A 72089-nucleotide genomic window follows, 5' to 3' on the forward strand; every position below is an offset into this window, starting at 1 on the left:
AAAATCCGAAATAAAATATAAAAAAAATTTTTAACGGGAAATTTTGAATGTGATCTTTTAAAGTAACTGTTTTCCAACCAGAATTATCAAACATTAAAAAAAATATGATTTAACTCGAGAGAAAAAAAATTTTATGTATGAGTTAAAAATTTCCCATACAAATTTGTATGGGGAAAGTATGACCCTAGAGGCACGGGTTAATGACCTCCAAAAAACTTTTTTTTGCTAAATTCCCCTTATTTAGGCCCTAAGCTTTCGATCTAGGGGGTGTCTCCCCCGAAAACATCACTTTCGGAAATAACGGACACCCTTGGAACCGCCTTCTTCCAGACAGTGGTTTTGGAGCAGGTAAGTGCAAACGGCATACAAACGGAATACACCACCGTCCGAAAATTTTCCATGTTTGTTTAATCAGATTTGTTAGTGTCTTAGACTTATACTGCCGTGCTAAGCAAAAACGGCGCATATACATTTTTGTAGTTTTGAGATAAATGAATTTTAGTGTTTCTGGATTTCGCACCCTTAAATTTATTATTTTTCAAAATTTTAAAAAATTATGTATATATTCTTTAAAAAAAAATGTATTATTTTATGGCATTCATGATTTTATTATATGTTGTGTATTTTAAGAGAAAATGGACATACGCCCTTTTTGCTTAGTTAAATATATAAGATGTGCAATACCGTGCTAAGTAAAAAGGGCGCATATCCACTTTTGTAGTTTTTAGTAAATTGAATTTTATTGTTTCTGGTTTTCGCACCTTTAAATTGAATATTTAAAAAAAAAATTAAAAGAATATGGAAAAACCTACGCCTTTTTTTAATAAGTAAAACACATGAAGAGTGCAAATATGCTCTTCTGGCTAAATGAAAAGATTCGGAAAAATTGCCATAATCTTGTAATTAACTTAAATCAATAAAATAAAAGATGTTTCATAACATTAATTCGTAACTAAAAAAATAAAATAACTTAAAAAAAAAACATCAAAAATAATAATACAACATGAAACATACTTAGTAATTTACTAAAAATGGTTTAGCATTTTACTAAATAGTTTGAATGTATCTCAGTCATTTTCCAAAAAAAAAACGGAAAGTGTTTTCCAGGCATTAAGCCGTTTTTTTTGATAAAATTTTCAACAAAATTTCAATGACGAATTAATCGACATATTTACACAAAATTTGACCACTTTTGAAAAATTTGATTTTCAAAAAAAAATTTTAATCAAAAAAAAAAAAAATCCGAAATTAATATTTTTGAAAATTTTTCTTAATTTTTAAATCAAAGTTACTGATTTTAAGTAAAAAGGTGTATGAACCAACAAAGTTGTGAGATACTAAGTAAAAAAGAACACCACATACGCAAAGAATTATGGCTTTTGTGCCTTTTTTGCTTAGTAAATGGTTCATACGCCCTATCATGATAGAAAATAGATATGTGCCCTTTTTCATTTGCGGTTTTGGGCTATTTCAAGTTGGAAATACGATTTTTTTATCTCACCCAAAAATAAAGTGCTGCTTAACGTTTTCAAATATGCCACTAACTCATTTTTTGATTTTTGGCTCATGCTCCCTTTTTGCCTACATTCAAATAAAGTAAGAAATCTATGTCAAATAATTAACATTTGAGGCGCAATGTCCACACCAGCCGATTTACTTTTTCTAAATTATAAATTAAAAAAGGTCACTGTGGTGTATGCTTCTATAATTTTTAAACTAAGCGTAGGATGTTGAAAATGAAAGTTGGGCTATCCTAGGCTAACGTTGGGCAAACAAATTTTTGTTTAAACTAACGATTTTTTCACAGGAAGAAAATCATAATTTTTTCGGTTTCTGATATGAAAAAAAAGTTTTTTGTTGTATCTTTTGAAAAAAATAGTGGAATAAAGAAAAAGAAAAGTTGGACTATCTTGGGCTAACGTTGGGCAAACGAACCACAGTGCAAAACCAACAATTTTTAAACTGAAGAAAAAAAAATTGAATTCGGGGGTGCGAACTGCACATAGCCTTATCTGACCCCTATGATTTATAAACTCCTGCTCAAAATTAACGCACACATTTTTCTTCAGAAGTTATACCCCTGCATCTTATTTTAAAAAGCATTAAAATTTTTTTGCATTGCTTATTGTTTAGCAAGTCGAAAAAATGTTAATATGTAACAGTATTATCAACAAAAAAAAAGATAAACCAAATTTAACAATTCAAGGTCTGAAAACTGATTATAAAATAATTTTTGTTTTTAAGAAGAAAAATGTAAAAAAATGGAAGCGGGTGACGGTTCTTTCCCATAATTGTATTCAATACTTGGTATAGTCTCCTCTAGCGCATATGACAACCTGGAGTCGTTTGTTCATTCCAATAATTAACTTTTGAAGGTTTTGTTGTAACACTTCTGTGTTCTTTCACTGAAGTTTTAAGTTGATCAAGACTGCTTGGAGTTGGATTTCGGTCGCGAATGCATCTTTTCAATATTTCCTACACATGTTTTATTGAATTCAAATCCGGATTTCTGTGTGGTTAATCCGAAACTGGAATATTAAAATCTTGATTCCATACCTTGAATTTAAGATCACCATTGTCTCATTTGAGAAAATAACCATGATACTCTGGCATAAAGTAATAGCAGGACTTTACTAAAAAATAAATAGGATGTGCGTTAAATTTGAGCAGAAGTGTAGTTTATAGTCAAATCAAATTGGGGAAAATAACAAGTGTTTCAAAAATTGTCCAGTTGTAAAAATTTCATGCAAACATTTGAAAAATTTAAATAAACTTGAATTTTTAAATAACATATTGTTTAATTTGTAAACTAACATTATAACGAGAAGATAATTGTATAATATTTTCATTCACAATAATTATTGAAAATAATAGATTTTTAATATAATTATATAACTACATCACAGAACTTTAAAAATTTATAGTTTTATATTTTGTTTAATTTAAATTATCATATTGTCATTTTGTTGGGTTTAAAGTGCTTTGATAATTTTATTTTGTTTAAGATGTGATCAGATGACGAATTATGTATTTAAATAGTTAATATGATAATATTTCATATTATATCTACAAAGAATGTGAACACCAGTTTATTAACTTACATCAGATAATAGGACGCTTAGAATAAAATTAAAATAAGGAATAAAGTAATTACAGCAAATGGCGAACAATTTTTTTTTTGTTTTTAAAAACGAGTTTCTGGGCAGGACCCGTGATATTAATATAAAATTTTGATTTAAACATTCTTTAAAATACGTTTGTAAAGAATGTAAAATTTTATCACGATTTTGGACATCGTACATAGCGCAAAACTGAATAACCTAAAGTACGGAACACAATAAAAAACACTATCAACACCATAGTATTTAACCACAGAGGACAATTTGAGTTCTGTGCATTCAGAATATCTTCGTATGGAATGTATTCGGTACTATTGTGTTTGCACACTTCATAGCTGCTAGGATTGCCACATCTGAAATATATAATTTAATAAATAATATAAATGAAATTGTTTTTGTCACAATTTATTCTACCAACCTTATCGCCGGGCCCTCTCCAAATTCCAGAATTTGCATATTTTGATATGCATAGTGTATCATCGACGTGTATCGTATCCAGCTGAGGCCAGGTGGTATCCTCGACGATAAGTACCCCCCAAAAAGTTGTGTAGCTAGTGTATATAAAGCACTCAAAGTTATGCTGACATTCATATCCATGCAACATGCACCTATGAAAAATCCAACACTTTGAGCCACAATTGTATTGAGCAGTAAAAATACCAACATCAAGAAGAAAAGCTTGAGACTAGTAATTGTTTTGTTTTTTATTATTATTTTGAGGCAGGAGATTGAAATCAATTTTTAATCAATTGGAGAGGAGGAAGAACATGAAAAAATAATTTAAAAAAAAAGTGAAAATATGAAATAAGTACTAGTGGAGAAAAGAATTATAAAAATACTAACCTCGAACAACCAAGCATAGGGTAGCTGATAAGCAGGTACACTGTAGGAAGAGTAATTATTAATGGCAGTTCACCGAACATTTTGGCTAGATAATAAGCTGATAATCTGTATGCTCCAGAGCGCCTTTCTTTGCTAATAACTTCACGTTCAGAAGGGACTAAAAATATAAAGTTTTAAAGTCGTTTTAGAAAAACAACAATAATTTACAGTATTTGTTTGTTTAATTGTTTTAGGATTACAATTTAATCAAAAGGGTTAAATCTGAATTTTCGTTTTTAAAATTTATTCCAACGAACCATGGGAATTCCGACAAATTCTATCACTTTTTTTTTGTATACGTTCAAAAGTTAGTACAAAAAAACTTTTTTTTAATGCCAACTATTAAAAAAAATTTTTTTTATTGTGTAAAAAATAGCGATGGAATTTGTTGGGATGATTTTTGAGGTGACAAAAAATTATTCTTTTATAATTTTGAACTTAGGGTGGGATGTAGCGAGCCAATGGCAACATTGCCAAGAAACCATCAGAGATGAGGCTTTTGAAGTGAGGTTGGGGTCGAAATAGTGTATGGGTCATAATACTGTATTCAAAATACTGAAATTCATAAAACTACATTTCAAAATTCTGTATGCACAAAATACTGTATGATCAAAATACTTTAATTCAAAACTCCGTATTTCAAAATTCTATTTGGTCACCCTTAGTGCGAAGATGTGAGGAATTGGGGGGTCATGCCAAAACTTTTTTTTCAAAAGTTTCGATAGCAGGCATAAACTTGAAAATCTGCTTTTTGAATTATTACAAACATTACAATTTGTGCGTTTTGTTTGCATTTCGTATCGAAAAGTCCCGAATATAGTTCTAAAAATAACCAAACAAAACGGAGATTCGTTTAAGTTTAGCGTTAAGCCTTAGGACCTAGAACGCTGCTGATGTGAAACGAAATTTTTCGTCAGTCTCCACGAAGACAAAGAAATGCATGGGATTTTTCGTTTCGCATCAGCAGCGTACTAGTCTTGACTAATTAAAGCTATCCTCTCCTAAAAATACACTGTACTGTACGAGTACTTCGATTGAATAATTTGCCTTATAACAACTGTTCATTGTTCTCCGCTAGCCCAGAAAGTTAGAATAAAAATCTTTTTTACTTAATAGCAGTGGTAAATTTTGAATTAAAAGTCTTCCGAACCTCAGGCAAACGAATCGCAAAGTTTTGTAAAAAAAATTGCATTTGAAAATATAATTTTTTTTAAATTTTGTTTTAAAATTGTATGGGAATTTTATTTTAATGACGCGGGGATACAGTTTTCTTACAAGAAATTAGAATTCAATGCTGTTTGCATAAAACCTAACACCGACACATGTTAAGGATAGTTTCTGATTCAAATAACCCTATCAAAATATTAGGTAAAGACAAAAAAAATATTTTTGGCGATATTTTGGAATTCGTCAGTTTTCAGCGGTTTACAATATAAAACTAATTCAGTTTTGTTTATTAGATTAAGCCCTGCTTTTTCAATCGTGAGTTATACTATCAGAAGAATAAATGTCAATATAAAAAACTTTTATTCCTAGGAATATGCTCTAACTGAGGTTTATCTGACTATTAAAAAATTAGCCCTAAGTGATATTTAATTTGCCTTAGACAAGGTTGCTTACTTTCGTATCTATAATCGGTTTGCCATTGATGATTAACAAATCGATAGTTGTTTCAAAAATGTAACAGAGTTAGCTAATCTAGTACAAAATACCGTTATATTCTGTAAGCAAACAAAATCCACCAAATTTGATCAGACAGTAGGTATATCTAATATCCCAATTTGCATATAAAAATGAAAAAAATCAAAAGTACATTTTGAATTTTCTGATGTATTTGAAGACCTAGGCTAAAAAAACAAATGTTGATAAATCAGAGACAATGCCCTAACTCCAATTATGCAAAAAAAAAATCAAAATCGAAAATTTTGTAGTTAGGGCCTTTACGAGATTATGGGCAAAGTACAGCTCAACTAATATTATCCAACGAATCAAAATAATCCTAATCCAGCATAGCGTTCACTAAAAATATGACCACATCCCCAAAATGGTAAAATAGTTTGAATACCAAAAATTTTTTTAACTTTTAATTTTCGTTCATGTTATAAAACTTCAACATTTTGAAAATCATCTTACTCAAGAGATTTCAATATCACACAACAATTTGTTTTTTAGGTTCTGAGTTCTTGAGGGGGGGGGGGTCATGACCCCTTGACCCCCTTGTATACGCCGTTGTCTCTTTTTCTGTTTATCTTTTATTATAAACAATTGCACATGTCTCATGTAATAATGAACCGATTGGAAAAAAAAAATGTTATAATATTTACTAATTTTTGCAAGTTTTGCCTCAATAATTTTTATCAAAAATTAACCCTCTGTAGGCACACCTCTTTTTTGCGAATTTGGTTTAAACTTTTTCATGTCGCAAGAACTCTTTTCGGTCTCACCATTATATAGAGAATCATATATGAAATTGATGTAGAATATTCCGAGGAATTCGAATATTCTATTCACAATTCAAAAAAATGTATTTTCACCCTTATAAAGACAGTTTTTTGTAACCACTTTTAATTTTTGTCCTGCCAAATTCGCACCCGTGTGCCGACAGAGGGTTAAAAATAGCCGAGTTATTCACTAAAACTTTTTTTCTTAAATTTAAATCCAAGACGGTGCCTTTGATATTAAAATAATGTAAAATAATAAAAAAAAAAATCGTGATATTACCGATAAGTTTTTTTCTGTAAAAACTTACATGAATTAAGGGCACCAAAAAGCGCAAACAACATCCAATATGTTTGCGAGAAAAACATCCATCCTTGCAAATCATGCAAAAACTCTTCAGTCCTTGGAATTTGAAACCATATGGCACCCGCCATTAAGCCCAATCCAATGGTTTGCAACCAATTAAGTTTCGATAACATCCGAGGTTTTGCTTCTTTGAAATTTCGACTCGACAATACCCGAAACTGGGTATGAAACCTCGTCGGATAGTCCAACCAATTGTGCATCATTTCATGGTATTCACTCGATGCGGAACTGAAATTTGATTGTAAATCTGCTGCAGCCCAAAGATGTTGTGCATCCTCGTGATTCAGTTCATTATTGTGATTATTTTTAATATCCTTATAATAATTATTTATTATGTCGTTGATCAGAGTATCATGATTTTTGTTTGTGTATTCAGTATTAGCTGTGATGCAATTGCGGTTCAAGAAGTTCCCATGAGATTCTCGAGCCGCGATAAATAGTTTCTCTCTAATATCTGGATAGGATTTTATTTGTTCCACTGACAATAAATAATTTTATTTTAAAACAGTTCTTTTTTTAATTCGGATTTGAGAGAATGCCTCGAAATGCATGCCACAAAATTTCAATAAAAGTCTTATCTAAATTAATTGACTAAGGGACAATGCCAGTTTTGGGAGTGGAAGTTAAGCCAAAATATGAGCAAGAAATTTTATAGCAAACAGTCGAAGCATTCATATTTATATGAACATACACACAAAATCGGCAGGGTTATAATGTGGCTTAATTGTGACTCCGATACCTTCAAAATAACTGAATATATTCTTCACTTCACCAAAATAAGCTGTCCTTCCATTGTACAAAAGAAGTAATTTATCGAACATGTGAAACATTTGTGATGATGGTTGGTGAACAGTGATGACAACAGTTTTTTGCTCCTGAATGGCGTATCTTTTTAGTACTTTCATCAGAGAAATCGCTGAATAACTATCAAGACCAGAAGTAGGTTCCTAAATTATTAAGTTTTTAGTCTATTTATTCAATATATCCATTTTGTATACAAGGTGTCCCGGAATGAGATAAGATCATTTTGAGGGATGATTCTTCCACAGATTGTTAAACAGTAACTCTCTATCTGCAAAGTTGATAGAGCCCGTTTTTTGGATTTTATTGCTAATATTAATTGATGGAGGTTCTCCAAACATTTCTTCTAAAAATCGAGACATTAATGAAGTTTCTATCATTGTTAATAACATTGACATGAGTAAAGCCATACTTAAGTAAGCGTTTTCTTAAATCATCGCTAAAGGGTATAAACTATGCAAACTGTGGAAAACTTAGAATATACCCAAGAATCATCGCTCAAAATGTTCTTCATTCCGGGACACCCTGTATATACTCACATCAAGAAGCATCAACAGAGGGTTTGTCAGTAACTCACAAGCTATGCTAGCTCTTTTCTTTTCCCCGCCAGAGAGTCCTCTGTTCATATAATCTCCAAATTTAGTTTGTTGACAATTCGTAAGCTCAAGAGCCTCAAGGACTCTATCTACTAATTTAATTTTATCATCATATGGAATTTTTTCAGGTAAACGCAGCAGTGCTGTATAAACTATTGTTTCTCGAAGAGTCAGTCCAGCAAAGAAAACTTCTTCTTGCTGAACATAACAGATTTTCCGACGCCATTTCTTTGATATAGTCTCGCGATTTAAATAGATACAACCACTTTCAATATGCCGTTGACCACTAAGACTGTCGAGTAGGGTTGTTTTTCCACATCCTGATGGACCCATAATTGCCAGAACTTCCCCGGGGCTAAATAAAAGAAAGGATTTTTTATAAATTATTGAAAGTCTGCTAGTTTCTGTTTTACCTTTCTTACCTTACCATTCCACTGACGTCAGCTAGAATTTTTTTATCGTTGTGCAGAACATTTATATTTTGAAATGTTAGTTGAAGTGCTCGATGTTGCTCTGATATAAAAGGAAAGGTGACCATAGCATGATCACTCCTGTAAATAAAAAAAATAAAAACGAAAATTTAAAATAGGAAACTCACTAAAGAAAAAAAGATTTTGAAAATTACTTAATCATTTGAAATAAAAGCACTTGTCAAAACTCAATCAAACCACAAAGAAGTTGAGTTTGAATTTCAACGGATAGGTACAGATGTGTTTTACTAAGCTTAAGAAATTTATAAAAACGACAAACAAAAGAAGGAAAAAATAAGTCAATTACTTTATTGTTTCTAACAAATAAACTAAAAATATTTTAACCATTTTAAAAAATAAAAAAAAGTCAAGAACTATGGACCAATAAAATGAACAGCAGCCCGATGTACATAAGTGCTAATGATACTAATTTTATCCAATTATACCAATTTATTCAATTGGTTTGAATAAAAATCAAAGATAGTTCCCGCATATTTGCTATTAAATCGAAATGATTTTAATCAATTATAGATATATGGAGGTTGAAAATGGATATGAAAATTCAAATACCAACCAAATAACCGGACTTAGGCCGTGTGTGAATTGCGTTAAATAGTTAAATTGTGTAAAATTTTTGACACTATTGAGGTGAACAAAATAATTTCAAAAAAAGAATTTATTGTTTAAAATTTTGTCTGCCTTTTTTCTGCCAAGATAGGTACTCCTTTTTAATAAAAAAAACAAAACAAAACCATCTGCAAACAAAATTTAAGTCAAATTTAACCAGGTCCCGGAGCCCAATAAATGTTTAACAGCTGAAAATTTTTTATTCACCTCAATAGTGTCAAAAATTTTACACAATTTAACTATTTAACGCAATTCACCTTGGCCTTAGCAGCCAATTAACCGAACCTTGCGACCAAAAACAATCGGACCTTAAAACCAAATATCTACTTGATTTAACAACCAAATAAAAACCGGATATATCTACAATAAATCAATCAGGACCAGCTAGTAGCTCTCAAACCAGTGCATATCTGGAGTAGCTAATTCTTCCGAATTTTCATTAGTAAGTTTACTGGCGAATGACATGGATCTTTTCACTATAATCCAAATGAAAATGAAAACAAATTCTCAACTTATACCTACATCACCATGGCCCTAAGAAAAAATCAGAGATACCCAGAAGGAGATGGGAAACTTCTGACGTCATACTGGTTTGCCTGCAAGATCGGATTGATAGTTTTGGCTAAGTATGCTTGAAATGATTGAGGCTTTTGGCTAAGTTTGCGTGAAAAGTCGGACGCTTTTGGCTTAGTATGCGTAGAAACACTGGTTACACTATGTGTGTATTTCACATTAATTCACGGATACAAAAGAAATTACAACAACAAGAAATAAACAAATGGGTTTTGGGGGGTAAAACGTACCTACGAAAGTCTGCGATCTCCTTCTGTGTATCTCTGTAAAAACCTTTAGGTACATTATTCAACACAGTTAAAAAATGGCCAACTTTTATCACAGCAACAAAATTTGTATAAATATTTTCATTTGAAAATAAAAATATTTCAATTGCAAAAACAAAGAAGCTAGTGTAAACAATATTTTGCAGAAAATGTTTTCAATCTGCTGATTAAGGGGTAATAACACCTCTGCTCCCATCGGGCGACCAATTAACTCCTACAGTTTTTAACCGATCGGGCTGAAATTTTGTGTGGAGATTGAAAATACTATTCTCTAGTGAAGTACGTAGGATTTTTTTGAAATATTAATTTTTAAAGAAATGGCATTAGTTTGAAATTATTTCATTCCAAAAACAAAATTCGTTGAAAAAAAGACCATAAAATCGTTAAATTCTGCCTCATTCCAAAATTTTGCTCTTATGCTGTTCTCTTATATGTTAGAACAGCATACGAGTGAAAATTTGGAATAAACCTCTTTGTAATCACTAGTTATAACGATTTTCCGAAAGGTGGCCGGAAACTGGAGACGGCCGAAAATAGGCAACTCTACCCTATTGTGCCTATTCAGCTAGGTGTGTGAAATAATGTGAAAACCACGAAGAACCCAATAATCCCGATTTGGCCGGGAATATGTAGATTGTAGTGAAAAAGGTCATCCGGTAAATTTTTACGATTGTCCCAAGGGGGAAAAATATAACCAATCACGTGGAAACCTAACGCAACAAAGTCATTCAGCACCCAAATCGAGATTTTTACTTTAGGACTGCCTCAGTTTAAGCTTTTATTTCTTAAATGAAATCAAAACTCAAGTGTGGTAGAGAGCTGCTTTATCTAGCACTTAGCACTCCACTATTAGAAGATTTAATTTATTAGTTAATCAAAGCTTCTTCTCTGTTTCCGGTCCACATAATTTAAAACAGTAATAATTTCATAAGCTTTGATATAAAAGTCAGTATAGTCACTAATCATGCACAGAAAATCAAATTTGAAAAGCAGGTATAGAATCACAACTCTCAATATTGAAATAAAAGATTAGTTCTGAGAGTCGGTGTCGTTTTACTGCGAATAAATTAAAATAATTCGTTTCAGAAGCTTATCTATAGCATTCGCCTCTATATTTTCTTATTAAAATATTTCGTTTTAATGACCACATTACTTAAAAACATAAAAGGAGATTATTTCCTAGAAACATAATAAAACGTACAGGTAGACGCACACCTGAAATCTTATAACAACAGGATACTTCAATGTCCCAAAAAAAAAAAAAACGCAAAAAATTCGCAATACTTTTTGCACAGCAGCAAAATCAAAATTCCAAGAAATTGAAATGAAAAGGAACATAGTTTTTTAGGGTCTGTTTTCTTTTTTTGCAAAATCCAATTTTTGATTCTATCCGTTAAAGAAAAGAATTTTTTGAGATCTCTCTAGCAAATAAAAACACACAAAAACAAAAAGGGTAAATTCGAGGAAAGAGACTTCTAAACAATCACAAAATAACTTTCTCAAATGACTTTTTCTAAGAAAAGGCAAAAACATTTAAGAGTGTCAAATTTGCAAATGATATTAATATGAAAATAAATAATGTGATGTGTGAATATGGCTACTTAATAAATAATGAGAAAACAGTGAAAGTAGTTTGCATTTTTTTTTAAAGCCGACATTTTTTCTTAGTTTACATATACATACATATGTACATCTGGTTACTTATTTCTTTGTTCCGTGACAAGATGAGTGGAGGAACTGTCATCGGAAAGAGAATGGGTAGCAGAGATACATTCCCAGAAGGAGATCGGAAACTTTCGTACGTTTTACCCCAAAACCCATTTTTTTTTTCACATATACACACATAGTAGCTGTGTTTTTTTGGCAGCGCTATCCGTATCCGCAGTTGGCGTTTACATGCATTACAAAAACAGCACGCAGCTGCCGATAGGAATAGAAATTAAACCAAGCTTGCGATAGAATTTTAACGAAGTGTATAAGTTTACGTTTTCCTATCTCTTGGTGCATGCGTATACATTTTTGTTCTGTGCTGGTATTTGGGAAATCCTACTGCGGATAGCTTTGACAAAAAAAACACGCCTAGTGTAACCACAGTGTTTTCACGCATAAAAGTATCAATCCGAGCTTTTACGTCAGAAGTTTCCCATCTCCTTCTGGGTATCTCTGATGAGTGGAAAAAGGATGTGAGTTTAGAAATTTTAAAGGGAAGGGTTCAAAAATTGGAGATCGTCGAATGGAGAGGGGAGGTTGATGTGTATTGAGCCCATTCCCGTAGCGAAAAACAACTGAAGATATCTCAGACATTAAAAAAATATCGGAAAGATTTAAACAGTTTTGACAGAAGACAACGTTTTTTAAAGGAACCGGTAAATTAGAGCATTACCTCAAAAACAGTACATTTTCCAGCATAGCGTTGATATTTAAAAAACGAAAAAAGTACCTAAATATTTTGACTTCGGTTTCGAGTTCAGCGGCCCCAGGAAATAAGACCTCAATAAAAAATGAAATAAGGCTCAAAAGATACACACAAATCAACAAATTTTGGCGTGTTGTTTCATTTTTGGAGCCTTTTTTCATTTTGTTTTTGAGGCATAATTTCATTATGAAAAAAAATGTAAACGATTACCAATGCCCTACCAGATAAGACTACAGGCTACGGGCTTGATTGAGCCCCAGAAAAATTAAATACATAAACAGGCGATCATTTGAGGCATTTAAAAAAAAAGAGGGGCAAACATACATTTATATTTATATAGCTGACAAACTATATTTTGTCATCTTTCCTTTCAGTGGCCAAAGAAAATAAATAGATAAATAGGATGTGTTAATCTACTACTACCTACTTAAAGGACCCCTTGATTTTCACAGTTAGAATTATGTATTATTTTTTATTTATTTACCTAAAATTATTTCGATTGATAAAAAACTTGTTACATGCCCTACTGACTACTATGACTCGTAAAAAAACAAAATCAGTAACAAAATCAAATCATTCGGTTTTCACAAAGAAATTCAATTCAATGAAATTAATAAAGGTAATCGAAGTCTTGGGAACATATGACAGGGCTATTTGCTACCATCCAGAACCTATTTTTAGTCAAGCTGTGAAACACAATTTTGAGATTTTTTTTAATCTCAAAGCTCACAATACAGGAAGAGTATATAATAATGAGAGACAAAAATTATGCCGACTACGATTGTATTTATTTACCAACAAATAAAACCCACAATATTCATATTTCATTTTGTTTACTAAACTTGGCAATACGTGAATAATCTCATAAAGATAGTCTGCACCCATAAGATGATCGAGAAGAGACGCTTTCACGAAGATGTTGTGCGTTTCGTAACTATCTCCAAGTGATTTTGTTTAATTTCATAATTTATATGTTTTTCGACCCGAAAGATGTACATTTGTTTTTGTTGCACTTGAGTCTTTTATCTAATCTTATCGTTTAACATTTTGTTGTGAGCTGTCTTGACCCCTAGACGGTTCAATGAACCTTTTATTTACTGAAATCTGTCTTCCTGATAAAGTTCGAGTTTTTTCTTGTTATTTTCTTTGCATCATTTTAAACGGCTACTAATTTAAAATATGCAATGAAGCAACGAAGATACATTCACTGGCCGATACAATTCTTTGTACAAAAAGTAAAAACGCTGTTTTCCATTTCCCTGTAATTATAATATATAAATTAGGGAGACAATGAATAAAGAATACGTTATTAATATTATTTCACTTGTGCTGAAGAAAAATACATATAAAAGAAAACATTAATTTGTAAAAATATTGAAATGTTGAAATTTATAAATCGTACGAAGAATTTTGTCGGGCACTGTACTTGCTATTTATTTTTGAAATAGTCTACCTATACAAATTTGAAAAGTTTTATAAGATATTTATCTTATATATAATGTTAAATGTTAAATAAATTTAAGAAAATTATTTTTTTTTTTTAAGTTAAATATTAAATTATTAAAAATTTTAAATTCTTTCAGACTCCATATTTTCGGTATAAATATATGTGTGAAAATAAAAATTCGCGCGAATTTTTATTTTCACACCTCAAAATTGATTCTCCCCTGGGCAAAATTTTTTTCCGCTTCGCGTTTGGCTTGTACAAATTAAATAGATTCCCATGTGAGCAAAAGTTTTTCCAATTCACCGTGTTATCAACTTAAAAAGAATACATATCAAAAATATTTTCGAAAAGACTTTCACTTTCCATGATCTTATTTTGTCACGATGCTATTTCGACTAACCATTAAGTTTGCCAACTTCTTTTTTGTTTTTCAACATCTTATAATTGTGCTTTGCATTGGACTAGGTACTACCGACAAAAATAAATCAAGACCGGTTCTACTATTGCATCAGCAGTGGTCATATTAACTTGTCTCTTCAGGTATTTATACGCAAAAATAAAAAAAAATACATGTGGGAAATGAGTACCGAAATTCTTCTTTTGGGACTTATTTCTCAGTAGTGAGGGACATACCTAAGTCCCGAATTGGATTCTAGTAAAGTGGGACATAAATTCCGAAAAAAAAAATCGGGACTTATGCCCCTGCTCGATTTTTTTTACTAAAAAGTACTTTTACGAAAAATCACGCTTATTTGATTACTTTCGTTTTTCGTTAAAAAATCGTTGTTGAAAATAAATTCTCTTTTGATTTTTTTGAGTGTGTACTAGGTTCCCATTAGAGAGTGGAATTCAATCCCACCTTGAATGGGAAAGAAAACCACTTCACTAAAGTGGATTGAACGAAGTCCCTCAGTGGACTTAGTTCCCGTGGACTTAGTTCCCTGCACCACTTGGTTTTACTAAAACAAAAGAAGTAGATTTGGCTTATATTTTGATAATTTGAAGTAGATTGGAACAGAGATTTTAAAATGAAGTAGATTAGATGTTTTTGTGATGGTGGATCTACTTCAATTGAATTAAAGTGGTACCACTGATCTATTAGGTTCCTACCTGTTGCAAATCGAACATTTTTGAATTTAAAAAAATATCATTTTGTAAAAGATCAATCCAATCAAGTCCTTGTAGCTTGCCTTACCAATTCGGTTATTTGTTGACCCGAACGCAACCCGATTGAAATCGGTAAAGATCAAAGAATGACAGTGGAATGGCAGTTGAATTAAAAAATGACATTTCACAGCGTGACTGTGCTTCTAGTTTCATTGATAGTTTGATTTTTGACGTAAATAAACTCTTAAAAAAATAAACTCAAATAAGGTCTTTAAAGCATAGATAGTTAACAGCTCATCGACAACAATTAAACACAAATTACTCAAAGCGGTATCTACGATAACGATTTTTAAAGGTCTACATACAGTGGCGGTCAAAAAAATAGCAGTGCATCGAAAAATATTTCAAATAAAATATAAAACATAAAAAGAGTTTCGATGTTGGATTTATTTTTTAGTAAAACTATTTTAGATACATTCTAGATTAATTTTTAGTATGAATGAAATTTAATTTATTGCCAATAGCTAAGCAATAATCCAAAAACAAAATAAACCTAAAAATTAAGCGGTCAAAATAATAGCAGTGATTTTCTTTTTCTAGTAAATTTAAGTAAAACAAAAGCACAAAAAGTTCAAATAAACGGTATTTTACTTGGCAAAAGCTAGCATTTGCTCCCTTGACCTTTATTTTTAATTAAAGCTTGGCAAAAACCTTTTATGGGGCCGACAAGACGCTGAGATCTGTGAGGTGTTTTAGCTCACCAAACCTGCTCAACAACGGTCCATAACTGCCGTTATGTTTGGGTTTTGCTTCATAAACTTCTTCTTTTATATCCTCGCAATGATTCTTGAAAAGATCGAGGTCCAAAGACTAAGCAGTCCACTCCATAAGCTAAATCTTAATGTTTTGAAACCATTGTTTGGCTGCTCTTCTGAAGTATTTTGGGTTATTATCTTGTTGGAAGACCCATTTAAGCGGTATTTTGAAGTCGACGTATAGCAGCATACTGTTTTACAAGATATCCAGGTACTACTGCTGGTTTATTTTAGTTTTAATCTAATATAATAGACCAAGTTCGTAGTAGGACAAGTTTCTCCAAATTCTTATACTGGACCCTGGAATATTCTCTGGACTGATGAGACCAAATTGATTCCGCATGGTGGCAAAGGGTCTCGGTAGTACTACCAAACACGAAATATAACCCTAGGTATAGCAGAAAAACTATTAAACACGGAGGATCCAGTACAATGGTTTGGGGGAATTTGTCCTACTACGAACTTGGTCTATTATATTAGATTAAAACTAAAATAAACCAGCAGTAGTACCTGGATATCTTGTAAAACAGTATGCTGCTATACGTCGACTTCAAAATACCGCTTAAATGGGTCTTCCAACAAGATAATAACCCAAAATACTTCAGAAGAGCAGCCAAACAATGGTTTCAAAACATTAAGATTTAGCTTATGGAGTGGACTGCTTAGTCTTTGGACCTCGATCTTTTCAAGAATCATTGCGAGGATATAAAAGAAGAAGTTTATGAAGCAAAACCCAAACATAACGGCAGTTATGGACCGTTGTTGAGCAGGTTTGGTGAGCTAAAACACCTCACAGATCTCAGCGTCTTGTCGGCCCCATAAAAGGTTTTTGCCAAGCTTTAATTAATAATAAAGGTCAAGGGAGCAAATGCTAGCTTTTGCCAAGTAAAATACCGTTTATTTGAACTTTTTGTGCCTTTGTTTTACTTAAATTTACTAGAAAAAGAAAATCACTGCTATTATTTTGACCGCTTAATTTTTAGGTTTATTTTGTTTTTGGATTATTGCTTAGCTATTAGCAATAAATTAAATTTCATTCATACTAAAAATTAATCTAGAATGTATCTAAAATAGTTTTACTAAAAAATAAATCCAACATCGAAACTCTTTTTATGTTTTATATTTTATTTGAAATATTTTTCGATGCACTGCTATTTTTTTGACCGCAGCTGTATGTCTCAAGAACTAGGTACTCATGCTATGAAGCTTAAATTTTCTAAAAGTAATTGGAATTGCTTTAGACTAGCTCAACGAGTTTGAAGCCTCTGGCTTCTTTGGTGTACCTAGAAGTTAGAAGGGGGTCGAAAATAGCCTGAGTTGTTAACTTCAAATAAGGGTGTAGTGCCAAAGTTGCTAGAGAACTTGGCTGAGCATTGATCATAGAGAAAATTTATCACAACAAAAACATAACTGTTAAAAAAAGAGTCAAGTTCTCCTATGCTAAAATTATGCTGGCACAAAAAGTACTGAAATGTAAAAGTGTACCAATTTTTACTTGCGATATAGGTACTATAGGGCAAGTTTAGGATTCGTAAAAAAAATCGAACTCGAGATAACAATTTTACATGACATTACGATGATGGAGAATGCCAAAAAAGTGGGTCCGGCAATTCTGTCTGTCTGTCTGTCTGTCTGTCTGTCTGTCCGTCTGTCTCTATCTGGAGCTGCAGCCTAAACGAGTGAAGTGATTTTCTTCAAACTTGGTAGTTAGCAGTTTTTGGTGATTCCCTAGAGGGGAAATTGAATTTTTTTTTTTATGACCAAAACTAACGGTACCTGCCATATAACGGAAATAGAAAAGTTAATTTTTTTCAAAAACGGCTCTAACGATTTTGATTAAAATTTTTGTGTGTAGTACTACACATGAGAGCCAACTTTTTAAATAAAAAAAATATTTTTTGTACCGTTATTAACGGTACCTGTCATAGAACGGTTTTTTTCGTTTCTTAATATCTCGTACAACATTAACCCGATTTAAATGAAAATTTTTATACAAAAGTGTGTAAGTAAAGATAATATTAAAATTTTAGAAAATTTTCAAAAAACGCATTTTTTTTTTTTTTTAAATATTTCAAAATTTTTTTTTGAAAAATCAATTTTTTGAAAACGGATCAATGAAAAACTTTGAAATTTAGTTTTTATGTATAAATTAATTATTTCTTCAAAATGGCATACCAACTTTTTTTTGAAAAATGTTAAAAAAATTTTATATATAAAAAACTATTTTTTTAAAAAACGGTTCCTACAATTTTCAAAAATTTTTTTCTAAAAATACCTTTTTATACAAGAAATAAAATAGCATATTTATTTTTTTATTTAAGATAATTTAAAACGGAGTTTAATTAATTATAAAAGCAGATTTAATTTTTTTATACTACTTATGAAATTTCTTCAAAATATCAAATTTTAAATTTCTTGAATAAAAAGCTTTAACATTATAGTTACTTTAAGCATAAGAGCAAGTACGTGCGACCCCAGTCGTGCAATTTATTTAAGTTTGGTTTTAAATTTGTATGATGTATCAATTAAATTTTAATTGCTTACTTGACAATTTTGCCTTTTAGTTATCGATTTTATAGACAATTATTTGCAAACAATTATTTTATAAACAATCAAAATTTAATTGATACAAATTTAAAACCAAACTTAAGAACTTGGTACACTTTTAAATTAACAGTTACGTTTTTGTTGTGATTTCACTACTTTTTGCAAGGTATTGCTATAAAATTTTAAATCTATATTATTTGGTCATTCCAGCACCTTTCCCTAGAAAATCTACAGCTTTTGATATTTGCTAATTCTTTTGAGGCAGTTGTGTGATTGTATTCTCAAATTTTAAATTTTTTCCATTTTAAACCACTAGCTTTACCATTCTACCAAGTTACAAGATTCAACGATAATAAGAAGTGCTCTAAGATATTTAATGAGAATACAGAGAAAATGGGCGGTTACCACGTCCCCTGGCTAAAATTCTCAAATTTTATATTACAAGTTTCCGCGATAACGGGAGCTTGTCCATAATTTTGATGATCTGTCAGTGAGTAATTTAGTCAGTCAGTCAGTTACGGTTTTTGCGATTTTGAAGCTCTTTATCTCAGAATTTAATCATCCTAAGTCGCTGAAATTATGAGGAGTTTATTTTTGTCTTGTTCAAGAAATGGAGCGAGTTTGAAATGTCTGCCATATTTGGAACAGAAGTTATAGGGGGGTCGAAAATGGCCTGAGTCGTTGCCAAATTTGCTAGAGAACTTGGTTGGGCACTACCGTGCCCCTTGATTAACATAAAAGTTTTAGAAAATATAATTTTCTACAAGTTTTGCCTCAATCATTCTTGTTAAAGATTAAAAAATAGGCCAGTTAGTCACTAACGGCCATATTATTCACTCTGGATTTAGTTTGGATGAAAGTTAATTTTAAATCTAATCGCTCAAATCCGAATTTCATAAATCCAAGGATTTAATTTTTTGTTCTTATTATTCACTCAAAATAAATTATGTGATTGTTTAATAAATTTTGTTAAATTTGGATTTATCTTTATTTTTCCTTCACAAAATACTTGACAAAACAACTGAACACTGTAAAAATGAATTTTACATCTGGATTTATAAAGTTAAACAGACCTCCAGAGAGCAGTTTAAATTTGTTTGGATTTAACGAGATTGGATTCAAAAAATTGGATTTAAGATTGGATTTAAGTAGTGAATAATATGGAATTGGATTTATTTTTGACATTTGACATTGTTTACATCCAGATGTATTTTTTAAACTAGTGAATAATATGGCCGTAAAACTTGTTTTTCATTAAATCCAAGATGCTATATATGGATCAAACTTGATTTTTTCGAATAAATGGTTTTAACTGAAACGTTACGATTAAGCTTTTTCTGTTTCAGAATAATTGAATAAAAATAAATAACACATAATTGTTGCATTTTTGGAAAGTATCTTAAAATGATTAATAAATCCACCAAAAAATACTTTTTAGTGGGAATAGTATGCTAATGAAGTTATACTAATTTATTAAAAAAAACTTTTTGGCAGCAAAAAGACAAAACAATGACAATTTAGTATAAGGAGCAAGAAAACAATAAACCTCTTTATATTAGTAAAAATATTAAACAAAATAAATAATGAAAAAGAGGACTGTCCCTTCTAAAAAAGGACGGATGGTCACCGTAGCTATCACACCAAAACTTATTGTGAGTGTGGACCTTCGGTGTAGTAAGAGGAATAGTATATTTTAAAATATAAACTGTTAGAAAGAAAAATGTTTGGATAATATTTTTCTTCAAAGTTAACCCCAACTTTTTTTAAGAAAATGCACTTTAACTTTTTAACAGTTGCAATAAGCGAAAAAAGATACTTAACGTTTTAGTACGAAATTAAATTTGCTACAATTTTGTCTCATAACTGATCTTATAGGATCGAAAACAAGTGAGTTATGTGTAAAAATCAAAATAAACGTTAAAAACAAAATGGGATTGTTTTCCCAGAGCTCCATACAAAAATTTCTAAATTCCCCGTGCTATTGTATTTGAAAACCATTCTTTCAAAACCCAGTATTTAAAAAGACTTAATTAAAAATTAAAACAACAAAAGAAGATCATCGGTCTTAAAACAAAGTTAGGGGTGTGTTTGAGAAAATTCTCTCCCTTAACTAAACTAAATAAAAAAGAACTTGTAGCTATTGACCAAATAAGAACAACTTTAAGAATCACTCCATTAATAAAATTTCACAATTATCGAAATCTATTCTGTTAGTACAAATTATTATGTAAAACATACATTATGTATTAGGTATTACATATGTTTTATCATATTGGTAATATGTCTGAGTACCAATGCCCATATGACAAAACAATTCACCAAACAAAATAATTTGGCAACTCTGCGAACAGTGATAAACATAAACGCTTGCCTTATCGAATGAGTGCATTGAACCGCATGCCGAGTCACGAGCACACATCACTATCGCCACCTTTCGTACGCTGAACCATCACCATCACCACGACGCGCAACTTGTTCGCTGCTGGGGAAAGTGATGGATATACCAACCAAACCATCAGATCGCAGCCATCACGACTCAGTCATCATACAGTGGGACAAATTTACTTTAAAGCGGAAATATTTTAACAATGCCCTTGCATCATGTTTAAGACTCGTTTAGTAAAAGTTCGAGAAGCAATTCAATTGCATTTACACTCATATAAAAGTGGAAATTCTGTTCCCAACTGCACCTGTTTATAAATTACAACCATACATTTGTAAGGTATGTGTAATTCACAATCAAAGTTTTTGTATTTGAACTTGCTTTGCACTAACTATACAAATGCGTGGGTAATCAAATTTATGATGTTACAAAAACTACAATTTAATGTTGAACCATTTATTCTTGAAACTTGTAAATATACTCCAGTCAAAGCGTCGGAAAAAAGGGCCTCACCTTGCGATGAGAGGCACTGTCTGTTTTTATTTCATGGATCGATGGGGGTATATTTAAAAGGCTTAAACCCAATTTCTCACCACCTGATCATTCTTTTTAGTGGAGTTATTCACAAAAATGCATTTTTTGGGATATTTTACTTCTAAGCTAATATCTTTGCTCCAGATTGTCGTAGACCAAAAAATAATAATACAATCTCTTCCTTATAATATTTTCTATTATTGTATGTAATTTCATTGTATTTGAGTGAGTAAATATAAAATGGCAGCCATTTAAAGTCAAATTCTTGTTGTTAAAAAACACATTTTTGTCATTATTTCGAAAAAAGCTTATATCATGATTGACATTTTTCTAACCTATTTTGTTGCCCTATTCATGTCCTGCGTTTTACAGAAAAAATCAGCTCGTTATCACCAAAGATGGCCGAGCTATTGATAAATGAACGCATGCAAAACCGGTGCGAAAACACCCAAAAATATCGTTTTTTGGGAATAACTCGACTTCAGAATGTCCCACGGCAAAAAATAAAGCAATGAATTGTTCGTTACAACATTTTCTATCAATTTAGTGCACAATCTTTCTGTTGAAACAAATAAAAAATAAGTAATATTAAGTCAAAGTCGTTTTTTTGTTTATCAAACTCTTGCCTTATTATTTTGCAAACGGTGCGAGTATTGGCTAAGAAAATAAAATATTATTGTAGTCCTTTAAATTATCTACAATTTAAAAAAAAATTTAGCTCTCTACGACCCACACGAGCCGAGAAATTAATTTTTTAAAAAAGGTCCAAATGACCAACGAAAAAACATAAGACAAATTCTCTTATAACAAGAAACAATGAAAACAACCCCTCTCACTGAGAACTAGTATTCGAATCATAAACAAGGGAAATTTTTTTGAATTAATGCTTTCTTAAAATTATAATAACTCGGCTTCCGTGGGTCGTAGAAAGCTAAATTTTTTTTTAAATTGTAGATAATTTAAAGGACTACAATAATATTTTATTTTCTTAGCCAATACTCGCACCGTTTGCAAAATAATAAGGCAAGAGTTTGCTAAACAAAACAACGACTTTGACTTAATATTACTTATTTTTTATTTGTTTCAACAGAAAGATTGTGCACTAAATTGATAGAAAATGTTGTAACGAACAATTCATTGCTTTATTTTTTGCCGTGGGACATTCTGAAGTCGAGTTATTCCCAAAAAATGATATTTTTGGGTGTTTTCGCACCGGCTTTGCATGCGTTCATTTATCAATAGCTCGGCCATCTTTGGTGATAACGAGCTGATTTTTTCTGTAAAACGCAGGACATGAATAGGGCTACAAAATAGGTTAGAAAAATGTCAATCATGATACAAGCTTTTTTCGAAATAATGACAAAAATGTGTTTTTTAACAACAAGAATTTGACTTTAAATGGCTGCCATTTTATATTTACTCACTCAAATACAATGAAACTACATACAATAATAGAAAATATTATAAGGAAGAGATTGTTTTATTATTTTTTGGTCTACGACAATCTGGAGCAAAGATATTAGCTTAGAAGTAAAATATCCCAAAAAATGCATTTTTGTGAATAACTCCGCTAAAAAGAATGATCAGGTGGTGAGAAATTGGGTTTAAGCCTTTTAAATATACCCCCATCGATCCATGAAATAAAAACAGACAGTGCCTCTCATCGCAAGGTCAAATGACGCTTTGACTGGAGTAATAGGTTGCAAATTTAAATCATAATTCTTTTTAACGATGTTGAATTCATTAATAATATTTCATTTGTGTTCATCGATGTTAAAATCTTTTAATGTTATAAAACTTTTTAGCGTGTTCATATTTAAAAATTCTATACCATAAAAACCGACAATTTTTTCTCTTAAATACAAGGTGTCGCGGGGTGAGGTAAAATACAAAAATTAATTTTTAATTCGTACCCATTTTTGACTAAAGCAAAAAAACTCATTTTTTTGAGATTTTACCTGGTGCAGGTTTTCCCAAATATCATAAAATCTATAAGTTTTCTGGCAAGCTTGTGAACAATATTTTTGTTCATCATTGTTTTTTTCTTATAAGAATACATTTATAAAACACTATGTTTATAACACATTTATCGAGGAAAATCGGCCCCAAAGTCAAAAATTATCATAGGTAAGAAAAAAATAATTCAATTTAAAAATTAATATCTGACCAATTAAAAAAGACATTAACATTTTTTAAATGCAGCTACAAAAAAGCATTTCTTCTAAAAATCAAGACATTAATGAAGTTTTTATCATAAGTATTAACGGAGTTAATAACATTAATATGAGTAAAGGCATACCAAAGTAAGCGTTTTCTTAAATCATCGCTTAAGGGTAGCAACTTTGCAGATAGAGAGTTACTGTGGAACAATTTTTTTCTTAGAATATACCCAAGAATCATCCCCAAAAAACTTCTTACCTCATCCTGTATAATGAAAATGAAAAATAGGGTTACCACTTTTGAAATGGGAACTAACATATATGCGGCAACCCTATTTAAAAGGAAAAAACTATCACATAACTAATATCTACTTATAAGAAAGAAGATTTATGAAATGCCAAACAAAAGCCTAAAAGTGAAAAAAAGAAATAAAATAATATAAACAAATTTAGGCCTACCAAATGAAGCAAAACACTGCAAGACGTAAACACCAAACTTTATCTAACAATCTCTTCTATCTTCAAAATATCGGGTGCCACCTCAAAAATACGAACAAGTGCGTAGCAACATAAATGCTAAAAAGCACTAATAAGGTAATATCTTCGCACGTTGTCAAAATTTGATTGTCAAGTTTTATAAAACCAGAGACCTTTTCAATTTTTTTTACTTTTAAATTACCGACGAAAAACGCACAAAAACCAGAAAAAACACGCACACAACTAATTTTTTTACCAATATTTGACCATTTTCCGACAAGAAGCATAAAGAAAATTTGTTATTTTTCAATTAATAATTTTTTCAAATGACATTTTATAAATTAACACAAAAACAAATTTCCTGTTTACTGTGATTCAAATATACCTATAAATTAAAGGCCGAACTGAAAGATAGGTCTCCGTTTTTTACAAACAAATTTTTACAACGTTCGGAAGATATTCAGCCCTATCGAGTTATCCGCTCGGAGAAATTTTCCTTCCGATTTTTTCGAAGTCGGAGAATTTTCTATCCGATAATCTTCCGATGAAACATGGAGCCCATCAACGCAATGCGATGAGGTGTGTTCAGCAAAGACTTTTTTACAGTTTTAGGTTAAATTTCTTCGGAAATTCTCCGACATAAAATATTTACGGAATATTTTAAGAAAAGTGGAATTTCACAGATTAATAAAAAACAGCGGCAAAGCCTCAGCAAGAGAAGTTGGTTGAAATTAAGAAGACTTTTGAGCACCACAAGGACTTTTACTTATTGAATAAATCACACTGACACATGTGTCAAATGAATGCGATTGTATACTTTATTTTTTTGTTCAGAAGTGGTTGAAAGAAATGTAAGTTCCGATCGTTTCGGGACTTTCTCCGAACAGATACTTCGATAGGGCATATAGCCTTATTTTGTGTACTGTGAATAATGTTGGCGCAAATTTAAGTCAGCCTATTTTAAGGGAATTAACATTATCTACACTAGTTAACACCATGATAACTATAAAGGCATCCTCTAACTTTTGGGCAAATTAAAAAAATATTTTTAATTTCCAGTACTTTTTTCCAGTGAGAGATGTTGTTGCATTTAGGCAGTGTTTGTGTGTAGTTTTATTCCAGAGAAGAGATTTCGAGAAAGAAAAGTCAAATCCTCTCACAGATTTCCTAGTATGATACTAAAAAGATAAAATTAGGATTGGCTGGTTTGAAAGTTAGAGGATGGTTTTAAAGAAAAAATATGTATCATAGTAAATAGGTTTAAGTTTCGAATTATAAATCGTCTACAAATTTGCTTCACTATTTTTTATCCAAAATGTATGTTATTTGATACAGTTAAAGACTAAAACATACAAATTAACTTCTCTTATTCATATAAAGGTTTACCAACTTTGCTATTAAAAATAGGAATAGTTTGTGCCGCTGTATTTTATTATAAATTACAATTTGTGGGTGATGTTTTGGTCAATCTGCCAAATAGGTTGCCCCACTGTTTAATGGAGTAGATGTAGCATACAAGCACACTATCCGACATCGTATACGTCTCCAGTATTCCATTTAGAAGACTGAAGCACAATTTGTTTTAAATGTAGGTATGTAGGTTCTCCAACTGTATATGGTCATTAAAAAATACAAATAAAAAATACAAATAAAAAATGAGCTTTTTTATAGCTCTTTTCTGTTGGCCTCCACTCTTTGGATAGTTCCCCTCAATCGATGGTGTATTTAAATTTTGGAGGTAAAATTATCAGTAGACAAAAATTTTAAGAATTTTACTTTGTTTGTGTCTTTGTTACGCAAAAGAAAAGAAGAAAAAAAACTCATAATCAGGTCTTTGGTCGAGCTTGAAGAAATTATTGAGTTAAGTATTTTTTTTAATTTATTATTTTTTATCAGTTTGTCTGGATTTGATTCATTTTAAATTGAATCAAATGAAGAATTTTATGTTCGGAATTTATAGAAGGCAAATGCTGAAATGCGATACCGAACCGAAACGGCCAGTAACGAACGATGAAGTCTGAGACTCCCGATATTCTTTTGTGAAGAAGTTTTGAGGTGATTACATCACGAAGACATCGACAAAAACAAAACAAAAAAAAATAAGAAAAAATTAATACTTGAATGAAGATCAAGCATTTAAACGGTTATTGAACTTTGGCAAAAGGGTGATGGTTTCATTCGAAGAAATTGAAGATGAAAAGACGAAAAGATTAATAAAATTATGAACTGTAGATTTTTTTTTTTTCAAAAGAAAATGTGACTTCGAGACTAGCGAAAGATGCTACATAAGCGTTTTATTGAGAATATTATTGTATGAGTATAAGAAACCTGCTGAGTAGGTACATTGTTTTGCAGATATGTAAATGAAAATCAAATGGAAGCAGGTTAACTGCTAGGTAGATCAACAGATGAAAATAGCATTACAGAAAAAAAATACTAAAATTCGTACAAGGTTCATACAAATCCGTCTGAATTATATACATACTCGTATATAGTGTTTTTGCACTGCTATTTTTATTTGTACTGCTATTTTGTTTCTGTTGTCGGAAGTAGTGTTTTTTTATAGGAATTAGGCCCGAAAACAAAGAATTTTTGATTCAGATGGTGGATGCTGTTTAAGCAAGAATAATAACACTGGTTTACAAGGGTTTTGTTGCCGAAACAAAAATATACTTTTCTGGAGGTTTTCAGTGTGTTGAACTCGAATCCGAAGTCAGAAATAACTAATCAGCTCCAGTTTTTTGAGATATTACCGTTAGAAAGTGCAAAAAAACGTTTTTTTGATTTCTTCGGACCTTATTCTTTTGTATAAGGAAAATTGTTTGAGAATATTTAGTAACGGTTTCTATAAGAACTGTTTTCCATCTTTCGAAACCTGTTTAAATCTTTTCAATAAAAAGATCTGGCATCCACTGGGGATGGAACCTACAACTGTTAGGTCATTAGGCGAAATGGAAATGGAAATGAGTATGAAAAACTGCAACTTAAGCTAAAGTGTGACTATAATTTTAAAATTTTTATTTTTTGTCGAGTATTGTTTTGTTTTTTATTGAATACTCACTCGAAAAAAACGATCTCGAACAAACAGAATCAACACAACTCAAATATGTTCGAGGTTTCCTGTTTCTGAGTATGATGACTCGTTAGTCATCCTAGATTTCAAACGAGTTCAAACGATCACTTTTCTGTTCGAGTAAGATCGAATAAAATGATAGTGAACAAAATGTTCATGATCAATGTGATTGAATTTACTCGAACTCTAATGGAAATGCGCACGACTAATTACTCACTCATTGATAAACCCTTTCTAAAAATTGTTCGAACAGGTTCGAACATGCGCATTTGGAAGGTACTACTTTTTACATTTGCAAAAGAAGCCGTTGCTATAATATTTACAGTCTTAACACCCAAATTTAAAAGCCACGACTTGCTAGCACGTACATCTTATGGTACCTACTGTACCTACTGGTTTAAAGATGACCTAAAGATTTATTTATGCCATATATAGATCAATAACTACGTTACAAACTTATTTTATGTTCTAAAGTATAGAATCTATACTATCGTAATGTAAAGTTTGATCAAAATCTGTAGTGACTAAAAATAGGGATGTACTTGTGCTTAGCGAGTTTTTCCTCTTAAGATAAATCAATTGTTTGCACTTAGTGATTTTTCAATGTTTCTAAATCCCGTTAGAGCGATATTTTCGACCTCCAGATTTTTTTCAGTGATAGAATGAGAGTATCTATATATGGCAATTTCCCTAAAAACACATTTTTAAAAAATTTTTTAGTTAGTGAGTTTTTCCTTTGAGTCGACGATATGTAGTAACTTAAATATAATAAATCTTCAGTTTTAACTACATAGTGTGTATTTTAAAGCCTTATATTTCAAGAAAAAATTCATACCTTTAAGACCTGTATTTTATTATTTTTCAATTGCTAAGTTTGGTACAAAAGAGGGGTATACTAATAACTTTTGTATTTATTTAAAATGTTGCATAGCAGAGATGTAGAGAATTTTAAGGGGAACAATCTTTTTTCGGACATTTTTCAAAATTTTGATAGTGGTTAAAATTAAAAAAAAAAACTTTTTTTTCACTTTTTTTTGACTTGTAACTTGTAAGAAAAGTTCTTAACATATAAGACGGGTAAAGCAATTGTCTATGTTTAATATTACCTAGGATGAACAGAAGTCCTGATATTTAATAAAAAATCCAAGATGGCGGCCAAAGGTGAACTCCACGAGTGCGATAAATATCTATCGAATGAGAAAAAAATTACTCTTATGAAGTTAGAAATATTATGAACAATACCTAAATTAAACAATTATTATTCAACATAAAGAGCAAAGAAACTGAAATAGTTTAATAAACGCAATCCAAAATGCAGATAATATTCTTTATTATTACGAATTATTGAAGTTATTTTCAAGTGACTGTACCCGATTGAGAGAGTGATATATTTAGATACAAATCAAGAATATAGTTTTTGTTCCCTTTCTCGTCACTGCTTTGCACTACTTCTTTTTTGTGTTTTTATTTTTTAATAAAGAATGCGGCAAGCTATTACAAAAACAAAAATAAAGCAGCCTATTTAACAACGAAGTGTATTGGTTCATTGAACTTGAAGTTCTATTGAACTCGTGTTGCTTTCACAACACACATCAAGCGTACGCACGAGGAAATTAAATGAATTGATACCACGGCCAATCAGCCTGCGTCTCAGTCTTTAAACCCTCCATGGCACTCTATAACCCCCTCTCTTTATCATCTGAAAGAAAAATCAGACGACAGACGCTCGACCACGACGGACGGACGGACGAACGAAGCCTACACTACGCTAACTATATTTGATTTGATTTTATTCAAAGTAACCAAATGCAATAAAATATATACATATAAAAATAAAAATATTTTGCTGTCACATCCCAATGTTTCTGTAGTGGAGCTGTTGCTACTGCTGCTGCTGCTAAAACTACGAATAGTTGTGGTGCGGCTATGCTGAACTGATATCTCTGGCTCTTTGCCTTGCTTCGCGGTTGCATTGTTTTGTGCGTTATTGTATAGTTTGATTGATATCCAGCGGGCAAAGAAACGATGTAGCAGCACGTAAGTATTTTACATGCGGTCGGTTACGGAGTTCAAGAGCGTTGACGACAAGTGAATTGAACTTGCGAGGTTATGGGTCTATCCAATCCAGAGGCTTGTTTTGTTTTGGTGAATTAAACAAGCAGTATTATTCATTTACACAACTGGATAAAAATGCCTATATTCTCGGTTTTAAATTAATCTAGGTTTGAGGAGAGAGGCATTCAATAATTCTTGCGATTAGAAGTGCGCCGCACTTGAGTTTCTTCAAGATCGTTCAGATACCAAAGTCACACCTTTAACTATAGGTCTTGGAATCAAGGGGCACGGTAGTGCCCAGCCAAGTTCTCTAGCAACTTTGGCACTACACCCTTATTTACAGGAAACAACTCAGGCCATTTTCGACACCCCTCTAACTTCCACACCAAAGATGCTAGAAATTTCAAACTACATTTGTTGAGCTAGTCAAAACCAAACACCTCACAAAATTTCAGCCTCCTACGATGAGTAGTTTCTGAGATATAGGGCTTCAAAAATCGCAAAAACCGTAACTGACTGACTCACACACTCACTCACTGACAGATCATCAAAATTATGGAGAACTTCCCGATATCGTAGAAACTTGAAATTTTACACGGTGATAGGACTTGAAGAAAAAAATCGAAAATTTGAGATTTTCAATTCAGGGGGCGTGGCATCCGCCCATTTCCGCTGAATTTTCATCAAATATTATGGAGCACTTCTGATTATTGTAGAATCTTGAAATTTAGTGGAATGGTAGAGCTAGTAGTTTATACAAAGGAAAAAATTTAAAGTTTGAAAATTTCAGCCAGGGGGCGTGGCAACCGCCCATTTGCGCTGAATTATCATTAAATATTATAGAGCACTTCTGATTATCGTAGAATCCTGAAATTTGGTGGAATGGTAGAGCTGGTAGTTTATACAAAGGAAAAAATTTAAAATTTGAGAATTTCAGCCAGGGGCGTGGCAACCGCCCATTTTCACTGAATTTTCATCAAATATAGAGATTTTCAATTCTACAGCCATACCTTACAAAAAGTAGTGAAATCACAACAAAAACATTACTGTTAAAAAAAGAGCCAAGTTCTCCTATGTTGAAATTATGCTGGCACAAAAAGTATTGAGATGTAAAAGTGTACCAAGTTCTAAAGTTTGGGTTCAAATTCGTATCAATAAAATTTTGATTGTTCACTTGGAATTTTTGAAATAACTTTAAAAATCGGTAATTAAAAGAAAAATTGTCAAGAGAACAATCAAAATTTTATTGATACGAATTTGAACCCAAACTTTAGAACTTGGTATACTTTTACATCTCAATACTTTTTGTGCCAGCATAATTTCAACATAGGAGAACTTGGCTCTTTTTTTAACAGTAATGTTTTTGTTGTGATAATAAATACAAAAATAATTTAGGTTGGATATTCGTATCGTAGACATGAGGTCTGCCTATTTAAAACAATAGTACAAAATTTTAAACGATTTTAAACGAGCTAAAGCCATTTTTAAAAAGTTATTAAGTCAAAAAGCAGACTGATTTTTAACTTAGTAAATAACTAAATTGGCTTTAGCATTTTACAAGATCGTATTAAACTTTGCGCCAAAATTTATAATCGAAAGCAGATTCGCACCACTTTTGTGCCAATTGCGATTGTCAATTATTTATTTTATTAATGAATTGGGTTTTTTACCTCGTATTGTTTAAACATTCAGAAGTGAAACAAAAATGTGTGAAAAGCTATTTTGTAGCGAAAGGAACAGAAAATTGTTAATATATAGAATAAATTCGAGGTATTTATAGCATAGGTATATCGTTAAACAAAAAGTTAAACAAAGTAAAAGAAAGCGTTCTTGTAAAACACATTTCTATAAGCTTTGAAAAAAAAAAACGCTGATACAATACAAATACAACAACAGAGGCATACCCTTTGAGGATGGCGTACAACAACACCTTTTGGATTGTATCTAGAGAAAAATTCTTTGGAGGATTTTTTTGGTCCCGTCTGCATTGATGGTGATTGGAGAAGAAAATCGAACTGTACCATGTACAAGGACACTAACCACAAACTTTAAATTTGTGAAAAACTACAACTACAATATACATCCCAGTAGTAAAAAAGATTGGGTAGGTGAATCTACCAACTACTCATTTAATGAAAAAAACATCAAATGGTACACAGACGGGTCGAGAACAGCGGAAGGTACAGGGACAGGCGTCTTTGGGACTCTCCGTACCTTTGGGTCAATCCCCAAGTATCTTTCAAGCTGAGGTAAATGCCATTGTAAAATGTGTAGAAATAAATATTTTGATCAATTAATAGTTTCCAATTATTAGGCAATGTTTTAGTGAAAGAATTGTAAAAAACAAAAATCAATTATGGGCGGAGATAACAAAAAACTGTTGCAAATTTAAATTTCACAAGAACTGCATTAAATTGAAAACCAAAAATTACCAAATTGGGACACCCTGTATAAAATTTTGTTAAATGACGTTTCCTGAAATTTTATTTCCTGTAAAAAAAGTTTAAAAGATCGGTTTAATTAGTTTAATTTAAACGTTACTATTGTACCTACAGCATAAAACATAATAACCCAAAAACTCTTACCTACATCTTAGGAGTCATATTTAATCATACCAAAAATTAATGTAGACATACCGCATCATTGATGGCGGTCTGAGGCTAGAGCTGTCGTTGCTTATGATTTTGTGAAAACATTGTAAGGCATACTATTTATTTTTGTAGCCATGTTGTAACCAAAAGTGTCACTATTAATATACATTACAAGTTATACATACGCAGTGAAGTAGATCTGTTTTTCAATTTCAGTATGCAAATAGTATCGAATCGACCTGAAATGTTTCCACAGATCTATTGAATTTCACGCTTTATTAATCACTCACCTATTGGGTACTGCGTCAAATCCATCGGGCGTCTGTGTTTTTTTTTTTTTATTTTGCCCTAATTTCAAAGCGCCACATGTCGATCAAGCTGAAAAGTTCTATTTGCTGTGCTTATTGACATTGAATAAATGTCTATAAGAATGATAAGTGCAATAAAAGTAAGAATTTTTTGTGACGAGTAAATCATGTACCTAACTATGCTTAAAACAAACAGTAAAACCCATGCTGTTCGCTATTGCTATACATATATCACATCGCTCAAGTCGGTAAGTATCACATGAAATCCTTGTCAGTTGTATTTTATTAATACAATGAAGGAAATTTCAACGCATTACTAACACATAATTTTATTGCTATTCAGATTCTGTTCATATCTATTAACGCTTATCAGCACACGTACTTCTAGAGTATTGGCAACTCTCGATAATTTTAAACGGCTTTCATTCAATAAATCCACTCATACATACCGTTGAGAGACTTTGAAAACAAAAAGCAAATAGCTTGGCCTTCAATGAATAAAAAAGAAGTCCTTTCTTGTTTGTATTTTCTACCAGAAATTTTTTCTTAATAAACCGACACAACAGATGTTTTATTTATGTCACCTTAAGCGGATTCGGCTGCATCTACTGCTTCACTTCTAAGTTTATCGTGGATAATTTTTGTGTCTCGATTCTACTCCCCTTTCAAAAATTTTAGTATCTAGTACGAATTCAAAGTTTGATTGTTGTCCATTTCAAAATTTTAAGCACTGAGCCACGTTCACTCACTCTGAATGTATTCACTGAAAAATTCGAATTCAGCCCTATCTTGATCGTGAATAAAATTCCAACCGCACAGAGAAAAATAGACCACATAAAATAGAACAAAAACAATAAGATTTCTCTATGGTTTTCATACAAGAAGGAAACCTTATTAAAACAATCGGGTTTTCCTTATTGTTTAAAAATCTGCACTTGTAGGGTTTTAAGAGGAAAAAAAAAAAGACGACCAGGCCGGGGATCGAACTGGGGCCTTTAAATCATGAGCCGCACACCTTACCACCTGAACCATCCTGCTATAAAAATATTGATAGCAATTTTCGTTCTAGTGCCAAGATGAATACTAAAATGAATTTTTCACTCAAATTTTAAGAAGATTTTCTCTATAAAAGTAATAAGAAATCTCCTTAAAAAAACCTTATTAATCGTTGACTTTAATAAGATTTCCTTATGAAATGTATGGACAGTAAAACAATAAGGCAATCTGTTAGTTTTTAGGGGGTCATATTTTTCTCTGTACGGAAAATTGAATTGCACTACTTGTACGTACTTGTGAGCTCGGGCAAAAAGTTGTTCATATTCGGGTAACTTGTCCTATTTTTAACTCTTTTTCAGGCAATTTGAGAGGTTATCGACAGCTCTTTGCTCAGTTTTTTAACGACAGCCGTAATAGGGGTGAATCTGAATTCTGAATATGTAATAAAAAAGCGGGAATTTAACTTAGAATCCGGAATTTTTTCGATTGGGAGCTATCTGTAAACCATCTGTAGCCTTAACAATCAACTAATAATGAGATCAACTAATAAATGAGCTGTGGCTGTAGTTTGTAGCGTTGTCAAATTTTAAATGTATGAAATTAGTATGATGGTGCCACAGTAGTGAATTTCATGACCCTTACGCCTTACGTTAAAACCCTCTGTGTGTCGTTTGTAAGATCAATTCTTGAATATGCGTGTGTTGTATGGGCACCTTATTATGCAACTCATATCAACAGATTAGAATCCGTTCAAAGAAGGTTTATGAGATTTTGTCTACGTTTCCTTCATTGATCAGATAGAATTGTAATACCACCTTACTCCCATCGATTACAACTTATAAATCTGCCATCTCTTTTTGGACATAGAGAGTATTAACAGTTCTGTTCTGTTCATAGGAATAATTAATGGTTCGATTTCAACAGTAAGTCGTTATAATGTAAGAAGAGAAATTTAACTTTGTAACATCTTTAGTAGATCAAACTATGGCGCTTATAGTCCTTTAAACCTATTAATTAATGTATTTAATAAAAACTATGTTCTTATTTATTCTTGTAATGATATTGTTAAATCACAAAGTATAAGGAATATGTTTTTCAATCAATATCGTTAAAAATTAATTTTTAATCCAATCTTAATCTTAAATCTATATAATCTGTACCGTTAGTATAATATTACGAAATAAAATAAATCACATCGAAGCTTATAAAAACTGATTAAAGCACGTCCTCTCGAAAGCCATCGAATTTCAGTTTCAAGTAGCGGTAGACAACAATGTTATGAATAGAAAAAAAATGGTTTTGTTGGATTTGAAAGTCATCTTAGCAAAAAACTATGCAGAAATCCGCTTAAATTAAGGTGCGATCCGCTGTCTGTGGTTTGTTTTCTCCATGTGGAAAACGTGTTGCAGAAGGCACAACTCTCGGGTTTCGGGAACACAGTTTAAGAACTGCTGATGGTCTAGGTTCTAGGAAATCACCAAAAACACACTTAACTACGAAGTTTGAAGTTAATCGCGTCATTGGTTCAGGCTGCAGATCAAAATAGAGACAGAAAGGCGGATAGACAGAATCGAGAAACCCCCTTTTCGGTTTCCGTTTTTTTTACCCTAATCCTGCTCCATATTCGTGTTCGGGAGAAGGGCTCCCAATTAAAAAGTTTAGTTAAATTTTGCTTTTTGATCATTATTAACAGCAAGATAACAAAAATAAAACAAAAAAGGAATGATATTATTTTATCAAGATTTTCGCATTCCAGAGTAATACTATGTTTCCACCTACGCTAAATTCGAGATTTAGCTAAGTAGATTTAGAATAAATCTCGAGATTTATTTTAAATCTACTTCGCTAAATCTCAGATTTGGGTTCAGCTACCCTAAATCTAAGATTTTCACCTATTTTTAATCAAAGATTTAGAATAAAACTCGAGATTTACGCTAAATCTACTTAGCTAAATCTCGGATTTAGCGTAGGTGGAAACGTAGTATAAGGAATATTTCCGTAAAAAGTACTGGAATATAAACCTTCCGTACCTATTAAAAACAAAGCTTTCATGAATTTCCTTGCCATTTAAACGGGTATTATTTGCTTGTATTATAAAACAAATCTCTCCTATGGTTTATGGAAATGTATTGGGAAAACTTGAAGTTTTGCGTCTTCTGCGTTTATATATTTTTATTAGGTATACTCTTTTGCAGTTGAACTGGTATCCTGTCCTATAGTTACGGCACGGCAGCACCGATGCATCTTTTCAGCATGTTTACTTTTCTCCTTCAATAATTTACACAGTAATAACTAAGCATGGAGCATAACAAAAATTTTCGTTTCTCTAGACATTCGAGAGAGTGACAAAATATGCTATGCGAGTTTATTGACCTTTTTGCCAATCGAAAACACGTTGTTTTTTCTGTTTTATGGACATATCTACGAGTATTCTACCTAACAAGGTTATTTTTGCATTTTGTGTTTTCTTTTTATGTTAAGGTTTTTTTTTGCTAGTATTCTTTAAAGGCATTCTTAGCACACTATGAATAACAGCATCAAACGTAGGTACCTTGTAACAAAACGCATTTTAATTTTAACGCAAAAAACGTAGATAATGAAGCCGATGCTATAGATTGAAGTTTAAGAAAAATTGCATCTTCAGTTTACACTTTTCCACATATATGTAGGTATGTGTGTATGATGTATTAACACCGCTCTCTATTTCTATACAAAAAAAATTATTCAAACTGGAATCAGACAGATGTGTATAAAAACTTATGAATTGGCCCGAACCGGTTAATAAACTCAAATGTAGGTCAAGATTTGTGCTGATAAAAAAAAAAACTATAAAACAAAAAACACATTCAGAAGAACAAAAAACGAAGAACAAGAAGGAAGATGCAATTGGAAGATATGCTGTGCCTATGCTATGTTAAAGAAGGGTTGTGGATTGTCTTAAAGTTGGCTTTGAGATCGACAACGTTTGAGCCACAGCAACGGGTGTGCAAGACGCTAGAGGTGGACAATTTGGAATTGAAACAATTTGTTGACTTTTATCGCATAGGTATCTTCTGTGTATGTAAGCGTGTAGGTACATATATATGTAAGTATTTTGTTATAATATAATGGCAAACCGAAAGATAAAACACTTAAAAGTTTCACACCGGTATGTTCGTGAGGTTGATATTCAGAGCCCTACCTACCATCAAAACAAGATATGCAAATGCAAAGGGCGTAATTCTCCAGGAGCGCACTTTGAACTCTATAAACATACCAAATGATTTGCATAATTTTTAGAGATGCTGCGAATAGCTATTTTTCCGAACTCGGCAACACTTTTCGGCCGAATACCGAATATTCGGCAGCCGAACGTTCGGCCAACGATATCCGTACATATACCTTTTTTACTCCTACGTGACTTTTACAATGTTATACCCTTCAAGCAAGAAAACGGAGTTCAGAAAAGACACTCCGACCGAGAAAAACGGGGTTGCACTCACACACTCTTGCAACTTTTTGTGTATGAACACAATACATATAAAATCGGCTCCGCGGTGATTATAATTTCCATACTAATTTGAGCCGCCTTCGGACCCGTTTCTGAAGTCGGACTCAGCGGGTTGGGTATTATTGACCGCATTTTAAAATCTTGTTCTTAAAACCTCGCATCTTAAAATCTCGCATTATGAAATCTTTTTTATCGAAATCTCGCAATTTCAAAATCTCGTTTACCAAAATCTCGCAAACTAAAATCTAGAAATTTATAATCTCGCATTGAAATAAAATATTTATTAATTCGCGCGCGCGAATTAATAAATATTTTATTTCAATGCGAGATTATAAACCTACATGATATTGCTAGCTTAGGAAAGTCCAGAATATACCAACGAAAAGTAGAAGCCGAAAAAAATAAATTCTACTAGCAATCAAACAAAGTAATTCAGTGCATATACCTTAATTCCCAAAGCTTACTAAGTAATTTAAGTGAAATTGAGATCCCTGTTTCAAACAAAAGCCCTGATATACTTGTACTGTCTGAGACCTGTATAACAAATGAAATTGAAAAATCTGAATATACTTTACAAAACTATAGTGTCGTTTATTGTGACTCAAACTCAAGACATACTGGTGGAGTATTAATTTACATAAAACGAAATTTACAATTTGAACAGCTAGGTACCTTTAGTATTGACTATTGTATGTGGATAATCGCAGTAAAGATTTGGTTCCATCACATCCCAATCGTTTTTATTGGAATCTATAGATCTCCAAACTCTTCAGTTACTACATTCATGGATAACTTTGAGACATGGTTGGAAAGTTCGATTAATGATAGAGATAAAATAATAATAATAGGTGATTTTAATATCGATTATCTACAAACATCAAGTGATAAAAATAAGATAACTAAATTTCTTAATGATAATCAATTTTTACAAATTGTCAACGAGAGTAACTTCGAGATCTGAAACACTCATTGACTATGTAGTTACAAATTGTGATAGTCAAACAGTTGAAGCAAAAGTTGTTAAGGATATTAAAATAACTGACCATGAAACCGTATCTATTGAAATCAAAAACCAATCAAAGGACAAGGAATTAACTAAGAGGATAAAAGTAAATAAATACAAAGGAGACTTTTAGAGAACTTTGGAGTAACCATGTGCCAGATAGAAATAAAATTGAAAATACCCAAGTTGACAAAGCATATGTATTAGGCGCACAGCTAGAAAACATTATGAACAGAATGAGTTGTTTTAAAGTTCTTAATAACAAGGGCTCTGCACCATGGTATAACGATGAACTTAATTCCTTAAATTATAACAAGATCAATGCATACAACAAAGCTGTGATATCAAAGAGAACTGAAGACTGGAACGTATATAGACTGATTAGAAATAAGTATAAACATAGTATTAATAAAGCTAAAAACATATATGTGCAACAAATAGTAGCTTCAAAAAAATGTGATCAAAAGGGACTCTGGCGTGCAATAAAAAACTTAGTATTAGGAAATGAAAACAAAGAAATTTCAAAAATAGAAATAGATGGTGCAATAATAAGAAACCCAAGTGCAATAGTTAAATACCTTAACAACTTTTTTGTTGACAGTGTTGTTGAAATTAATAGATCTATACTTCATGTTCCATATGTTTCAAATATTATCCCTGTCCAAACCCTTTTCTGTTTTAGTGCTTTGCACCATAATGAACTTATAAAAGTTATAAGAGAAATGAACAATAAAAAAGATATTTACGGTTATAACTCTGCAATTTTTTTAGAAAACTACGATTTAATTGGAAATGACATTCTAAATATGTATAGTAAACGAATCTCTTAATACCGGTGTGTTCCCTAAATCGCTAAAAAAATCAGTCGTTATTCCAGTACCCAAGGTGTCTAATCCGAAAACAGCAATAGAATTTAGGCCGATAAACATGCTCCCTACCTTAGAAAAAATTATAGAAAAAATCGTAAGCCATCAATTGAATAAACACATAAAGTTGAATAAAATATTGATTGATCAACAATCAGGTTTCAGAGGAGGTCACTCATGTGAAACAGCGCTTGTTAACACAATCCATGATTGGAAAACGAAAATTGATGAACGAATGAAAATCGTAGCCATATTTTTGGACCTGAAGAGGGCTTTTGAAACGATTGACCGAGAGATCCTTATTAGCAAATTGGAACAGTATGGAGTTAGAGGAAACGAGAAAAAGTGGTTCGAGTCTTATCTAAATGGAAGAACGCAAACTACTAAAATAATGGAAGCAGAATCTGATGAAAAATCGGTTGATATTGGGGTGCCCCAGGGATCAAACCTAGGGGGAGATTTATTTCTGCTATACATCAACGATATAACCTCAGTGTTAAAATGGTGTAAATGTGTGATTTTCGCGGATGATACATTGCTTTATATAGATTTTAAGAACTTCACGGACGTTAAAGCAAAGATTTTGGAATATCTATATGTGGCTATGCATGAACAACCTAAAATTAAATGTTTCAAAAACCAAGTTTATGACACTTAATTGTAATGAGTCGATTAACCTAGAAATCGGTGGTGAAAATATCGAACAGGTTATATCAATAAAATATTTAGGTATTTGGATTGATAAGGACCTGAATTTCAAAGAACATTCAAACTATGTATGTGCAAAAATAAGCAAAAAAGTGGGTCTCTTACGAAGAATCCGAAATAGGCTGAGCTTCCAAAATGCGATTATGATTTTTAATTCGATTGTGTTGCCTCATTTTGATTACTGTGCAACAATCCTATATATGTGCAATATGGACCTAAAACATAGACTTCAAACTCTACAAAATAAGGCAATGCGTATCATACTTAAGTGCAATATTTTTACACCTTCTGTTTACATGTTACAGTCCTTAATGTGGTTAAATGTCAATCAACGTCTTATGTTTAAAGTCTTGATATTTGTTTTTAATATAAAATATGATATCTTTCCAGAGTATCTTAAAGAAAACTTAACGATTGTTGGTGAATCACAACCGTACAACCTAAGATCCGCAAATGATTTCCGACTCGAAAGATACAACAGAAGCAGCACTCAAAGATCAATTATGTATCAAGGAGTTCAACTTTTCAATAATCTGCCCCGAGAGATAAAAGAAGAAACTAATTTCCATCGATTTAAAAAACTTGTTATTACTCATATTAAAATCAATTTTCACTAAAGGCCCCAGCCCATAGAATCCGTTGCGTCCGTTCCGTCGAAGTTTTTGACTGACAGCTCGATAAAATACACACGTTCTTATGGGAAGCGACCCATAAGCGACGGATCGGACGGAGACGGGCGGTTTCGACGGAAGAAGTTGCCCAACTTTCTACTTTTTCATCCGTCGTATGGTTTGACATTGGTTGTCAACAATAGATCTGTTCATTTTTCTGTTTGAGAGTGCACACCGGGGAATTTCAGAACTAAATGAACTGCGTTCTTTTCTTCTCCGATTTTATGAGTTGTGAAATTTCAGTATTCATTAGTGAATTAATTGTAATAAAAGTAACATTTAACTCCCTATGTTATTTCTGAATTTAATTAGATATGTGAATTCACCATGAATACCCTTAAAATGTTAAAACAAAAATATTTAAACCTTTTGTTTTAAGGAATATATTATATGAAGAGCTTGTGCAAATTTAAACGCAAAGCCTATAGTACTCAGCTGAAGTGAAACGAAAAATTTTGAAGAGTCAACAGCGAACATTTTAACGAAAAAATAACATCGGATATTATAGCAAAGTAAAAATTATAAAAGTACAAAACAAAAAATTCGAGAAAAAACATCAGAAAATAACTTTGGGAGCAAAAACAAAACAAATTTAATTTCGTTCAAGATTTTGTTAACGAAATTTTATATGCAAAATTTCGCTTCGCTTCAGCTACGTACTAGGCTGAAAGCCTTAACAACATTGGCTCAAAAGGTGAAAAAGTACCAAAGTGAAAATTTTCAAACGCATTTTTCGATAGTTTTTCCGACCGGAAAATTAAGACAAATGATGCAGAAAAACATATTTTTTGTTGAAAAGAACAATTTGAGTACTCTTTCTTAACTCTTAAAAGTTGTTTACATCAGAAAATATCAGAAATTCCCTTTTATTTTACAAAAAAAGAGCAACGATAGTTCTTAAAAATTGTTTCAGAACTTCGTTAGAGCACATTCAGCGAAAAAAAATCGAACACACCTAGGAATTTGAAGTGAGCTGTCAAAAAGCAATCCGTCGTACGACGTATTCTATGGGTCACCCCTTTCTGTCCCAAACTTCAACTTCAACGGATGGATTGACGGAACGGACGCAACGGATTCTATGGGCTGGGGCCTTAATATTTAAATTTAACCAAAATGTTAACATAATTTATTGAAATTTATATTAACATAAGATTGTAAATACTTATAGGTAGTTATAATTACACTGTGCAAGGTTTTTGAAAAAAAATTTTGAGACAGGCGCGCGATTAACTGTTTCGCCCTATTTCGGACCCGAGAAATCCATTGGCATCATTAGTTTTTCGATTTATCGGTACGACTTCGAACAAAATTTTTTTTGAAAGTTTTTTCAATTATTTTGAGAATTTTCCACTGTTTTTAGTCATTTTTCAATCAAAAACATTGTTTATATTGCTAATAATTCTGCTCAAACGTTATTTGCTACCAGTAGAAAGACATTTTAAACAATTGTGAACAATTTATTTGAAAATTTAGTGATTTTTTTTGAATTTTTTTTAAAAAAATCGAAATTTTTTACATTGTTATCGTTTTTTCGCTGTTTTTGTTCTCTTTTGCACAAATACATAGCATGTTTTCCATTAAAAATTAATTTAACTGTTAATTTAGTGTTGGTTAAACTTTGACATACTATCGATAGCATCGATAACAAAAAAATATCGAGTATATCGATACTTCACAAAACTATCGATAGTTTCAATACTTCCAAATTATTATACCACAAGGCTACCGATATTATCGATAGCTTTGAAATTAATTAAACACAATTTGAACTACAAGTTAAGTTTTCGTTTGACATTGGATGTAAACAACGAATTAACATAGTGTTTGGTAGATATCGATAGTTTCCATTGTCGATTGTATCGATAGTTTTAAGAAAAAATATCGGTAGCCTTGTGGTATAATAATTTGGAAGTATTGAAACTATCGATAGTTTTGTGAAGTATCGATATACTCGATATTTTTTTGTTATCGATGCTATCGATAGTATGTCAAAGTTTAACCAACACTAAATTAACAGTTAAATTAATTTTTAATGGAAAACATGCTATGTATTTGTGCAAAAGAGAACAAAAACAGCGAAAAAACGATAACAATGTAAAAAATTTCGATTTTTTTAAAAAAATTTCAAAAAAAATCACTAAATTTTCAAATAAATTGTTCAAAATTGTTTAAAATGTCTTTCTACTGGTAGCAAATAACGTTTGAGCAGAATTATTAGCAATATAAACAATGTTTTTGATTGAAAAATGACTAAAAACAGTGGAAAATTCTCAAAATAATTGAAAAAACTTTCAAAAAAAATTTTGTTCGAAGTCGTACCGATAAATCGAAAAACTAATGATGCCAATGGATTTCTCGGGTCCGAAATATGGCGAAACAGTTATTCGCGCGCCTGTCAAGAATTTCGACTTGCACAGTGTTATAATTAATAAACAAATCAATCAATCAAAAAAAAAGAACCTCCCTCTTCTGTTTTTTCGTTTTGTTTTGAAGAGATAAATAGAAAAGGAAAAGGTTTGTTAACTGTCAGGCGCCTATGCCAGTTTTTTATAGTGTTCAGGGTCAACTGTTGAATGTTGGAGTCAAGAGTATTTAATGCATGTGAATTTGTTGTATTCGACCTTCTCTTTTCATTTAATCTGTTGCTTGTACATTTTGCTGCCAAAAAAGCAATTTAAATTTAAGATACTTTACGCTCTAAACTAATTCTTCTAATGCGAGATTTTGATATAGCAAGAATTTAATGAATTTGCGAGATTTTTTCTAAAATGCGAGAATTTAATATGCAGGATTTTGAAAGTGCGAGATTTTGTTATGTGAGATGTTAAAAATGCGAAATTTTGCTTTGCGTGATTTTTGCAAAAATGCGAGATTTTGTTATAAGAGATTTTAGTTTGCGATCAATCGTACCGCTCCCGGACTCAGCTCCGCCTGAGGCGGAGCGGAATCGGACCGAGGTCGGACTTCTTTGCTTGAAGGGTAAAACTGTCGTATTGGATTGCAATTCCTTCGGCCAACGATGCACATGCACAGTGGATTGACTCCATACATTTAGACGTGAAAAAGTTAATTTAAAAAAAAGTCAATCTTTAAAAAATTCATTTTCTATCTATAAAGGATAAAGATAACTGCTAAGTATGAAAACACTTTTTGTCTTGTTTAAACCAGTTTAGCATGATCTAAAAAAGTGAAAGTGAAAAATCATTTTTTAATCGTTTCAGTTATTTAGAAAAAATATTATTAAAATTACGATTTTGAGTGAAAAAAATGGCAGATCTTCGTGAAGGTATAAATGTTCCTATAAATCTGTGTTGAAATTGGCTCAATGTTTGTTTGTTGAATTAAAAAAAAAATTGTTATTGGAATAACAAAAAAAAATTGTTATCGTGTTTATTTTGGAAATTCTAAAATTAGTGGAGTGAAATTAGCTTTATACCTCGGAATCCAGGGAAAGTCGATGCATCTGAAAAATGAGTATAGAACTGCAATATAAAAGGGTCAAATAAGAAAGTTAAAAAAAAAATTTCACCGCTCTCGATTACAACAGTTTTTATGGACCGTTTACTGTCATTCCGTATGCAAGCGTCAATCAGAATTGCTGTCTCATTTTAGATTTTGCTCAAACTTTGTAGGGATGTTCTCTAGGACTGTAAGGAAGCAAATCCATGATGATTTAATTTTAAGTTGCGTGGTTTCCCCGCTACCCGCATTCGAACTTTTTCAGAAGGTCATTTTTATGTTATTATAACTTTGCGTCTACTAAAGATATCTTTTTGTTTGAAACGCCATTTTAAAGCTTATATATTTGAATATATATTAAAAAATTACGTAATAATTATCCCTGAATTAAAAATATTTTTTGAAAAACTGTTAATTTTGCTGATTTCTCATGGTTTTTGACTGGCTCCAGAACCTTGTATGTAGGAAGCTTATAGTTACCAAATATTAAATAAAGATATTTTTCAACAAATTACATCTAAAATGAATGATGATGGCTGTACTCCTTATGTAAAAATTTTAAGTTCAAAGTTTTGAGTTTTTTGAAAAAATATTTTTTTATACTATGATTTTTTACGATTTGACTAAAGATAGAAACATGAAACTAACAGTGTGTTAAGTTGAAACTTTTCACTTTAAGTCCTCTAAATAAAATTGTGTTATTTTCATATCTTCTTAGTTTACCGCTTGTTTGAAAATTCGCAAAAATGCTAAAAAGCCAAAATAACCCCTACTTAAGGCTATGATTGCACTATGTTTGACATAAGATAGAAGCATGAAATTAATAGTATATTTAGTTCGTACTCTTAACTTAACACACTGTAAGTTTCACATTTCTTCGTTTAGTCAAATCGTGGAAAATGACAGCATAAAAATTAGCTTTTTTAAAATACTCAATACTTTGAACTTAAAATTTTTGCATAAGGAGTACAGCCATCGAGTTCATTTTAGATTTATTTTATTGAAAAATATCTATATTTAATATTTGGTAAGTATAAGCTTCCTACAAATAATAGCCAAGGTTCTGGAGCCAGTCAAAAACCATGAGAAATCAGCAAAATTACCAGTTTTTCAAAAATTATTTTTAATTCAGGGATAATTATTACGTAGTTTTTTAATATATATTCAAAAATTACTATTCTTAAGCTTTAAAATGGCGTTTCAAACAAAAAGATATCTTTAGTAGACGCAAAGTTATAATAACATAAAAATGACCTTCTGAAAAAGTTCGAATGCGGGTAGCGGGGAAACCACGCAACTTAAAATTAAATCATCATGGATTTGCTTCCTAACAGTCCTAGAGAACATCCCTACAAAGTTTGAGCAAAATCTAAAATGAGACAGCAATTCCGATTGACGCTTGCATACGGAATGACAGTAAACAGTCCATAAAAACTGTTGTAATCTAGAGCGGTGAAATTTTTTTTTAAATTTTCTTATTTGACCCTTTTATAATGCAGTCCTATACTCATTTTTCAGATGCATCGACTTTCCCTGGATTCCGAGATTTTACAAATTTTATGTCTAATTTGACTCGACTAAATATGTGCTTAATGTTGCTTTAAAAATAAAAATTGAATAGCTGTGAACGTCTACTTTCTAAAAATGTATGTGTTATACCTCGTAAAGATTTGCAAAACCCTTTTTTGTCCACTTTTTAGGAATAGATTTCTGCGTCCCAAGGAAGGAATTTTTCGAAGTTTTGGTGTTCGAATTCCAAATTGACTCGAACAAAAAAACTTTTGGAGTATTGGCGATTGGAGCACATACTACTAACGCCGTAGTTTCAACTTTTGAACTAATTTTAACAGGACGGATGTTTATATTTCGTATTTCTAAAAATGGCGTCCATGTCAAAAGTCCTAACAAAAAAAAAAGTAAAATGTCGGATGCTAGCTCCTTCCGCCCTGTTAATTTTAGTTTTTGTTTCGACCACCGGTAGCGCATTTCAACTTTACCAATCGCCAATACGAGTTTTTCGAACAAGTTTATCGAAACCAAAAACCTTTTTAAAAAGGTACCTACTACTAAGCTTAACTGAATTATCAGCTCGAAATCAGCCAATTTTGATTTTAAATGGAAGTCGGCTGGAAATCGCAGAGACCGGTTTATTCTAAAACATAAAAATTGGCTAGAGGAGTTCGAAATTTTTAAAGACATACGCATTACAATAGAAACTGAAAATGACAACCCTTATTAAGAGTCATCCAGCCATTTAACGGCCAAATAAAGTTTTGAGGTTTGCTGAGAGTACTCAAAACGTTCCAAAGTGCGTCACTTTGTAGAAAATGAGTCTCAATTGCCAACAAGGTGTTTTGTTTTAAAAATCGCGGCGATTTTTAAAATAAAACACCTTGTGCTGTTTCCAAAAGCGGAAATTTAATGAACGGAATGCAAAAAACTAGATTTTAAAAAAGCAGGATTTTAAAAACAGTTAAAAAAAACGGGATTTTAGTGGCAGGAATTTAAAAAAACAGGATTATGAAAATCGGGATACCGAACCCAACGCTGTGGAACTATTCATAAACGAAAAATATATTCACTTTTCGTTTCACAGTACGCAACATGAACAGTGAAATTCTTTCCTGTGGTCGAATATTTGGAAACTTTTTATTCACATTTAACTGTCCAGGTTTTCTTGCTCCAAAAGAGTTGTTTGACTTTAGATTTAAAGCTGAAAATTGTTGGAGATTTTCATTTCGACATATTATTAAACAAAGTAAATGTCTGTCCTGACCTCTACAACCATGGCTGGATCTTGTATTTTGAAAATTATAACTAATACAGTTTATTCATCGAGGAACAAGTAATAATTTGGTCCTTCAAAATGATTAATAAGGTTAAAGGATTGTTTTAGAGGAACAAAATTGTCACTTGCTTGAATTCTATGAAATTTTGCGGATAACTATTTTTGAACAGAAAATACATAGCTACAAAATAGATAATAATTACTTTTAATTATATTTTGTGAAGCAAATGTCCCCATACAACCCATATGGGTTCAAGATTTAACAAGAACTGCATTTAATTGATACAATTATTTAGGGTCTATCTTCCCCCGTGGCGTAGAAGTAGAGCATAGAGGTCAAGGTTAAGACTTTTCCTATGTTTAAAAGTACATAAACCGAAATGAAGGTAGGGCTGCCAGATAATTTTTTTTTAATGTCGGGACAACAGGTCCCAAAAGTCGGGACAAATTGGGGCAGCAAAAACACACATGAAATCGAAATTTAAAAAAAAAAAGAATTACAATAGGTGCGTACTACCTAAGAGAGGTCTCTGAACTCTGAGGGATCGGAGATTTTTTAAGTGAGACAAAAAATCTCAGCTGAGCGCTATCTTTTTTTCGGATATTGAACATTTTTGGGACTCATTTCTCAGTTTTTATTGTCTGTCTTTTATATTTTTTTCTTATTGTCTTGACCTTTTTGTTTTTTTTTTTTTGTGGTGTGAAGATATAAAAGTGCTAAAAACATGAAAAATTTAATGAAAATGAAAAAAGAATATGTTGATTATTTTGAGCTTGCTTCACAAAATAATTTATTTCGAAATAATTTTTTTCACAATTGAATATTTAAACAAAAGTTGCAGTTGTGTGAATTTGCAGTTGAAGTGTTGGATTTGAAAAAAAAAAAAAAATGGATTCATGTGAGAAATTTGTCCCACAAAATTATTTTGCTCTCTTTCAAAATTACATTGAGGAGCCCTCAAAGATTTTTCTTTGTGAGACGCGCCTATTATGTATGTAATTCCATACTAATTTCCCATGACTTTTTTCCTTCTTTTTTGTGGATATTTTAAAGAAATTGTTCAATTTATACTAAAAGTATGATATGGTAGGTAAATATCCCACTATTGAAAAAAAAAAGGTTTAAATATCAATTTTGTGGTAGATACTCGCTTTCAAAGATGTCTTTTTATGGATCTTCTAATAAATGAACTGTAAGTTTTTTTCTGAAATGGTGAACTTTAGCGGGTTGGTAACGTTTTCTCCAAGACATAATCCCCAAACTAAAATCCCCAAACTGAAATTTCCGGCAGCGAAATCTCCAAAGAGAGAATCCCCATAGCAAAAATCTCCAAGCCAAAATCTCCAAAAATATGTTCAAGTTAGTGAATCATGCGATTAAATCTCGCGTTAATTGTTTTAGGGCCAATTTTTCAATAGTCAGTTACAGTCAGTTAGTACTTATTCCCCTGATAAAGGAAAAATCATTTTTTCAACAGGCAGATAAAGCTTATTCCTAGAAATAAAACTATCTGCTTCTTTCAGAGACGAATAAAAATTATTCTAAGGAATAATTTCAACAAAAATATTGTGTCATTTTCAAAGTTGCTTTGAAAGAATTTTGACAAAAAATATAAAGGAACACAAGAACACAAAATAAATATGAATAAAAATGACGTCTAATTTTGAGTATTTTTGAATTTGACAATTTTTTTTTTTGCTTTTCTGTAGAATAAATTATTCTTGATTAAAAAATTCAATATTGTTATCTGATTGTTTATGAGGCTAATAACTTTATTCGTCGAACAGTTTATTATTAGAAGATTAGAATCTCGGCTTTAGACATAATAATTAGTTTTTTGTTTTTTTTTTTTTGTAGGTAAATGATTTTCTTTATTCATATGAGCTTTTTTCGTCTTTTATTTTATCTTCATACAACAATTTTATCCATATTCACAGTCTCACAGTACTGTGATCCATAGTACCTAACTATTGTTACGAAACAGAGGAGATACTTCAGTTTATTAATACTTTTGACAAACTTCAAGTGCATTCATAATTTGTTCTTCAGAAACACAATCGTTATAATGTCATAACGGTAAAAGAATATCATGAATGAGTAGTTAGTTAGTAGAAGAAACTGGACACTGGGTTTTTGCATAAAAATTGTTTCTCTGGCGATTTTCTCTTGGAGAAATATATTACTCCAGTCAAAGCGTCGGAAAAAAGGGCCTCACCTTGCGCAGAGAGGCACTGTCAGTTTTTATTTCATGGATCGATAGGAGTATATTTAAAAGGCTTAAACCCAATTTCTCACCACCTGATCATTCTTTTTAGCGGAGTTATTCACAAAAATGCATTTTTTGGGATATTTTACTTCTAAGCTAATATCTTTGCTCCAGATTATCGTAGACCAAAAAATAAACATACATTCTCTTCCTTATAATATTTTCTATCGTTGTATGTAATTTCATTGTATTTGAGTGAGTAAATATAAAATGGCAGCCATTTAAAGTCAAATTCTTGTTGTAAAAAAACACATTTTTGTCATTATTTCGAAAAAAGCTTATATCATGATTGACATTTTTCTAACCTATTTTGTAGCCCTGTTCATGTCCTGCATTTTACAGAAAAAATGAGCTCTTTATCACCAAAGATGGCTGAGCTATTGATAAATGAACGCATTCAAAACCGGTGCGAAAACACCCAAAAATATCGTTTTTTGGGAATAACTCGACTTCAGAATGTCCTACGGCAAAAAATAAAGCAATGAATTGTTCGTTACAACATTTTCTATCAATTTAGTGCACAATCTTTTTGTTGAAACAAATAAAAAATAAGTAATATTAAGTCAAAGTCGTTTTTTTGTTTAGCAAACTCTTGCCTTATTATTTTGCAAACGGTGCGAGTATTGACTAAGAAAATAAAATATTATTGTAGTCCTTTAAATTATCTACAATTTAAAAAAAAAATTTAGCTCTCTACGACCCACACGAGCCGAGAAATTAATTTTTTAAAAAAGGTCCAAATGACCAACGAAAAAACATAAGACAAATTCTCTTATAAAAAGAAACAATGAAAACAACCCCTCTCACTGAGAACTAGTATTCGAATCATAAACAAGGGAAATTTTTTTGAATTTTCGTACGCATTAATGCTTTCTTAAAATTATAATAGCTCGGCTCCCGTGGGTCGTAGAAAGCTAAATTTTTTTTTTAATTGTAGATAATTTAAAGGACTACAATAATATTTTATTTTCTTAGCCAATACTCGCACCGTTTGCAAAATAATAAGGCAAGAGTTTGCTAAACAAAAAAACGACTTTGACTTAATATTACTTATTTTTTATTTGTTTCAACAAAAAGATTGTGCACTAAATTGATAGAAAATGTTGTAACGAACAATTCATTGCTTTATATTTTGCCGTAGGACATTCTGAAGTCGAGTTATTCCCAAAAAACGATATTTTTGGGTGTTTTCGCACAGGTTTTGCATGCGTTCATTTATCAATAGCTCGGCCATCTTTGGTGATAAAGAGCTCATTTTTTCTGTAAAATGCAGGACATGAACAGGGCTACAAAATAGGTTAGAAAAATGTCAATCATGATATAAGCTTTTTTTCGAAATAATGACAAAAATGTGTTTTTTTACAACAAGAATTTGACTTTAAATGGCTGCCATTTTATATTTACTCACTCAAATACAATGAAATTACATACAACGATAGAAAATATTATAAGGAAGAGAATGTATGTTTATATTTTGGTCTACAATAATCTGGAGCAAAGATATTAGCTTAGAAGTAAAATATCCCAAAAAATGCATTTTTGTGAATAACTCCGCTAAAAAGAATCATCAGGTGGTGAGAAATTGGGTTTAAGCCTTTTAAATATACCCCTATCGATCCATGAAATAAAAACAGACAGTGCCTCTCATCGCAAGGTCAAATGACGCTTTGACTGGAGTATATGGCAAGTTGGATTATATTCTTTAGAGATTTCGTCTCATGGTGATATTTTTTTAAGGGGATTTCGTACGACTCCCATTTTAGCAATTCTACTTTTATTTTCATATTTAATTTCTACACTTTTAAGGCCATATTATTCAAAAGTTTAAAAATACATTTGGATGTTAGGAAATTTATATCGTGAAAATAAATCCAAATCTGAAAACAAAATTTCAAAAAAATACAATGTCCCGTTTTCAAAAATTTTGTTTTTCCAAAACAAATTTTTCAATTTTTTTTTACAAATCCAAAAATTATTTTTTTCGAAATTTTATTTTTGGCTTATTAGGCTATTGATTATGTCGAAAAAAACAGGGTAATAAGGAACTAAGGCGTTCACGGGTTTTCATTGCAGGAATCGTTGAATGGGTTATAAAAGAAGATAAAACCGCGGAGTGCTATTAAATGAGAGGGTGGAAATTGAAGATAGGGGTGCAAAAGCCCTCTTTTTGGTTTTTTCAATATATCTCGTAAACCGAGCAAAATTTTGATATATTGCTCTCAAAACTTTTTTTAGAGAATTGAATTTCCTATTAGAATAATGTTTTTTTAAAAATTGAAAACAAAAATTTCCATTTCCATTTTTGTTTTTTTAGTTGTACATTTTTTTTTTTTGGTTGAGATAGAATTAAACATTGCTCCAAAGAAAAAAAGAAGATTAAATTTCCTTCAAAATGCTGTGCTCACTAAATTTCAATGAAAATTAACCGAAGTATGGCTATTTTAATCTATTTTTTTTCGCATTTTTAGTTTTACTCAAGTAAAACAGAAACATTTGAGGGGAAAGTACGATAACTTAAGCACCAAGAACTGATAATGAGATTTTGTAGAGGGGTTAAATACAATCATTGTTTACTATGGGAGGAGGGGTCGATGCCCCCCCGTTTTGGCGGGAGGGGCAATTTTCTAAAAAAAATACTTAAAATAAAAAAAAAATATTAAAAAACAACGGCAACACTTACAGTTTTGATTGATACTTTTTTTCAAAAGCTAGAATTATAAACTTAATATTAATTTTAAAATGAAGTTATTTTAATAAATTGTTTTTGAAATACCCGATTTCAAAGTCAAAACTTGTGAAAAAAAAGTTTAAAAAGTACATTGAGTACAATTTTCACCAAGACTGTGGACTTCAATACAAAATTGATCGACAGATTAAACTGCCTTAATTGATTTCTTATCAAATCATGAAAATCATAATGTTCCTACGCCTTCTACTTTTTGAGAAAATTGAAAAATAAACAAAATACTTTCTTTATCGGAATCACTCATTTATTTCAAAAACAATTGATTAAAATAACTTCATTTTAAAATTAATATAAAGTTTATAATTCTAGCTTTTGAAAAAAGTATCAATCAAAGCTGTAAGTGTTGCCGTTGTTTTTTAATAATTTTTTTTTATTTTAAGTATTTTTTTTAGAAAATTGCCCCTCCCGCCAAAACGGGGGGACATTGACCCCCCTCTCATAGTAAACAATGATTGTATTTAACCCCTCTACAAAATCTCATTATCAGTTCTTGGTGCTTAAGTTATCGTACTTTCCCCTCAAATGTTTCTGTTTTACTTGAGTAAAACTAAAAATGCGAAAAAAAAATAGATTAAAATAGCCATACTTCGGTTAATTTTCATTGAATTTAGTGAGCACAGCATTTTGAAGGAAATTTAATCTTCTTTTTTTCTTTGGAGCAATGTTTATGTCTATCTCAACCCAAGAAAAATGTACAACTAAAAAAACAAAAAAACTCAAAAAATCGATTTTTTTGATATTTTTTTTATGATAGTTTCGACTATTTTGGTATGGAAATTTTTGTTTTCAATTTTTAAAAAAACATTATTCTAATAGGAAAAATGTCAATCATGATATAAGCTTTTTTTCGAAATAATGACAAAAATGTGTTTTTTTACAACAAGAATTTGACTTTAAATGGCTGCCATTTTATATTTACTCACTCAAATACAATGAAATTACATACAACGATAGAAAATATTATAAGGAAGAGAATGTATGTTTATATTTTGGTCTACAATAATCTGGAGCAAAGATATTAGCTTAGAAGTAAAATATCCCAAAAAATGCATTTTTGTGAATAACTCCGCTAAAAAGAATCATCAGGTGGTGAGAAATTGGGTTTAAGCCTTTTAAATATACCCCTATCGATCCATGAAATAAAAACAGACAGTGCCTCTCATCGCAAGGTCAAATGACGCTTTGACTGGAGTATATGGCAAGTTGGATTATATTCTTTAGAGATTTCGTCTCATGGTGATATTTTTTTAAGGGGATTTCGTACGACTCCCATTTTAGCAATTCTACTTTTATTTTCATATTTAATTTCTACACTTTTAAGGCCATATTATTCAAAAGTTTAAAAATACATTTGGATGTTAGGAAATTTATATCGTGAAAATAAATCCAAATCTGAAAACAAAATTTCAAAAAAATACAATGTCCCGTTTTCAAAAATTTTGTTTTTCCAAAACAAATTTTTCAATTTTTTTTTACAAATCCAAAAATTATTTTTTTCGAAATTTTATTTTTGGCTTATTAGGCTATTGATTATGTCGAAAAAAACAGGGTAATAAGGAACTAAGGCGTTCACGGGTTTTCATTGCAGGAATCGTTGAATGGGTTATAAAAGAAGATAAAACCGCGGAGTGCTATTAAATGAGAGGGTGGAAATTGAAGATAGGGGTGCAAAAGCCCTCTTTTTGGTTTTTTCAATATATCTCGTAAACCGAGCAAAATTTTGATATATTGCTCTCAAAACTTTTTTTAGAGAATTGAATTTCCTATTAGAATAATGTTTTTTTAAAAATTGAAAACAAAAATTTCCATTTCCATTTTTGTTTTTTTAGTTGTACATTTTTTTTTTTTGGTTGAGATAGAATTAAACATTGCTCCAAAGAAAAAAAGAAGATTAAATTTCCTTCAAAATGCTGTGCTCACTAAATTTCAATGAAAATTAACCGAAGTATGGCTATTTTAATCTATTTTTTTTCGCATTTTTAGTTTTACTCAAGTAAAACAGAAACATTTGAGGGGAAAGTACGATAACTTAAGCACCAAGAACTGATAATGAGATTTTGTAGAGGGGTTAAATACAATCATTGTTTACTATGGGAGGAGGGGTCGATGCCCCCCCGTTTTGGCGGGAGGGGCAATTTTCTAAAAAAAATACTTAAAATAAAAAAAAAATATTAAAAAACAACGGCAACACTTACAGTTTTGATTGATACTTTTTTTCAAAAGCTAGAATTATAAACTTAATATTAATTTTAAAATGAAGTTATTTTAATAAATTGTTTTTGAAATACCCGATTTCAAAGTCAAAACTTGTGAAAAAAAAGTTTAAAAAGTACATTGAGTACAATTTTCACCAAGACTGTGGACTTCAATACAAAATTGATCGACAGATTAAACTGCCTTAATTGATTTCTTATCAAATCATGAAAATCATAATGTTCCTACGCCTTCTACTTTTTGAGAAAATTGAAAAATAAACAAAATACTTTCTTTATCGGAATCACTCATTTATTTCAAAAACAATTGATTAAAATAACTTCATTTTAAAATTAATATAAAGTTTATAATTCTAGCTTTTGAAAAAAGTATCAATCAAAGCTGTAAGTGTTGCCGTTGTTTTTTAATAATTTTTTTTTATTTTAAGTATTTTTTTTAGAAAATTGCCCCTCCCGCCAAAACGGGGGGACATTGACCCCCCTCTCATAGTAAACAATGATTGTATTTAACCCCTCTACAAAATCTCATTATCAGTTCTTGGTGCTTAAGTTATCGTACTTTCCCCTCAAATGTTTCTGTTTTACTTGAGTAAAACTAAAAATGCGAAAAAAAAATAGATTAAAATAGCCATACTTCGGTTAATTTTCATTGAATTTAGTGAGCACAGCATTTTGAAGGAAATTTAATCTTCTTTTTTTCTTTGGAGCAATGTTTATGTCTATCTCAACCCAAGAAAAATGTACAACTAAAAAAACAAAAAAACTCAAAAAATCGATTTTTTTGATATTTTTTTTATGATAGTTTCGACTATTTTGGTATGGAAATTTTTGTTTTCAATTTTTAAAAAAACATTATTCTAATAGGAAATTCAATTCTCTACAAAAAGTTTTGAGAGCAATACATCAAAATTTTGCTCGGTTTACGAGATATATTGAAAAAACCAAAAAGGGGGCTTTTGCACCCCTATCTTCAATTTCCACCCTCTCATTTAATAGCACTCCGCGGTTTTATCTTCTTTTATAACCCATTCAACGATTTCTACAATAAAAACCCGTGAACGTCTTAGTTCCTTTCTAAACTACATAATTAATAGCCTATATATTTGAGTTATATAAGTGCTTCTTCACAAAAATTTTCGTTGAAATAGAATAAGCCGCTTAGGAGAATATTGGATTTTAAAAAAGCGGTTCTATGGCAGGTACCGTTAATAATGATTGTCAAAAAAAAAAACAAACTGTTTCATTAAAAGATAGACCTTGTCTTAAAACTTACATTTGAATTTTTTAAACAAAATCGTTGGAGCCGTTTTTGAGCAATTTAAACTTTACTTTAGTAAAGTAAATTCAAATCGGTATCTGACAAGTACCTACCGTTATTTTTGATCCAAAAAAAATGTATTCCAAAAACTCTTTTGGATAGCCTTCAAAAAATTCTATATACCAAATTTGAAGTCAATAAGTCCATTCGTTTAGGCTGTAGCTCCTTATACAGACAGACGGACTTCCGGGACCCACCTTTTTGGCATTCTCTATCTCTACAATCGTAATATCATGGAAATGTTATCTCAACTTTTTTTTTGTACGAATGCATAACTTGATATATAGAACCTATATCGCAAGTAAAAAAGGCACGGCAAAAATCGACTCGTGGAAAGTCGGAATTACCCATACGATGTTGTGTATTTTGCATTCCAACAAAAGTAGTTAAAGTTAGAAATATTTTTCACAATAAACTCCATACTACAGCAAATAAGTATTTGGCAAATTTCAGATTAAGGAGAACAATTCCTACTACAAAAGATATTTAGTGGAAATAAAAAACTTAACCATTTTGCTGAAAAATAAATGAATTGAAATTAATGAATAAAATCAGAAAAAAACTGTTATATTTTTATTTTTCTCAACAATAATTGTATGAATACCTAGAAGTAGACTAAGTTAATGTTTTTCTTCCAAATTCCACTGAAATGGCTAAGCTCAGAACTCATACAACTTCTTTTCGAGAGACAGAAAAAATTCGCTATTATGAAATCTTGAAAGGGTCGCTTAGCGGTAACGCTGGAACTGATATCTCGAGTCTTCTAGGTCTAGGTAGGTGATTCAGGACTAATGTGCCAAAAGTTGCAGCGTGTTAGTTGGTTCGAGACAAGAATAAATTGTAGTATAGTTCCCCGCTGCAAATACTTACCCCGTCCGACTCTACAGTTTTTTTTCAATGAATTTTGGAATTAGTAAAATAAATAAAATTTCGGACTGATCCGGACTGAAGAACTTATTTGATGATATATTGGCTATTCATCTTATATTAACATTTTACTAATGTTTTTGACCTGTTTGCGTTTATACATGTCTAAATCTTTTAAAACAGGAATATCCAATTAATTTCAACTCTGTTAGAAAAGTATGCTTTGGTTCAAAGGCGTTTTTCATTGCAGGTCAGTGTAATTTGAATGCAACATAAATCCCCACAGTTAGGTAACAGGTAGGTACATAACTAACCGCGTCCAATTGGGGGTAAAAAATTACTCATGAGAAGATGATCAGTACATTTATTTCTACATCTGCTTATGATCTTCTAAACAAAGAGATGGAAATTGTATTGATATTTCTAAGAGTGCGTTCTATTAAAAATCTCTGATAAAGTAGGTAGGTACTCATGAAATATAGCTCTAAAATCAGTATACTTGTAGCTTTTGTGAAAAGTTATTATTATTATACTTTCCTTTTCATAATTCATAATTTTTTGTACGAAAACCCAGCTAATGTTTTGATTTAGTTAATAAGTAAAAATCTCAAACCTTAACTATAGCTGTAATCCTTCACTTAATTTTAATTAAACGTGCCCTACAGTGCTTAAGTATGATTGACAGCGTCTGCAAAACTTTGGCATCACAAAATTTACACAAAAGAATGGAACAAAAAACTCAATGAAGGTACTTTTGTAAAATTCAAAGTGACCTACTTACAAACTACATTTAAACCATTTTACAAAAAAGGAAAAATGAATACAACAATGATACAAACAAAAATTACCTCAGTCAAAAGACATAATATATGTGGGGTATTATACAATAATTCCATTTAGTTCCCCCAAAATAAACAAAAAAAAAATATATATGTAAAACAAATTTCCTTCAATTGGACTTTTGTTGGATGAATTAAATGCAGTTCAAAGTCGCCATGAGAAGTGATGCATTAAGTGTCTTATAACATTAATCCAGTGGCTTGCATGTAATCAAGTACAAATCAGATTTGAAATAATAATAAAACTAACGGTGTTTCTGTTTATTTTAATAGCCACTAGAATGGCCGCCTTAAGTTTTTTAGAGCTTCTATGCGACGCGACTATGGAATGAAAAAGTTTTGGACACCTCTTAACTGAGATGGATTTCAATTCCATTTTTGTTTCAAGATAAAAGTCTTTTTGATCAAAGAGTTCGGGGGACTCGGAGAATCAGGGACTCGCACAAAATTGATTATCCTGAAGAAAAACACTCACGGCTTTGAATTATTTTTTTTGTATGAAAATGAGGTAGTTGTGTCTCTACAAATTATGCAATGATTGACGCTTTTGTTATAAAAATAACTGCAATCAATTTATTAAACAAAATGAAATTTTACGCATCTTTAGTTCGGACCACTAGATTCGAGACCTTTTGTATATTATGTAAGTCACGATGTGTTACACCGATATGGGACAAAATCACCCATTCTCCTTTAAATCTTTATCATCAGGACAAAGAATCATGGTAAATGTAAGACAAACACATTTACTGTTGTTATAATACTTTAATTTTGCATTGATTTCAAATTAGAATTAGAATTTTCATTCAGAGCTTAATAAATAACTTTTAAATCTTATAGAAAGTTTAAATTTTTGCAAAAAATAACTTTTCCTATTCCTTTGCTACCAATACGGAAGTATTTTCAACCCAACAACACACTCAGCCGTCATTTAAATCAGAGCATATATGTGCGTCTTACCGTGCCAGAAACTCAATTGTGATTGCATTCAAATTCAACATGACATTTGAAGTTTCTAATCTAAAACCCAATCAGTTCACGCTACAAAAGTAGGTTACTTCCTCTTCTCTAATAGGCGCGCAAACAACTTTTTCAAGCCTACACTTCGACTCACAAGATATCTACTTACTCTTTTATATCTTTTTGCCTGTAGTTTTTTTTGTATTACAACTTTTCCTCCCATACAATCCGGTTAAAGCAAAAACCTAGTTCCCATCTATTTTCCGCACCAACTTACACAGTCAACATTTTCACGTTTAACCGACTTCCCCACTAGTCCACATAAAAATAAAAATTTAAGAATTCCTACGAACCTTGTGTTTGCTCCCAGCACGACTTTTCCCATATTGATTTCAACTGCCCCTGGTGGTGTTGCTGCTGCTACGCCTCCTCCTCCTCCGATTCTACCTCCTTTGACCACGATGCGCGGCACCTTTTCCACCAACAAATGTTGTTTTGTTGGATCACCAACTTCCGTTGTAACCGCCAGCTCTTCCTCTGTGATCGCCGCCACAATGATGCTTGTATCTGTAGGTGAAATGTTGATGATATCTGTTTCTTCGTCTTCTATCTGCAGTAACTTGTGATCGGTGGCGACAGAACCACTACTTGATAGGTTTTCACTTCCGCTCTCAATTAACGATGCTAAAAATTGTTCACCAAAAATGAAGAGATCTTTCGATATAATCATTGCACAAGCAAAATTTGCTACTGATATCTTTCATGTGGAATATTATGATGCTTACGCTTTTAAATTTTGTTTTTCAAATCACATAATATAACCAATAGCAAAAATAATAAAAACTAAGGATATAACAAACAAAACATTAATTTTCTTTCGACCGGAACAAAAAGAAAAATAAGAAAGCTTTTGGTTTAAACAAAACAAAACAAAAAAAAGAGTATTTGCGGCGAATTGTCTTGTATTATCATAAGCCGTTCAAATGCACAAACTAAATAAGAACCTGCACAAAAATCAGCACTTATCAGAAAAATAAATAAACATATTTTCAAGAAAAAAAAAAGATCGCGAAGATCACTTAACTGTATGTTTTTTTTTCCGCTCTAATAAATTTCCATAAACAACTTTTTGTACTTTTCTGAATTATTTTCACTCGTTTTTTCCCCTTCAATATTGTGTTTGTATCTACTTGTTATCTCTCTCTCACTTTTTCTCTCTCTTTTTGTTGGCTGGGAGCGAATATTTTCATTTATATTACTATAAGACTTGATAGACTTGCATACACCACATTTAATCTTTAATTCAATTTATCTAGGTAGGTACATGAAACTTTTTTTCAATCAATCCAAACAAAACAAATAGTTTCTCTCTTAGCACGCAAGAGATAGTGAACCGTAAAATTAGCTTAAAATAGTTAACACCGCACACGAAAAAAGTAATTTCCAAATATTACGAAAACATATAATCCAAATATTTTCTCTCGGGCAGCAAGTAGAAATAAAACACGATCATCAGCAAGATCACTGACCGATAAAGCATCGAGCGTATAGTAATAATTTTTCCAAAAAGAGACAAAGAAATTTTTTTTTTTAAACTGCTCTCATTTAATTGTTTATTCAAATCTTTATGAGACATTGAGCACTTATTGAAAAATAAAACGATTTATCGAAATAAAAAAAAAATTTAAGAAAAAAAATAAAACAACCAAACACCAGGCGGCAGCAAAGAAAGACTACAAGCGATCTAGTCCGACGTCGATGATGATCGCACTACGTATGAAGTTTCAAAATTTCGAATGCGTCTTCATGGGGCACACACTGCCTGACTCTAACAACGTCCAACCGCAGGCCTATAAAGTAAAATGTTGCAAGTTTTCGTGTGGCAAAGAAGCTTTGTGGCTAGAAAAAAATTCCTGAAACATTTTAAAAGGAGGGGGGGGGGGGGGGGAGTGGAAATCTCCGGGAGCACACTGGAAAGTTTTGATAGCAATTCTCTCTTCCTTAAATTATTTACTCTTTTGTGATTGTTTGGTATTTTTATTTTTGGAAACATTTAATAGAGATTGCAAGAGAAATTTGGGATTTGGGATTCAGTAGTATTGCCAATGGGTCTTTTCTGCGATATTTTGTGTGGTTATGGAAAATCAATTTCAATTCCCATTTTGTTTTATTGAACATACTATTTACAATTGACTTAAGCTTAACTTATTTCTAATAAGATAAATTGATTGATATACAATTTGTTGGCACATATGGGTCCTAACCTCATACAATGGATAACAGATAAAATATAAATAAATATAGTACATGAATAGGTTTAATTTTACAAGTCGGGGTATTCCGTCTCGGTTGTCCAGTTGTGGTATTGACAGGGCTGCCAGAAATCATGTTTTACCATGATTTTCATGTTTTTTGAATTAAAATCATGTTTTATTGTTTTCGTGTACAAAATCATGTTTTTTTTTTAATTCAAGGAAAAACGCTTAAAGGCTTAACTACATACACCACTTTTTGAAAAAGTACAAAAGTGAAATTATTTTTTTTTTCTGGCTGGCGCAATTTTTTTGTGAAAAAGAGTATAGAAATTGTTTTTTAAACCAAAAAAATAAGCTTTCTGCATCATTTGTTCTAATTTTCCAGCCCGAAAAACTATACAAAAATGCGTTTGAAAATGTTCACTTTTGTACTTTTGCACTTTCAGAGCCAATGCAGTTCAGACTTAGAAATCATTTTGTAAGCCACAACTCCATACCTGAAGTCCGTTTATATGAAATTAACCTTAAAGGCATAACTACAACTAGCACTTTTAGAAAAAAGTGAACATTTTCAGATTCATTTTGTGAGAATTTTCAGACCGAAAAATGAAAAACAATTATGCCGAAAACTTATTTTTTTGTTCCAAACACAATTTTGGTAGTTTTTTTTTCAGAATCACTGCGCTAGAAAGAAACAATTTTTTTTTTACTTATGTAAACTTCCCACTTTTTACAAAAAGTGCTCGTTTTAGTTATGCCTTAATGAGTAGAAATTATGGACTTATTTATGTTTTATTCCTGCCTTCTTTGTGATTTATAAATAATAAATAAATATTCGAAATTATTTGTTTAGTTCCTCGCTCGTTTTGATGTGGTTGTACATTTTTTTGCCTCTTCTGTTTTTTTATAAATCATGTTTTTTGAACTCAAATAATGTTTTTTATCATGTTTTTTTAAATTTCGAAATGGCAGCTCTGGGTATTGATTATGGTGGGTTGGGTAGTAGGCCGACTGCGTATCGGTGTCAAAGTTAACGCCCAACTATAATAGGCATATGCGTGCATGGGCTTATGTCAAAATGGCATGAGTGAGTTGTCGAACACACACAATTCTTATGGGATAGCCATAATGCGCATATGCGCGCTTCGTTAACGTGCGCTGAACCGCACGACATGTGAAAATTTCTCAGAATAAAAGTAAACAACATGGATGCAAAGGGGATGGAAAAATTAAATTCATTTTCACTTAATAAAAATGTGATAAACGAATTGTGAATTGAATTAAAATAGTTTTAAAAATATTTTTGTGTAAATTCAACGCGTTTTTTTTTTTAATTATGGAAAACAAAAATGTAAATTGTGACAGAAGGCTATGCGCGCGTATGTTCATTATGGCTACTCTTCATGTTTTCAGAAACAGGACGAAGCAGTTCGTTCGATTTTGACATAAGCCCATGCGCGCATATGCCTATTATAGTTGGGCCTTAAACTGCTTTCTCGTTGTCGGTTGGGATTATGTGCTCATCCAGAATATCCAAAGCACAAAGATATCTGATTGGGGTGGTTGGCGATGGTTTCGACAAGTTTCATTGCAGATTGAAGATTTGCAGATTCCAACGTGATGATGTTTGCTTCCTCGTAGAGTGGCTCGTTGCTGTAGTATTTTTGTCGCTGTCGATCGAAGTAAAGTCCGGTACAAATCCTCAGGATTTTCCTCTCAAAAATTTGAAGTTCCTTCATGGGTGTCTTGGAGATGGTATACCATACCGGAAAGCTATAGGCGATGACAGGTCGAAGAATCTGCTTGTAGATCGGGAGTTTCGTTGGCTGGCTTAAACCATTTCTTCTATTCATCAGGGGGTGGAGGCGATGAAAGGCGAGGTTGGCTTTTTCAAGACAAACTTTGAGTGTAGGTTGAACCTCAAGAGCTCGTTAAAGTTGATTCCTAAATACTTCGCGTTGCGTTTGGCTGCCAATTTAGTACCATCAGGTAGTGTTAGTGTGATGCCTCTACAGTTTGCAGCTGACCGAATGCTTCGTCCTCTTGTTCATCTAAAGCACAGTAATTCCGATTTTGATTTGATCCGGATACCCCATTAACTCATACAGTTTTCGAATGTGAGCTTCAACTTTCCTGGCAGCTATCGTTGCCGAGACGGATTCTCGCATTCACTTGCAGGCGGCTGGTCTGACGTCAGGATACTATAGAGGAAGGGCCAAGTTTTGATCCCTCGGCAACTCCAGCTCGAATGCACTTCATTGCTGATTTTCTATCCCCCACTTGTACGAAGAAGTTCCTAGAAGAAAGAAAAGAAAAAATGATTTTTATTAGTGCTATAGGAAAGCCTAGTAAATTAAGTTTATGGATATGGGCTTCTACTCATACGCTGTCAAATGCTTTCTCGACATCCAGAAAGCATGCGATGGTAACTTGATGGTTGTTTAAAGCTGAGGTGATGTCTTGGTGGAACTTCATAAGTTGATGCAGTCGCAGTGTGGAGTGCTTCTCCCGAAAGCCGAACTGCATGTCTGGGATAATGTTGAAATCGCTGCAAAACTTCTTGAGCTTCCTCAGTGTCAGCTCTTCCAAGAGCTTACTAAGGTTGTTGAGAAGAGAAATTGGCCTGTAATTAGATATAATGTTCCTAGCACCTTTCTTAGGAATTGCCACGATTCTTGCAGTTTTCCATTTCTGCGGGAAGTAGCTGTTGTTGATGATAATGGTTAACAGGGTTACTATTGTCTGCGGGAGCCTCTTAATGACGAAGTCATCCGGTCCGGCTGATTTCTTAAGTTTGGATAGGCTAAATATTTCGGCAATCTCTTCTGCGGTACTCAGGTTTGGGCTGTCAACTGGATCACTTCCACTTGCAGGATTGGTGTCGCTGAAAAGTGGGCTGCAAATGCAATACTTCTGCTTTTCCTAAGATGTTGTTGCTTCTCCATTGTTTGAGTTAATAACTTCCGGCATTGGTCACTTCTGTCCAAAAATTCGTTTGATATTCTTGAGGTTTTGGAAAATAAAGGTTAAAATCGTGCCAGGATGCGGACGGGAAGACTTGTAGTTTTCGTAACTACTAATACCCCTCTTTCACTTCCCATTTGAAATTTTCTTTAGCCCGATGAGTTGAACGTTTCTGCAGTGGCCGCCGCGCCGGTCTATAAGTCAAAAATGCATGTTCTATTATTTTTAATTATTTTTATTTTTATTAATTTTCGATTTCATGTATTTTTTTGCTGTCTCGACTTTTAAGACTTGGGGTCGAACTACGGCATACGTTCGTTAACGTATTGACGATTTATGTCTCTATCATTTTCTTCTGATTAAATAGAGAGAGCAATAATCAAAACGTTAACGAACGTATGCCGTAGTTTGACCCCTGTTGACCCGACATTAATAAAATTTTATCTGGCAGCCCTACACCTGTTGCATTTGGCAATGTTTTTGAAATAGGGCCCAGAGTGTTCATAACACAGCTTATAGTTTTCATTGGTATTTTGGTAAGTTACGAGTCAGTCTCATCACTACATTAGACGAAGCCTTATCAGTACACTGTTTTCAGTTCCTGTTTCGATTTTTTAGGCAAATCTGACTCCAGCATCCAGCTGGGACATATACATACGTAATAAAAGATGTTTGAGAAAATTATAATTTTTTCTCATCGGCTGTTTTGGTCATAATGGTGTTTTAATGAAACAACAATTTCTTTAGTTTCCCCACGCACGTTTCGATGGTGATTGCCATTTTTTTCAGGGGATCTTTTATTTACAAAATAAATAAATTGAACAATTATAGACATTAAAACAAATATGGTGAAACAAAGTGATTGGACTTACAATAATTATTAACAATAATTTTTGAATTCAAAAAAGCAACAAGAAACCTACATTTAATTCAACAAGTTAAACTGTAAAACATATTTTTGTTCTGAGTTCTGACAGGTTGTTATTATTGTTATTATTATTATTATTTTTGAAAAAAAAAATAATAAAAATGCTTTCTGAACACTGTATCACTGCATCACCTAACTAATACCTTTTTAATTTAGAATTCATATCAATTGTGAAGGTTTGCACAAGACGCATAAGGCCTGATAAGAAATTTACAAAACAATAAGTTTGCAATTTTTTTCGGCAAGTCATATAGGCATAAATATTAAATAAAAAAAAAATTATCAAGCAGCTGATCAAAAAGTTGATTATTAGGCCTAACCAGATGTTTAATTTATATAACTACTGATAATTTCATAATAGTTAAGTATTGTAAAACTACTGATAACAGACTTTTTCAGAATTTTAAGCTTCAAGTTTTTTTTTATTAAATATAACTACATATTTTGAAGAATAAATTGATTTTATTTGATAAGATTAATATAGAATTTTGGGTATAGAAAAAATTATTGGTATTACTGAGTCTTAAAATGCTGACTTTTTACTTTACTTGTTGCAGGCAAAATATTAAACGATTTAGTAAAATACTAAATCCATTTTAGTACCTAAGTTACTGATGAGTTAAAAGTTAGGCTTCGTTATAACTTAGTAACTAACTACAATGGCCTTAGCATTTTACTTAATCGTTTAAAGTTTTGCGCCATTAAGAGTTCAAGCGAACTATGTATAAAAAGCGTGAATTTAAATATGAAAGATAATAATAATCGGTTAGTAAAAAGTTGTTTAATTTTTCTGTTTTACAGGGGAATGGGTTTTTGTATGGAATGTGAACCCATTGGTGTCACACATAGTGACACAATCAGTGTTGTCAGTAATCGATTACTTTCAGTAATGATGGTTCGAGAATTTTGTAAACCCACCTACAAGGCCTTTAAATAAGGGTTATATATTGTATTAACAATCCTATTAATTTGATCCCATTATCACAAGTTGCACAATTATTATGTGCAATGGTGCCATTTCAAAAGTGTTCTTTCACCCTAAAAAAACACCCTTTAACAAAAATAATATTGATAGGCATATATTTTATTATTTTTACTTGCGATATAGGTACTTTAGGGCAAGTTTAGGATTCGTAAAAAAAATCGAACTCGAGATAACAATTTTACATGACATTACGATGATGGAGAATGCCAAAAAAGTGGGTCCGGCAATTCTGTCTGTCTGTCTGTAAGAACCTCGAGCTACAGCCTAAACTACTGAAGCGATTTTCTTCAAACTTGGTAGTTAACAGTTTTGGGTGATTCCCTAGAGGAGAAATTGAATTTTTTTTTTTAAGGACCAAAACTAACGGTACCTGTCATATAACGGAAACAGAAAAGTTGATTTATTTCAAAAACGGCTCTAACGATTTTGATTAAAATTTTTATGCTTACTGTTATTGATAAGAGCCGCCTTTGATAATACAAAAAATATTTTTTGTACCGTTATTAACGGTACCTGCCATAGAACGGTTTTTTGGATTTATGAATTTCTCATAAACGACAAAACAGATTTCGACCAAATTTTTAATACAGAAACGTTTAAACAATAATTATTTAAAAAAAGTTTTAATTTTTCAAAAAACACATTTTTCGATTTTTAAAAAATATTTCAAAATTTTTTTTTGAAAAATCAATTTTTTGGAAACGGGTTGGTGAAAAATTTTGAAATTTCGTTTTTATGTGTAAATTAATTATTTATTCAAAATTGCATATCAACTTTTTTTTTTGACAAATGTTAGGAAATTTTATTATATAAAAAATTAATTTTTTAAAAAACGGCTCTAACGATTTTCAAAATTTTTTTTCTAAAAATTCCTTTTTATACTAGAAATAAAATGGCATACTTAGTTTTTTGTAAAAGAGCATTTAAAACGGTATTTAATTATTTATAAAAACAGATTTTATTTTTTTGCACCACTAACGAATTCCGTGAAAATATCAAATTTTAATTTTTCCCTTATTTTGTTCAATTGAAAACTTTAACATTAGAGTAACTTTTACCATAAGAGCAAGTACGTGCGACCCCAGTCGTGCAATTTATTTTCTTTTGTATAAACGTATATACATACAAAATTTCATCAGCCTACCACCTATCTTCAATTAGTAATATCTTCAATTGGTAATATTCTAACTTTAGCTCCTTAAAGCCAGAACTATAATTGGCGGATGGAGTCGGAAATTTTCATCCGACGAGTGCGCTCGCAACCGCACTCGACGGATGAAAACTTATGGAAAACAACAACAATTGACAGTAGCATCCGACTCCATCCGCCAATTATAGTTCTGGCTTAAGTAAAAGACTATATTCATAAAGAGTCCAATAACTTTGTACGTGATGGTCGAGGCATTGTGGTATCAGTTTTATTTGATCGGGCGTTTAAAAATACCTCAAAATCATGTATCATATTAATAAAAATGTTTCATTACCTATTAGGGTGGGTCAAAAAAATCGAAATTTTTTTTTTTGATTTGGTACTCCGAAAAATCGATTGCTAGACCCCTCTAGAATATACACACCAAATATGAGCTCTTTATATTAATGGGAAGGTCCTCCGCTTTGCAATTTTCCATTTTTACATTAAGCTTCTACTAAAAAAAAGAATTTTTTTATTAATTGACTTTTTAGCAAATTTCTTTTCATATTCTTGTAGGAAATTGAACGCTCTACAAAAAAGGCCTTATACACTTTTTTCGTTTATCTAACCGTTGAATAGATATTTGAGGGCCAAAAATCGAGAAAATCTTTAAAAATTCGTTTTTTGTTCTTTATTTTGTAACAAATTGAAAAATTATAATGATCAAACGCGCAAGACATATTCTTGTTGGAAATTGATTGCTCCACAAAAAAGGTCTTAATAACTTTTTTTGAAATCGCAATGCATACGGGTCATAAGAAAACTATTGAAATCAGTGAGCATTGGTTTGGATACGAATATCTTCTAAACGGTTAAAGCAACCAATTTCATTCCAAGGAATTTTTTGTAGAACGTTTAATCCCCTACAAGAATCTATCTTGCTAATTTGAAAATAATGAAGTTTCAGTGAATTAGAAATTTTTTAAAAATATAAAATGTTTTTATATTTTTTTTTAACTTTGACCTCGAATATCTTTAGAATGGTTAGATTAATGAAAAAAGTTATTAAGACCTTTTTTGTGGAGCAATCAATTTCCAACAAGAATATGTCTTGCGCGTTTGATCATTATAATTTTTCAATTTGTTACAAAATTAAGGACAAAAAACGAATTTTTAAAGATTTTCTCGATTTTTGGCCCTCAAATATCTATTCAACGGTTAGATAAACGAAAAAAGTGTATAAGGCCTTTTTTGTAGAGCGTTCAATTTCCTACAAGAATATGAAAAGAAATTTGCTAAAAAGTCAATTAATAAAAAAATTATTTTTTTTAGTGGAAGCTTGATGTAAAAATGGAAAATTGCAAAGCGGAGGACCTTCCCATTAATATAAAGAGCTCATATTTGGTGTGTATATTCTAGAGGGGTCTAGCAATCGATTTTTCGGAGTACGAATTAAAAAAAAAGAATTTCGATTTTTTTGACCCACCCTATTACCTATACTATGCAATGCAACAAAGCGAGTGCAACACAGAAAAACTCTTATATCTACCCTCCCGGATGGAATACAAGGTGGCCCAATATCTTAAAATAACTCTTATATTGATTACTACCAATGATGTAAATTTCATGCTTTTATCACAGAGCGCACAATTGAGCTGTTTTTTAATGACAAGCCGCCCGACTTATAGAAAAATCATTAAATTTGAAATTCGAACTCTTTTCGGCTCTAGTGAAAACAGGTTATAAGTCTATCTCTTGCGCGGAAAATTCTATCATGATAGCATAGTGTCAAAGCATATGTCGACCAGCGTTGCCACAAAGTGCCCGATCGGGCCATTTGGCCCCCTGTCTTATATTTTGGCCCTTTGCCCGGGCCAATTAGAAATGGCCCACGAATCCAAGTTTAAGTAGATTCATCTTCATATGGTGCTTAGTAATAATTAAAAGGCTTTACAAAATTAAATATATATCATCGCTATGCATCGCAACTACAATGTGTATTCACCACACATAAATAGGTACCTATGTATACTGAATTAATTAATTTATCTCGTTTAGTAATTTGATTTTTCTCACGTCAGTTGTATTTATTTATTTATTTATTTTTAATAAGTGGCTCAAAGCTAAAAGATGTCTGTGAATTAAAAGTTTAAAATGTACATCTGTGTTTTTTTTTAATTTCTTTTGTAAACTAATAAGATTTAACAAATGTATGGCCAATAAAGGCCTTTTAAATATTTATCGTTTTTTGTGCCCCATACAAAAACGTCATTTAAAATTTTAAAAGCCTGTTAAATGTTTATGAAATCGGCTACTAATGCTTTAAACAAATAAAAAAGAATAAATAAAATTTTTAATAAATTGCATTATTATGTTTTCAGGAAAATTTTGTTAGTAAAATATTTGGCCCATAATTTTTTCAAATGGCCCTCAAAAAAATTCGAAATGGCCCTCTCTGCTTTTTTCTTCGCGGCAACGCTGATGTCGACCCAGAAAAAAACTACATATATGGAAAATGAAGAATAAAAGGAATAATAAGTATATAATCTACTGCACTTTTTATTTTACAAAAAAAATTATCAGCCTATTGTGAGTTTCATGTGTACAAGATTTCACCCGAAAAAATTGAATTTTACTTTTACCCTATTATGAGTTCCGTGCGGGAAATTGTTGATGTTCAGAAAACTCCCCGATTTTTTTCAGGTAATGTGCGAGGCAGTATTGCCAAGGCCGGCTATTTATCGCCAAACAGGCTTCTTGAATATTTCACTCGCTACTTAAAATTTTGATTTCCGATTTATCGGTATCGGCGACTAAAAGCCTCCTTTGAAATCAAAGCATTTTACAACAAGAATCCATTAGAGATGCGAACAGAGATAACCAATTCGCATACATTTTTCATTACTAACTACTACTAATTCAATTTCTTGCCCGCCAATGAGCCAGAATATACAAATATCAAGAAATGAAAAAATTGTATTTGAGGTCTGATATCCAAAAGTTTTCTGAAAATAAAAAAAATAAAAAATCGCATACCAAAAAAAAAAAAATTGTATGCGTTTTTTAGGCCATATTTTAAAGCGGCTATTTTTGGCTCCAAGATTTTTCAAAATCGGCTCCTTGCCTCTTATATTTGAGGCAACACTGTGCGAGGTAGTCGACAATGGTCTCTTCTCACTTAAATTTTAGTTTTTAAAATTCCATGCTAACAAAAATGTTTCGTGTGGAAAATTTCCACGTTTTGTTTTGGTCCGTTTTTGTTATAGATCAGGAGGAAGAGGCAGTCGATCGGCTGGAAGCTGTAGAAGCATCACATTGACACTTCCAGATGGAACTAGGTTGCCAGCCAAACGCAACGCCAAGTACTTAGGAATCAACTTTAACGAGCTCCTCAGATTCAACAATCACTCCCGTTTGGTCCTCAAAAAAGCCAACTTTGCTTTCCATCGCCTTCACCCTCTGATGAAAAGGAGAACAGGATTGAGTCAACCAACGAAACTCTTGATCTACAAGCAGCTTCTGCGACCAGTCATTGCCTACAGCTTTCCAGTATGGTACACCATCTCCAAGACAGCCATGAAGGAACTACAAATGTTCGAGAGAAAAATACTGAGGATTTGCACTGGACTCATCTTTGACCGACAGCGGCAGAAATACTATAGCAACAAGCGACTCTACGAGGAAGCAAAAATCATACCACTGGACAAGTATCTACTGCAATCGGCGAAGGTACTGGTAGGAAATATCGCCAACCATCCCAATCAACTGATGAGAAGAATGACAGCCCAACAACGACATCCGGAACCTAAGTACCTTTGCTCTTTGGATATACTGGCTGAGAACATAATTTCAATGGACAACGAAGAAGTTAACTTTTACGCCGACACCCAGTCGGCTTACTACCGTGGCTAACGCCAACCAAACCAACCCAACTCAACCAACCCCACAACTGGACATCCGGGTCTGAACACCCCGAGGACAACCTAGTCAGCAGACTTTAAATTAAGTTTATCCATGTATAATATTTATTTATATTTTATAACTTAGTCATTGTATAAGGTTAGGCCCCCTCTGTGCCAACAAAATTTTGTATCTATCAATGAATCTTAGACATAAGTTAATTTTAAGTCAATTGTAAATAACAAGTTCAATAAAAACAAAATTGAAAATTGAACCGTTTTTGTTATATTTTCTTAAAAAGAAATAAATGTTTAGTTTTTGTTATTTTTTATGAAATTCTATAAAAATCTACTGTTATAAAAGTGAATCTACTGCGTTATTTGTTCAAATCTACTTCGACGTTTTTTTCTAAAAGTCCCATCCCTGTTTGTTACCACTTTCCAGAAATTTTTTTGTCGAACCTAATGTATTTGGGTTCACTGAGCTTAAAAATCACTTTGATTGCTTTCTAGGAGCTCTAGTTTTTTTAGATATTTTCATTTTTCACATTTTGGATTTTTTTTAGATTTTATTATTACAAGCGTTTTTACCGTCTTGCTGGAAAAATTTATTTCGAACGTATTGTATTTCAGTAAGTTAAGAAAAAATAAAAAAATTAAAAAAATTTTAATAAAAAAAAAATTTACAAAAAAAAAATTGTATGAATTTCTTTGCCTTTTCTTGTATGAATAATTTAAGAACTAGAGCTGCTAGAAAAAAAAACTAATGTTGTAGAATCAGCACCCTTAATTTAGTAAGAAATGATAAACAACGAAAATTTGTGTGTGTTCGGCAGTGTAATCGATTGATACAGCTCATTTCAATTTCGCTAAAATTGTAGGTACCTACTACCTACATATTAGCTGCGTTCCTTTGGAAATATTTATCTACTTTTTAGTACTTAAAACTACTTTGATCTACTTTGCTATACTGAAAAAGTAGTTCAAAGCAGCTTTAAGTACTAAAAAGTAGATAAATATTTCCAAAGGAACGCAGCTATTATATTATATCCTCCTAATGCAGATTCATTTTTAATGCCAGCGTGTACAAATCTATGTATAAGTTCCTTTTTTCTTGTTCCACTGCAAACGAAATACTCTTTTGTGTGAATATCAATCAGAAAATAAGAATAGGCTGGCTTGGCGGTTTGTAGATATGCAACTAATTTTATGACGGAAATAAATTTCTACTTCGTCGGAAATAACGACCTAACCCTTCGAACAGTGAAACGTCATTTTTTGATGGATCGATAGAGGACTGTCTAAAAAGCCTAAAACCAAATTTCCACCACCTGGTTAATGACCATTCTTTTAATGCTTGTTATCGGTGTTATGCACTAAAATTAATTTTTTTTTTGGGCGTAGGTACAAGAAATCTTAATATACCAAAATTTAGGAAATTTTGAGATGTACTAAAGTTATTATATGAACTTTTTCGTTCAAAAGAACCTGAATGGAGAAAAAATTCAATATTCCCGATCATCTCCGAAAATTTTACATTTTTTCGTCAATATTTTTTTATACAGAAACATGACAACAAAAATGTTAAATACAAGACAACAAGACAAAAAAATCCATCCGCCAATTTGTCGAGTCGCCAATTATACAAACAACTCATTGTGTTCACATCACATCAAAATAATTTTATTAATTCTATGTAAACCAAAATTTATTTAATCATATTAACTGTCAATCCATTGCTGTTGCCATTGCTTTTATGAATTGTAAAAAAAACTAAATGTACCCAAAATGTTTGATGAATAAATTCAATTACTTACATACTTATATACTTGAAGGGTCCAGTGGAAAAACAGCATAAGTCCATTCCAACTCATTTCGAGAAAAACGCATTTTTAAGTTTTGTTCTCCATCCTACTTAGTACCTACTAAAAGCACAAATTTTATTTATTTTTTCAGGAAGGCTTAAATTTGTTTTATAAAAGTAAGGATCACATTAGATAGTGCTCAGTAAATACTACAAGACTTCATCATTTGTTTATTTTTGACAAAAAGTGGACATGTGATGTTTTTCCCCTGGACCCTTAAGTTATGCATGAAATATCTAGATGTTTAGAACGTTTTGGCTTCAGCCAATGCTAGATCGTTTGGCATGTTGTAATAATGTTTGACCATCTCTTGTTTGTTTCCTCTATAGTTTGTTGCTTCAGCATGAGTTTGCACGTTGCGATTGGTATACCTACCTATGTTTACTTTACTAAGGTAAAATTGGCGAGTTCGTCTGCTCCGGAGTTTCTCAGAATATCTCTTTGTCCTGGCATAAAAAAGAGTTGAATGTCAAACTGTTCCAGCATCTTCATGAGAGACGATCGACAATCTCGTCCAGCTACGAAGTTTGTGGAAGCAGAAGCTAACGATTTGGGGGCGGCTTGGTTATCAGAGAAGATGTGGGTATCCAACGTAACAACAACAAAATAGTTAATATTGGGATACTAGCTATTAAAATAGTCACATAGTTATTTGTGACTATTTTAATAGTCAATCGAAGTACTCGTATTCTCCAAATTAACTTTAAAATATTCAATTTTACTATTAAAATAGTTATATCATATGTGACTAATCAAATAGTCAATAATGACTATTTAAAATAGTTATCCCGGTTATTGTAAAAGTTATTGTTTTTTCTG

At 31.6% G+C, this 72089-nt stretch overlaps 1 protein-coding gene across 5 annotated transcripts; it reads right to left on the reverse strand.

Moving 5' to 3' along the window:
* Positions 1-2920: 2920 nt before the first annotated feature.
* LOC129920960 (uncharacterized) lies at positions 2921-59086 on the reverse strand. Of its 5 annotated transcripts, XM_056002543.1 has the most exons (9): positions 58327-58343; positions 57596-57926; positions 8626-8754; positions 8147-8558; positions 7498-7753; positions 6751-7284; positions 3963-4119; positions 3538-3804; positions 2921-3472 (listed from the first exon to the last, which is right to left on the reverse strand). In XM_056002543.1, the coding sequence occupies exons 2-9, from the start codon at positions 57625-57627 to the stop codon at positions 3280-3282; spliced, it is 1980 nt and encodes a 659-aa protein (XP_055858518.1). In that variant the 5' UTR covers positions 57628-57926; positions 58327-58343; the 3' UTR covers positions 2921-3279. The 5 variants fall into 5 exon arrangements, with proteins under 5 accessions (XP_055858518.1, XP_055858514.1, XP_055858517.1 ...); XM_056002539.1 differs by having other exon boundaries at positions 57596-59086; XM_056002542.1 differs by lacking the exons at positions 57596-57926; positions 58327-58343 and adding an exon at positions 9248-9716.
* Positions 59087-72089: the final 13003 nt, after the last annotated feature.

This window comes from Episyrphus balteatus, chromosome 1, assembly GCF_945859705.1.
Source record: "Episyrphus balteatus chromosome 1, idEpiBalt1.1, whole genome shotgun sequence".
NCBI lineage: Eukaryota > Metazoa > Arthropoda > Insecta > Diptera > Syrphidae > Episyrphus > Episyrphus balteatus.

Bases quoted from the DNA above. Each gene is read 5' to 3' on its own strand.
- LOC129920960 (XM_056002539.1), bottom strand. From the start codon at position 57,972: ATGATTATATCGAAAGATCTCTTCATTTTTGGTGAACAATTTTTAGCA. The intron at 8,559-8,625 runs GTAAGAAAGGTA...TCTTTTATTTAG, and splicing joins GACGTCAGTGGAATGGTAAG to CCCCGGGGAAGTTCTGGCAA. The intron at 7,285-7,497 runs GTATGTTCATAT...ATTTATTGTCAG, and splicing joins TAACCCTGCCGATTTTGTGT to TGGAACAAATAAAATCCTAT.